This window comes from Callorhinchus milii, unplaced genomic scaffold (assembly GCF_018977255.1).
Source record: "Callorhinchus milii isolate IMCB2004 unplaced genomic scaffold, IMCB_Cmil_1.0 Scaffold27, whole genome shotgun sequence".
Lineage (NCBI taxonomy): Eukaryota > Metazoa > Chordata > Chondrichthyes > Chimaeriformes > Callorhinchidae > Callorhinchus > Callorhinchus milii.
In genome coordinates, this window is record NW_024704768.1 from 3,881,407 (window position 1) to 3,943,906 (window position 62,500).

At 52.3% G+C, this 62,500-nt stretch overlaps 4 protein-coding genes across 6 annotated transcripts in view; 3 read left to right on the forward strand and 1 right to left on the reverse strand.

Moving 5' to 3' along the window:
- The window catches only part of asic1b (acid-sensing (proton-gated) ion channel 1b), a 32,020-nt gene extending 23,240 nt beyond the window's left edge, over positions 1–8,780 (forward strand). For both annotated transcript variants that reach the window (XM_042344276.1, XM_042344277.1), the window contains exons 4-11: positions 4,199–4,326; positions 4,599–4,749; positions 5,370–5,426; positions 6,082–6,235; positions 6,688–6,779; positions 7,659–7,738; positions 8,090–8,194; positions 8,583–8,780. In XM_042344276.1, coding sequence (XP_042200210.1) covers positions 4,199–4,326; positions 4,599–4,749; positions 5,370–5,426; positions 6,082–6,235; positions 6,688–6,779; positions 7,659–7,738; positions 8,090–8,194; positions 8,583–8,687 — 872 coding nt within the window. In that variant the 3' untranslated portion in view covers positions 8,688–8,780. The remainder of the gene's footprint in view (positions 1–4,198; positions 4,327–4,598; positions 4,750–5,369; positions 5,427–6,081; positions 6,236–6,687; positions 6,780–7,658; positions 7,739–8,089; positions 8,195–8,582) is intronic.
- A 6,347-nt stretch (positions 8,781–15,127) lies between these two features.
- On the forward strand, positions 15,128–34,223 carry smarcd1 (SWI/SNF related, matrix associated, actin dependent regulator of chromatin, subfamily d, member 1). Its single transcript, XM_007912461.2, has 13 exons — positions 15,128–15,254; positions 24,160–24,353; positions 26,267–26,309; positions 26,615–26,737; positions 27,780–27,902; positions 28,552–28,668; positions 28,774–28,875; positions 29,597–29,758; positions 30,287–30,384; positions 31,586–31,721; positions 32,960–33,082; positions 33,877–33,978; positions 34,118–34,223. Exons 1-13 carry the CDS (start codon positions 15,135–15,137, stop codon positions 34,169–34,171), a joined length of 1,497 nt encoding a protein of 498 aa, XP_007910652.1. The 5' UTR covers positions 15,128–15,134; the 3' UTR covers positions 34,172–34,223.
- Positions 34,224–39,105: 4,882 nt separating this feature from the next.
- On the forward strand, positions 39,106–44,638 carry LOC103173759 (glycerol-3-phosphate dehydrogenase [NAD(+)], cytoplasmic). 2 transcript variants are annotated; one of them, XM_042344282.1, is made up of 8 exons: positions 39,106–39,273; positions 39,815–39,995; positions 40,294–40,434; positions 40,924–41,062; positions 42,266–42,378; positions 43,091–43,327; positions 43,934–44,040; positions 44,499–44,638. In XM_042344282.1, exons 1-8 carry the CDS (start codon positions 39,230–39,232, stop codon positions 44,593–44,595), a joined length of 1,059 nt encoding a protein of 352 aa, XP_042200216.1. In that variant the 5' UTR covers positions 39,106–39,229; the 3' UTR covers positions 44,596–44,638. The 2 variants fall into 2 exon arrangements, with proteins under 2 accessions (XP_042200216.1, XP_042200217.1); XM_042344283.1 differs by having other exon boundaries at positions 39,258–39,277.
- Positions 44,639–49,435: 4,797 nt separating this feature from the next.
- LOC103173727 (RNA-binding motif, single-stranded-interacting protein 2) overlaps positions 49,436–62,500 on the reverse strand; it is a gene marked incomplete at its 5' end in the record, with an annotated part of 14,789 nt that continues 1,724 nt past the window's right edge. The window contains 12 exon segments of the mRNA XM_042344364.1: positions 49,436–49,592; positions 50,006–50,094; positions 50,675–50,755; positions 51,030–51,185; positions 51,528–51,578; positions 52,003–52,096; positions 52,821–52,867; positions 53,020–53,129; positions 53,594–53,673; positions 54,227–54,384; positions 57,535–57,626; positions 59,836–59,894. Of these exon segments, the coding sequence (XP_042200298.1) occupies positions 50,014–50,094; positions 50,675–50,755; positions 51,030–51,185; positions 51,528–51,578; positions 52,003–52,096; positions 52,821–52,867; positions 53,020–53,129; positions 53,594–53,673; positions 54,227–54,384; positions 57,535–57,626; positions 59,836–59,894 (1,009 nt within the window).

Genomic DNA, 62,500 nt, shown 5'->3' on the forward strand with positions numbered 1-62,500 from the left:
CACCAGCCCCCCACCTCCCTCCCTCCCCTCGCCAGCCCCCATCTGCCTCCTTCTCCCCCAACCCCACACCTCCCTCCCTCTCTCCCTCCCTCTCCACCCTGGCTCGGGGTCAGACCCCGCCTAGAAAAGGGGTAATAATCGCGTCAGGCGAGCATCTCAGTGCACGTCGCAGGCTACACCGCAAAGTGTAGTGACTGTGTTTTGTAGGCGAACGTAAACTTGGATCGTTAACATGACTTCCCCGGTAGATAGCGCATCGGCGAGTTACGGTGTCACGTTGACAAGCTCTCCGCAAAGTTACCGGCCCGTTAACGTCCATTAGCTCCCCCAAAAAGCGTGGGACGGGGGTGGGGTGGGGAGGAGCTGAGGTTCTCCCAGCGCTGCATCCCCTCAAAAGATTTCAAGGGCTTTCGCACATCATGGCTGCCAAGCTGGAGTGGATCGTTGAGCTGGAGGGATTGTCAGCCTGGAACCCCGAGTGGGGGGGGTGGTGGGGGAGAGGAGAGAGAGAAGGAGAGAGAGGGAGAGAGAAAGAGAGAGAGGGAGAGAGAAAGAGAGAGAGGGAGAGAGAAAGAGAGAGAGGAACTCCCTTCCCTTTCAATTAATAATCCTTGCGGTTGACAGAGAGTCTACAGCGTTCAGATGTGGATCTTGTTCACATTGTCCAGCCTGAGGCGGGGAGATGTTTGTCAGCTCAGGGGATCGAGGGGATTCGGGGCAAAGGAGGGCAATTGGAGTCGAGGGTACAGAGAATGGCGGAACACGCTCGAGGGGTTGAATGGCCTCCTCATGTCCAGGTTTCCCGCCCTTGCCCCATATCCCTTAATACCCTGACCTAACAAATATTTATCTACCTCCGTCTTGAGTTGACTCCTTGATCGTTGCTTGGAGCTGTAGCGGCTTTACTGAGCTCTTAATTTATTTGCTCAACTGACGCAAACCCATTGACTTGGGTAATTGGTTGATTTTGCAGCATATGGGCCCTTCTCCTCGGCCGCAAAGTTTGTCAGTGACAGAGACCAACCTGGAGAGTCCCCTGTAGCTCAGGGGTTAGACCCCTCGCCTCGCACCCCACAGCCCCTGTAGCTCAGGGGTTAGACCCCTCGCCTCGCACCCCACAGCCCCTGTAGCTCAGGGGTTAGACCCTCGCCTCGCACCCCACAGCCCCTGTAGCTCAGGGGTTAGACCCCTCGCCTCGCACCCCACATCCCCTGTAGCTCAGGGTTAGACCCCTCGCCTCGCACCCCACAGCCCCTGTAGCTCAGGGGTTAGACCCTCGCCTCGCACCCCACAGCCCCTGTAGCTCAGGGGTTAGACCCTCGCCTCGCACCCCACATCCCCTGTAGCTCAGGGGTTAGACCCCTCGCCTCGCACCCCACAGCCTCTGTAGCTCAGGGGTTAGACCCCTCGCCTCACAAGCCACAGTCCCCGTAGCTCAGGGGTTAGACCCCTCGCCTCGCACCCCACAGCCCCTGTAGCTCAGGGGTTAGACCCCTCGCCTCGCACCCCACAGCCCCCGTAGCTCAGGGGTTAGACCCCTCGCCTCGCACCCCACAGCCCCTGTAGCTCAGGGGTTAGACCCCTCGCCTCGCACCCCACAGCCCCTGTAGCTCAGGGGTTAGACCCCTCGCCTCACAAGCCACATCCCCGTAGCTCAGGGGTTAGACCCCTCGCCTCGCACCCCACAGCCCCTGTAGCTCAGGGGTTGGACCCCTCGCCTCGCAAGCCAGAGGACCCGGGTCGATTCCCGGGCGGGTCGAGTCAGGGCGAAACCTTCAGCAAAGTTTCCTTACTCCCCGCACGCACAGCCACACGCGCACTCACACACGCCTCTGTTTACCCAGCAGGAACCCGCTTGTTAGTCGATTGGCGGATGGCTTTTCCGGGGTAGGGGGGGGTGTGTGGGGTAATAGTCCCTCCAAAAAAAAATAATAATAATGATTCCGCCACTCAATCCACGACTTGTCTGCGGGGGAACGCCGCTGGGCGCGACCGGCTGCCGCGTTTCGCCCGCAAAATACGCAGTCAGTCGCTGCACTTTACGGCCCGTGCCGCGCGAAGCGCTTCGAGACGCGAGGGTTATTGCTGCGGTTAAATTTGGCCGTCGGCTTTCTTGGCTTGTACCGCTCAGCGGGACCCGGCGCGGTGTTCCGTGATGGGAACCTGATGTGACAACGTACATCCCCTTTGGCTGTGCGCGAGACCATGTTGTTCGCAAATTGGCTGCTGCATTTGCCCACAAACAGACGGCAATTATCCTTCAACTGTTTGGACATTATAGTCTCTGACTCCATCGAACTGAAGGAATATTATTCTGTTGTTATCCCCTTCGTGTTATCCCCCCTTGCCGGCCACTCCCGATTCCCTGAGACGTCTCGAAGACGTGGTAAGGCGCCGTGTCAAATGCAAGGTTATTATTATTGGACTGTGACTGTGTGCGAACTCAAGCCCTGACCTGGGGATTGAACCCACTATTATTTTGGATTCGGAGGGGAGAGTGGTACCGTCTGAGCCAAGGCTGACACACTGAAGTGTACGTCTTAAAGGCATAATATACGATATAATCGGGACTTACACAGGGTCTCTCACAGCGGAGGGGATGTACCAAAGCTCTTGACAATTCGGGGCGAAATGTTGGGCAAGTTTCCTTACTCCCCCCCCCCCCCCCCCCACACACACACACACACACATGCACACACACACGCACACACACACGCACACACACGTCTTTGTTTACCGGCAGTCAGTAGGAACTCGAGTTGTTAGTCGATCTGCGGATCGCTTTTCCGGGGGTAATAATCCCTTTCAAATAATAATAATAATAATGTGGTCACTCAACCCACGACTGTTTGTGGGGACGTCGCCGGGCGCGATCGGCCGCCGCCTTTCACCCGCAAAACACGCAGTCGCTACACTTCGCAGGACATCCCGTGAAGCGCTTTGAGGCGTTCTCGAAGGCGTGACGAGGCACTGTATCAAATGCGAGGATTATTATTATTATTATCATCATCATCATTAGTATTTAAAGCAATTCCAGGGAATGCGTTGCCTCGTGATCACGGCGGATGGCGACGGCAGATTCCAGACATCACTCGCCTTCGCAAACGCTATGAAAACCCTCACAATCTTTGCCTCGTCTCGTTTAGTTATGTGCGAGTGTTTCTCTCTCTCTTTCTCTCTCTCTCTCTCTCGCGCGCTCTCTCTCGCTCTCTCTCTCTCTCTCTCTCGCGCTCTCCCGGGCATTGAAATTGGCAAGAGATGAACATCGCATTAGCTCTCACATCCTCTCATCTCGTCGCCTGAAACTATTATTATTTAACAGTGACGTGAAAGCCTGGCCTATAATTAATCGGCAGCTCACAGCGGGATTTGCGTACGGGCCGGCGGTGTGGGTGTGAGCGGAGTTTGAAATTATGAAATTTATTTTGTTATTTCTTTTTCTCCTGGTCTGGGGGCCAACACGTCAGCTTCTCCTTCGAAGTGTTTTGCAAACATAGCAGATGCGCGACGCCCTGCGCGTCTGCAGATCACATCTGCGCTCGCCTCGCAAGCCAGAGGGACCCGGGTTCGATTCCCGGACGGGGCAGGTCAGGGCGAAACCTTAGGTAAGACTCCACAGACGTACACACGCGCGCGCGCGCAGACACTCGGCGAAGCGCTTCGAGACGTCTCGGAAGACGCGATCGGGCGCCGTTGTCGAATACAAATGATAATAATGATGATAGTCGGCGCTCCGAGGTCACTGTGCTTAAGAGCAGCCAAACCAACCCCACGCAAACCAAACCAGCCAAGGCTTTTGGAGGTGGTGGGTGGGGGGTGTGTGGGGGGGGAGCCCAGAGTGTACGTTGGGGTAATTGTTGAAGTCAACCCAGCTCAAGAAAAGCACACAGCCTGGGCCACCCCACCCATCGGGGCTTTGGCTTGTTGGAGAGGGAGAGAGAAAGAGAGAGAGAGATGAGAGAGAGAGAATGAGAGCAAGAGCAACTGGTGTAGAGTGATAGCCATTGAGAGAAACTCCGTCCGAACAACAACAGCATTCGTAAAGCGCCTCTCACGTCGGGAGGACGTCCCAAGGAGCTGACCCACCCAGAGGCGAGGGCGGGAGAGTGAGAGAGAGAGAGAGAGAGAGAGAGAGAGCGCGCGAGAGAGACAGCGAGTGAGGGGCTGAGTCAGGCTGACGTCCCTGTTCTTCCCACAGACGAGACCTCCTTCGAGGCGGGAATCAAGGTGCAGATCCACAGTCAGAGTGAGCCGCCTTTCATCGACCAGCTGGGCTTCGGTGTTCCTCCCGGCTTCCAGACCTTCGTTGCCTGTCAGGAGCAGCGGGTAAGGGCAGGCGCGACCCCGAGACTCCGGGGACTCAGGAAGAATCCTTCCTCCCGGGAACGTGGGGCGGGAAGGTCGGGACGCGGAAAGAGCTGGATTTTTTTTTTCTCTCTGGTCAGCCGGGGTGAAGGGTGGGGTGGGGGGGGGCGTGCGGGGGTTGGTGTCTGACATAGGGAATCACTAAGGGAATTACGAGGCATTTTATTGACAGATCTCTGTCGTTTCCTCCTCGTCTCCCACCCCCACCCCCTCCCCTCCCACCCCACTCTCAGCTGAGATACCTGCCCCCACCTTGGGGTGATTGCAAGTCCACGCCAATGGACTCGGACTTCTTTGACACGTACAGCATCACTGCTTGCAGGATCGACTGTGAGACCCGGTATCTGGTGGAGAACTGTAACTGCCGGATGGTGCACATGCCAGGTAATCACTCACAGAACTGAGTCACAATTAACAATAATTAGTAACAATTAGTAATAATGAATGACAATTAGGTTTCTCTCTCTCTCTCTCCCCCGTCTCCTGGCCGACAATCGATTATTATTATTATTATTGTTATAAATCCCCCAAATAAATTTGCTCAATCGCTCGACTACGACTGTCTGTGGGGACGTCGCCGGGCGCAATTGGCTGCCGTGTTTGACCCACAATATACACAGTCACTGCACTTTACAGTGTGTCCCGCGAAGCGCTGTGGGACCTCTCGAAGACGTGATGAGGCGCTGTATGAAATGCCAGGATTATTACTATTGTTGTGATCGTCTATCGAGGAGAGGCTGAGCAAGTAAAACAAGGCAGGCGATGTCAGTCTACATTATTTAGGCTTTATATATCTGTATAGATCTGTACCTCAACTCCAAATTAACCGCCTCCATACCCCTGAGTTAATAAAAATCTAGGAAAACTTGACTAAGGGTCTCGCCCGGACCTGACCCGCCCGGGAATCGAACCCGGGTGCTCTCGCTTGCGAGGCGGGGTGGGCCCTTGACCACCGGGAGATATTAAGACCCTCGTCCTGACTGTCTCTGTCTTGGCTTCTTTAGGTGATGCTCCGTATTGTACGCCGGAACAGTATAAGGAGTGTGCAGACCCAGCCCTTGGTAAGAGGACATCTTGAGTTAGTCAGGTTGAGTTTCACCGCCCTATAGCCCCGTTGGAGCCAATAGGAATGGGCAGCCCACTTGACGGCAAAATACAAATTTGCCGTCCCTTTCACTTCCGGAGGGTCAGGTTGCAGGCAAAAGGAAGTCAGCGCTGGTGGCAGGAAGTGGACTTACCGTCTAGCAAACGGCTGGGGTTCAGTCTATACTCCAAAGTCATTCCCCCCCCCCCCACCCCTTCGTCGGTTTCTTAAGGGAACGAGCAGAGAAGCTGTTGTCAAGATTAAGGCCGAATGGGCTACATTTTGGACACTCCCCAAAAAATGGGACATCGACCGGGTAAATGGGGGTAGGTTCCAGGCGGAAAATCCCTAAACACCAAGGAAATTCCTTGGGGGAACAAAGAGAGGTTATAGGTTCGCCTAATGTCACCTGGAATCTTACAGCACAGAAGGAGGCCATTAGGCCCATCGGGGCTGTGCTGCTCTTTGGAAGAGCCACCAACTAGTCACCACTCGCCCCCCCCACCCACCACCCACCACCCACCTCCCCGCTCCCTTTTTCATCCGCTCACACCCATCCTGGTATCTCAGTTGCCAATCGCTGTGTGTGTGTGTGTGTCACTGGGTTTTGTGTGTGTCACTATCACGCACAGATTTCCTGGTGGAGAAGGACAGTGTCTTCTGCACGTGCGAGACACCCTGCAATATGACGAGATACGGCAAAGAACTGTCCATGGTCAAGATCCCCAGCAAAGCCTCAGCTAAATACCTGGCCAAGAAATACAACAAGTCTGAAGATTATATTGGGTGAGTACCTCAATCTCTCTCTCTCTCTCTCTCTCTCTCCCCCAACCACAACAACAGCGCCCCTCACGTAGGGTAGCGTCCCGAAGAGCTCGATGGTTGGGATCAGGAGGGCGGGGAGAGCGGGGGTAGGAGGGGGTGACCGGAGGCACGGTCGAAGAGGAGGGTCTTGAACGAGGCAAGGAATGGGAGTGGGGGGGGAGCGAGTCAGAGGGATGGTGAGATGGAGTTCTAGACGGTGGGGGCAGAGAGGCTGAAGGCGGGGAGGGCAAGGCGGGGCGGAGGACGTGAATTCAAGGGAATGCAGAGCAACCTGTGAGCGAGCCTTTGGCGGCGCGAGTGTGTGTTGGAGCGAGGACGGTTTGCGACGAGGAGACGCTGGACCGATCACCGTCCGATTGTCAGTCAGTCGCACCCACCCGAGTTGACGTGACTTCTTATTTCCTCGGCGTCAGGGAGAATATTTTGGTGCTGGATATTTTCTTCGAGGCTTTGAACTACGAGACCATCGAACAGAAAAAAGCTTACGAAGTGGCCGGGCTGTTAGGTGAGCTTGGAGTTTCTCGTTCCGGTCTCTCGGCTAATTCGCTTCTTTTCTTTTCTCCGACAAGGTTAAGACTCATCGTACAACGTCCTGAGTTGTGCCCCGATCTCCCGGCCCCAAAGTCCCGCTGAATATCCTATTATTACTGGAATAAGTTGGACGTAAATCATGTGTAGCTGATCCAAAGAGCCGGCGCAGGGCACGATGGGCCGAATGGCCTCCTCCCGTGCTGCCGAGGCTGAGCGCGACAGATTGGCGCGGAGCAATTGATAACGGAGGCACGAATCTGTTCCTGCAATTGCTCTCGCCTCTCGTAACGATGGCCCCAGAAATAACCAGGATTCGCGCTCTCTCTCTCTCTCTCTCTCTCTCTCTCGCTCTCACTCTCTCGCTCTCTCGCTGGCGGTCGCGTTTCACCAAGTCAAGATGTTGCTCGGTTCTCGTTGCTAATGAGGTAAACGAGCTCAGACCCCGGCAAGAGCTTGTCCATCGGAGGCTGCGGGATTATGGCTGTCATCTAAAAATGTCAGGAGGGCTTCACATGGGGGAGCTGACCGTAACACACGCTATCCGCCTCTCCCACACCCCTCTATTCACCCCTCCTAAACCCCTCCATTTCCCTCTCCCACAGCCCTCTATTCCCCCCTCCTAAACCCCTCTTTTCACCTCCTGAACCCTTTATCCCCCTCTCCCTTCTGGACACATCAAGCTCCCTCTTAAAAGACAAGGAGACTCTGAGGGTTCAGTGACCAGACTGCCCCCGGTTAAGTCTAGCCTTGCGTCTTGTGTGTGAGGGAGTGGGTGTGAGTTCACACCTGTGGGGGGGGGGGTTAATGGTGTTTCTCTCCAACTCCCGAAACCCAAATTGCTTTCTGCTCCAAGGTGACATCGGGGGGCAAATGGGTCTGTTCATCGGGGCCAGCCTACTGACCATCCTCGAACTCTTTGACTACGTTTACGAGGTAAGGCTTCGTGGAGCCGGTGGGAGGTAAGAACGGGCACGAATTGGATGTTGACAATGGCGCTTAACAATGGCGGAGCCACAAGGCCAAGCCAGGAGGAGGGAGGGAGGGAGCGAGGAAGGTGGGGGGGAGGTGACCGTAACCACATTCGAAGAGGAAGGTCTTCAGGCACGACTTGAAGATGGGGCAGGAAGAGGGTGAGGGGGGAGGGATTGAGGGAGAGAGCGATGGAGTTTCTGAGAGTGCGGCCTCCGACGGTGGACAAGAACCAGTTGAGCCGGGAAGAGAGGGGAGGTGAGGGTCTTGGGCTGCGAGGTGAGGGCTGACCCGCCCCTCGTGTTTGACCGACAGGTGCTAAAGCACAAGATGTGCGGGGTTTTGCGAATGGGAAAGCAACAGAAACGAAACAACAACGACAAAGGGGTCACACTGAGCCTGGACGACATCAAACGCCATGCAAGTACCCATCTCCGTTCTCCCTCCTCCTCATTCTCTTCCCCATTCCCCTGCTCTCTCTCTATCTCGCTCTCTCTCTCTCTCTCTCTCTCTCTCTCTCCCCATCGTGTCTGGGGTGGGGCGGGCAGGGCTGGGCTGGGGGACGTGGAGCTGGCCCGGAGCCCGCCGAGCGGAGGGAGCGGACAAGTTGGTAGAGGGGTTAGGAGGTAGGGGTGGGGGGGGGGGGGGGGAGCAAGGGCTTGGAGGGAAGGAGGGAGGGAGGGAGAGAGGGTGAGGCGGAGAGATTGAGTTCCAAAGGGTGGGGTGGGGAGCAGAGAGGCTGAGGCCCGATGGTGACGAGAGCTAAGGTTGACGGGCTGTTGTGTGTGTGTTGTGTGTGTTTCCGTAGAATCCGTGCGAGAGCCTGAGAGGACATCCCACCGGCATGTCCTACACAGCCAACATGCTACCTCATCACCCGCCTCGCAACACTTTTGAGGACTTCACCTGCTGATGGCGGTGACTTCACAGTCAGAGCCGCCACAACCACACACTTATCTCACCGGTCAACCAGCGAGAGGGGAGGGAGGAAGGAAGGAAAACAAAAAAGAAAATGAATGAATGAATAAATGAAGGAGAGTTGAGTGTAGACCTCACCCCACACCTCTCCCCCCTCACCCCCCCCCCACCCTCCCACACCTCTCCCCCACAAAGCGCTCGGGGTGGGGGGATGAGTGCTTGAAAGCCATTTCAAACCAACCCCTCGAGAGGACGCCTGCCACGCCATCCGATGACCCAATTGGGAGCCGAACAGTCCACGATCCAACCAAATGAAGAAACAAAATGGCGGCTTCAGGGGTTGAGACCTTCAGGAAACGCTCGCCATTCACGCTAACTTTGAGCGAAACGAAATGCTAGGAATCCTCTCTCCCTCTCCCCGTCTCTCTCTCTCTCTCCTCCTCCGTCCCTCTCTCTCTTTCTCTCTCTCTCTTTCTCTCTCTCTCTCTCTCTCTCTCATCCGAGCTCATCGTTTGACATCCCAAAAAAAGGGGGGAAGTTATATTTTGGCTTTTTTTTTATCTCGTTTCCACCCGTTTTTGGTTTACTTTGGGGCCCCCATCGCTTTGACCTGTTACGGTCTGGAACCCATAGCCTGAAACGGGAAGTTGGAAACCCATTCAATAACAACTTTCCAAAGGGAATCGGAAGAGGTGTTTGAAGAGGAAAAAAATTGGGAAGATATGGGGTAAGAGCGGGGGCAGTGGGCGGCGGGAGGGGGGGGGGGTGTGGTGGGGGGGAATGGGACAGAATGGGCGGCGATGCGCCGAATGACCTCCTTCTGTGCTGTAATATTCCATGATTCTCCCCCTCTTCCCCCCTTTATTAATGACAATAATCCCGGCATTTGACCCGGCGCCTTATCACGTCTTTGAGACTCTCGAAGCGCTTCACAGGATCCCCCGTAAAGTGTAGTGACTGCGCGTTTTGTGGGCCAAACGTTAAAGCCACACGTGTTGGAGCGACGGTTAATAATAGTCCGTCTCGCCCGGCGGGGGGAGGAGGGGGGAGGGGGCGGAAATTTGATTGTGGGCGTGAGCCCCTTTTTGTTGGTGTTATTCTGAAGGTGGGGGTTGGGGGGTGGGGGAGGGTTATAAAAAATAATCAGAATATTTTACAGCCTTCAAGAAAATGGTCTTAACATGACTGAACAACCAGGGACTCAAAGCCATCTAGACTGGTAACAAATCACCCCCTCACCCCCCACACACTCTCTCTCTCTCTCTCTCTCCTCTCCCCCTTCTCCCCCCTCTCTCTCTCTCTCTCTCTCTCTCTCTCTCTCTCTCTCTCCCCCCGTGTGTCTGAATCGTTCCCCGTGGAGAAACGCAGAAGGCGGGAAGGATCAAGGAGCCTTCGGAAGCGGTTTCAGAGTGGGCGTTGAGTGCAGAGAGAGAGACCCATCAAATTGCCCATCGTTTGGGGCAGCTATCCCGGTTCTCGAGACCCCAACATCGTTTTGGGTGAAGAAAGTGTTTGTTTCCGCCCATCGCACCTCACCCTTCCAAAACACCAGCCCCTACTATCACCCCACACCCCCCACCCCCCAAAGACTCCCCCACCCCGCCCCACCCAACCTTCATAGCGTCCAGCTGTTGCGTTCATTGAACCCCTGGCTTCAACCACCCTTCCTGTTCCCGGGGTTAATAACAGCCTATTCCCACCTCCACCCCCCCACCCCCACCCCCCGAGTTTCTACCCCCTTCTCCGTCTTTTTGATGAGAAGCTTGTAGTTTTAGATGGTTCCTTCCAAGAGATCAGATGGGACGTCGCTGTGCGCAGTGAATTGGCTGCCATGTTTCGCCCACAAAATACACAGTCACTCCACTTTACAGTGTATCCTGTGAAGCGCTTTGAGACGTCTTGAAGACGTGATGAGGCGCTGCGTCAGGATTCGTATTATTATTTTTATCAGTGTCCTGATTCCAAGAACTTGTTCCAAATGATAATAATAATAATAATAATAATTTTAATACTAACCCTCGCATTTGGTACAGCACCTTATCTCGTCGTGGAGACGTCCCAAAGCGCTTCACAGGGCACACTGTAAAGTGTAGTGACTGTGTGTCGTGTGGGCGGAAGTGAATTGAGGAATTTATAATCCACAATTCTTCATTTTTAAGGCAAAACTGTGGAATAATGCCCCCCCCCGCGCCCCCACACCCCCACACCCCACTTTGCCCCCACACACACAAGCCTTTACTTACGATACAAACTTTGCCAAGCCCTTCTGACCTCCGAAACGGGGGGGAACTGAGTCAAACTGTTCTGAATGTAGGCTCCAACCCTCTCCCTGTAATTCAGTAGCTAAACATAAGGTGACTGGAGCTACACCAAGGGATGGGTTGACCAATCTACTTTATTGTGTGTGTTTTTTTTAAATGTTGCTTTGGCGTCTATTCACCGGAGATACTGTACTATAACCTTCTACTTATACGCACTGTGCGAGATTGAAACTCTAATGCCAGGAAGAGGAAAGACCTTCACATGGGCCTTTATTCACGTCGGGGTTCGAAACTTAGTGTCCCAATTTGAGAGAGACGCCAAGACTGACGTCATGCGGGACACTTTCCTGACCAGAGAGCGAGCGCGAGAGACAAAGAGAGAGAGAGAGCGACTCAATTGGATCTTCTGAATAACATCTCAAAGAGAAGTGAATTTTCCCCCCGTTGAGCCACGCTGTGCCAAACGCTAACTTGTTGGTGTTTTCAGATGGACCCATCCATTCCCCAAACCAAGACGTCGCTAAGCAAGATGGAAATCCAAATGCTTAACTGCCCGCCAATAAAAATGGCACCGGCTTTGCAATTGGTAAGAACGACAGTGGTGGCCGGCTAGAAGCCTTGAGTTGGCTTCAGGTCCTCCCGTTGTGTCAAAGTTAGGGGGGGGATGGTGGTGGGGGGGGGGGAAGGTGGGGTAGAGATGGGGTGGGGGTGGTTTCAATGTCGTTGAGTTTTGTCACAGAATTTTGCCCCTTTACTCCGATTGTTGTTGAGGATTGTTTGCTCTAAAGCCGTTGTCAGACCTTCATAAAAACAAAGGAATAAGAGACTTATCAAACAGTTTATTGGGAGGGTGGGGGTCAGGGGTCATAGGGTGCCTTTATGGGGTTTAGGGTCTGTGTGGGTCAGAGGTCGTGCATGGCAGAGGCCACGGGGTGGGGAAGCAGGTTTTCTGGTTAGGATTATTGCAAGGGAGCGGAAGGAAGAACAACAAGACATGACAGCCCTTCACATCGGGAAGACCTCCCAAGGCCCTGGACAGTCAGGAATTTGGACCCAAGCTGGGTGTTGGGATCAGGAGGGGTTGGAGGGCGGGGAGGTTGGGGGTAGGAGAGTGACCGATGGCGCAGTTGGTCGAAGAGGATGGTCTTGAAATGTGCCTTGAAGGAGCCAAGGGAGGGATTGGGGTGAGGTGAAGGGACTGTAGGGATGTGGGGGCAGAGAGGCTGAAGGCCTGACCGCCGATGGTGGGGCAGGCCGGAGCCCGCTGAGCGGAGCGAGAGCGGACAGGTGGATATGGGGAGGGAGGAGGAGGGGGGGGGGGGGGTGTCAGCAGGTCACAGAGGTAGAAAGAGGTCTCCTTTCGCCTGCGTGAAATTTCCCATTGATTTCAAATCCCCGCCATCGTCAACAACAACAACAGCAACAACAACAACAACAACAACAACACAACCAGGAAACAGAGTGTTTGCCTTGCATTTTTACCCGCCCGGCTTGATGTTGCATTATATATGGTAACCCATTAGAGTAGAGCAGAAGCAGTCGTGTCATCCTTTGTTCCTGAAGCGAGACTGCCTTCAAATTGTACTATAAACGAACAGCGAGAACATTTATTAGCCTTTTAACACGGAGAATATATGTACTATGTACACGTTTTATTCATATTAAAGAAAAAAGCACAAGGGTACGGGATGGTAGCGTGTGTGACCATCGGGACATGAGAATTCATTGGAGATTCCCACCCTCTTGGCCTTCGATGCTGTTACTGTGACATTTTACAAGATCGGAAGAAACACTTTGATGCCCCAACGTTTGATTTGCCTCCTACGGCGCTACTTGTTAAACCAGAGAAGCCCGATCGTTTAGGTTTCCCCCACCCCTACCCCCGCCGCGTCAGACGCAGAGGGCACCGGGGTTTTGAAGATGTCCCGACGCCAAGGATTTTCTCGCCACTGCTGGTCGGACCTTCAACTTCGTGCCTCGATCGAAAAGGGGGAACGGAAACCCAACACGCGCGCAAACCGAGACAGCCGCTGTTCTTCTGCGAGGCGCAGAGCGGGAATTGTACGTCATTCGGGCCTGTTCCAGTCACCTTCGGTCAGGGCGGAGGAACAGACGTGACCGAGCGGAAGTGCGGACGTCAGGTTGACGAGGGGAATCGTTTTTAATCCCCCGAGGAAACGGATCCGGACATCCAGGACGGCGATCTAATGTTCCGGGCTGTGAAACCACAGGTGTCATGGCTTCGTGTGAGGCACAGAAATTTTCAAGTCATGTACCTGCCATAAAGATGCCCTTTGTTACTTCTGATATTAATAAATATATATCATAATATACCGTTGTAACACAGACTCCAAACCTCCCCCACCCCCACCACCGTGTGCGTATTATCCAGCTGTCCTGATGCCTTGACATCGTTCCTAAAGTTGGGTAACCAATACCGGATACCATATTCCAACTGCGGGTCCTAACTAACAATTTGTATAAGTTCAGCACTGTCTCTTCGCTTTGATATTCTACCGGTTACGCTCGCGACCAAAGCATCCAATGTGGAATGTAGATTTCAGTATTATTATGCTTTGTATTGTATTATAATTTATGTAACCATTGTTTGCCCCCCACCACCACCAAAAAAAATATGCCCATGACACTCCTCCATGCAAGACCTTGCCGATGATATGGTATAAATCATGGTTATTGCGCTATTGGTGGACAGAGAGACACAGTCATTTTGTCTTTATTAGTATATAGATAATTATATTTATAGAATCTTAAGATTCCATTAGCTTTTTTTGACAGCTCTGTCCACCTGCCTTTCCACCTTCAAGGATTCAGGTACATTTACCCCCCCCGCCACCATTTAATATCTTTCTACCTCCCAAAAAGTCTAACTGCACATTTGTCCGCATTGAATTCCATTTGCCGCCTCTCTGCCCAATCAAGAAATCTTCTTAATTGGATCATTATAGCCCAGAAACAGCCCATTCAACCCAACGCTGTCAAGGCTGATGTTCCCGCTCCAAGTGAGCTTCCATAACTCCTCTAATCACTGCTCCTCTCCCCCTCCATTCACTTAATTACCCTCCATTCATGTGAATTGCACCACCTGCAACGGTGGAGCGGAGGGGGCGAGGGACCAGCGGAGGAGCCAGTGTGATGGGATCGAGGATTGAGGAGGTCGGAGGGGAAGGCAGGTGCCAGCGAGCGAGGGGATTCGAACACGACCGTTGATGGTGAAACTCAGCATTGAACGGGCGGAATTAATGAGCTAATTACATTATTTAAACCCATATTTAAATCTTGAATTATTCATCCGCCTAATCCACCAGCAAATCGAACCCTGTCCGACCACAGGTCAGCTGTTGGGGACCCGAGGTGCGAGCGCTAAATTCACTGAGGTGCCTCGTTGGATGGGACGTTAAACCTCACTCTCCCCCCACCCACCCCCACCAAAAAAAATATGCCCATGACACTCCTCCATGGATGTTAAAGATCCCGCGAGGCTACTGGGGAAAAAGGAGAAGGGGGTTTCTCTCTGAATAATTGTCGTAACAACAATTACAGTGAGAGGCGGGCGACCTATTAATCCGAAGGAACATTTTCCAGGCGGAAGGCAGACGCGAATGTGGATGAGAAAGACCGCGATTAAAAAAAGAGCCAAAAGAAGGAGCTCCCGGCGCACAGGAAAACGGGGAAGAAACGGGGAGAAAAGGGACGAAATAGGCGGACGGTGAACACGGGGGGAGCGTTGATCTGATAAAGGTTAAGGACCGACGGATTCTCCCTCAGCTCCGGTTTACGGTTGTTGTAGGAGAACAGCAATAATCCCAAACCTTCTCCGGGTCAGTGAGCGCTCGTGATTGGTTTCGTAATTGGTTTGGGACTGTGGGGCTGTGTCCTGGGGGCGGAGCTGTGGCCTGGGGGGCGGGGCTGTGTCCTGGGGGCGGGGCTTTGGCCTTGGGGGGCGGGGCTGTGTCCTGGGGGCGGGGCTGTGACCTGGGGGGCGGGGCTGTGTCCTGGAGGGGCGGGACTGTGCCCTGGGGGGGCGGGGCTGTAGCCTGGAGGGGGCGGGGCTGTGGCCTGGGGGGCGGGGCTGTGGCCTGGGGGGCGTGGCTTCCCCGTCTTCCCGCCGCGCAGCCGGGCCGGCGCCGGAAGTGGAAGCGGCGTTTCCGGTGCGGCTGAAGATGGCGGCTCGAGGTTTTCAAACAATGAGCGCGGGGCCCGGGGCGCCGCCCCCCGTCAGGGTGGCCCCCAGTCAGCAGCAGGGGCTGTACCGGCCCGCGCCCCCCGGCCAGGGCTACCCGGTAAGTGTGGGGGGCGGGGGGGGGGGGGAGAGGGAGGGAGAGAGAGAGAGGGAGCGTGTGATCGGGGGAGAGAGAGAGAGAGAGAGACCGGGGGTCTGGGAGGGAAGAGGAGGAGGAGGGGAGAGGCTGGTGTGGGGGAGGCCTGGGCCTGGGCGGTGGGGGGGGGGAGAGAGAGAGAAGCGCGGGGGCGGGAAGATGGGAATAGTTGGGGGGGGGGAGGGAGAGGGAGGGATGGAGTGAGTGAGTGAGAGAGAGAGAGAGAGGGGGGGGAGGGAGAGGGAGAGAGAAAAAGTAATTCAAAACTTTCCCCCCCTTCCCTTCCACCCCATTCCCCCCATCTACCCCATTCCTCCCACCCCATTCCCTCCTTCCACCCCCCCCCCCCCTCCCCGTCACCCCTCCCCCCCCCACCCCCCTCACAACAGGCCAAATATCTCCCTGGGGTAGCGACCCCCCCCCCCCTCTCTCTCTCGCTCTCTCTCTCTCCCCCGGGTGTCAGGCGTCATATGGACATGTGGCGGGGGGGGGGGGGGGGAGTGCAACTGATATATATATGTGTTATATTTCGTACAAAGAAAGATATCAGCGGAGGGGGTGGAACGCTGGAAAATCTGAAATAAGAGCCGAAAATGCTGGGAGAATAAATCATGGGGGGGGGGGAATATATATGTGTGTGTCATATATATCTACGTGTTATTGAGGTCAGAAGGAAAAGTGACAGAGAGAGAAGTAACTTTTGTCGCGGTTCCCAACCCGTATGTCGGTGACATTTTTCTGTGTTCACTTCCCACTGTACGGTCACTGATTTATCTTGTCCTGTTCGTTTATCTATCGTCCCGTCTGACTTCATTATTTGTAGCGCTCGCGACGTATTTATCCTTCGAGGCGTAAAGGAAGCCCGAGTGCGCGGCTGTGTCGTTTGGTTGCAGCTTTCAAATGCACTCGGTGGTTTTTTCCCTCCGTGGACGGCGGCGTCAAAAAAAAAAACACCCTCGTAAATCTATCCTCGCCCCGTGTGCCTGCTGGGTATCCTTGGCCTGGTTTACGCGGGGGAGAGGGGAGGGAGGGATTTTGTCCTCGCACTGGATGTGGCAAGCCGTACGAATGGCTGACGCTCATTTAGAGCGTTACTCTTCACAACTAGTTTTTGTTTGTTGAGAATCTGGACGTCTGCTGTTTTGGCAGTCGGTGTTTAACTGCATCGTGGTCTGTCCAAGTTCCAGTTTTGCTTTATATATCGGTTGTATCCATATATATATATATATGCATATACATATAGGAACAGGCGGAGGCCATTCAAGCCCCTCAAGCCTGTTCCGCCATGCTGTTAGATCATGGCTGATCTGTGCCTCCACTCCAATTACCCCACCTTTGCCCCATATCCCTTTAATACCCTGACCTGACAAACATCTAATCACCTCAGGCTTGGGAAAGTTAGAGTTTTTAATTTATTTTATGTTTTACGACTGTCTGGCTGTCAAGGCGGTTTGATAAGTTCCGAGTTCTGTCAATTGGAACTGGTGGATTTTTCAAACTTGATCTGATTTTTGGCCAAGAACAAGTCGCTTTTGGAAGTTTGTGGACGGGTTTGCGTTTTTTTTTGAAGGCATTACGATGATTTTTGAAGAGTATGTTATGCAAAATATATACAGGGTATAGAAAAGGTAAGGAAGGGGGAGGGAGGGAGAGAGAGAAAAAAAACAGTTCTATTAAGGATGAGAGGAGAGAGCTCCACTGGGGGAGCTAGCCTCGGACAGGGTGTGGTAGCAAAATGGCTTCTGTGGTTGATTTCTTTGAAACCAAGAGACATGGGAGGGGTGGTAGGTGACTTAACCCAACATGTTTTGATTTCACCTCCAAAACCCGGGTTGATCCTGTCCTGTAGCTCAGTGGTTAGAGCACTCGCCTCGCGAGCGAGAGACCTGGGTTCGATTCCCGGTAGGTCAGGGCGACACCTTGAGCAAGTTTCCTTACTCCCACCCGCCTGATGATAAACCCTCAAGTAAAAGAAAATCATAATAAATTGGTCATTTCAGTCCAATTGCTATTTACAAATGTAATTTGTTGTTGTTGCCTTGGAGTAATGTATTAAATGCCTACCTTTCTGGCCTGAAGGGCTATACGGGGGGGAGTGAGAGAGGTGGCGTGGTGGGGGGAGATATATTTATAGTCTCAACCCACTTACTGTTAGATACGGTCTCTCGAAGAACGTGATAAGGCGCTATATCAAATGCAAGGATTATTTTTATTATTATTATTGCAGAGCTGGCTGTAATTTGCAGTGTTGCAGAGAGAGCCTGAGGAGGAGGGGAGGGAGGGTAGTGTGAGAAATGGAGAGTGGCACAATGGGGTGAAGTTGGACAGGGCAGAGGGAAGCTTCGCTCTGCATTTAAGCGCTCTGAGGCTCTACCCTGCGTGGTGGGGGGGGCGCTATATAAGTGCAAGTTGTTGTTGTTGCATTTGGCTCGTTTGGCTGCTGATGCTGTGTGAGGCTCTGACATGGGAGAGCGTTCCAATCATCAGCAGTCATTCGCCCGTCTTCCATCGTGATCTGCGTTCCAGATCACAACTTGCACGTGCATTAGCGCCTTTCACACAGTTGAATGCCTCCGAGTGCTTTACAGAGACGGAAATGGGGAGGGTGGGGTGGGGGGGGGGGGGGGGTCGGTGAGCGGGAGCTGGTGGATATGTGGATTGTTGGTTGGCATGTGGATAGGTGACATTCTACTGTATTTAAACACAAGTGCAGTTCTCTAACGCGAACCCTAACTGGCCTTGAGTTGCCAGCAGATGGTTCAGCCGAGGGATTTTGAAGTGATGGGACGAATGTGTTGCCGCTCTTCGTGTCCCGATTTAGCACACACATTGTGAAGCTGTGTTTACTGGGCAACCACTTCTGTGTGGCTGTTTTGCTGCTGCACCGATATCCTACTAAGCGTCCCAGTTGAATATTTCTTTTTTTTTTGGCCCTCTTTATGATTATGGCGAGTCAGTCTTGCAGTCTCAAAGCCGCAACGGATATTTGCTGCGTGTACAGACTCTCGGAGCTCGGTCCAAGCTGTCAGAGATGGACAGCAGATGGCAGCAGCGTTGCATAGAAACAGAAATGAGCATTTAAGGAGGGAGGGAGGGTAGTGGGGGGGGGTGACCAAAGGTGGTAGAAGAGGAAGGTCTAGAGACGGGCTTTGAAAGAGGCAAGGGAGGGGGTGAGGTGGGGCGGGCAGGGCGGGGGGGGAGACCAGAGTCCCCGAACCAAACTGAGAATTCCATGCATACCACCGACACGTGGAAATTCCAGAGATAGATTGTTGGAATGGAATTCCTGGAGGGAAGCCCCCTGCGCTCCGGGAACTGAAACATGTGGAAGAATGATGATAATTGTATTTGGGAGTTGTATGTGATTGTATTCAGTACAAGTCTTTCACTGTATTTAGACGTCCAGAGGATTTAGGGTGTGAGTGTGTGTGTGTGTGTTAGCGTGAGTGCCATTATATTCATGGCAGATAATGATCCGTTGCCATGATCAGTCTGACATCTTCCGATAACATGGATATTTTTTTAAATGTATTGATTGTGAGGTAGTGTATTGTCCAGTGTTTCGGGATGGGCTGGAATTCTTTGGGAGTTTGCTTTCTTTGAATGCAAAAAATTGGCAGGATGGGGCCGAGAAGCCTACGGATAGACAGATCGCGTTGACCTTTTCCAGTCCTGTATGCTCTTATATTCCTTGGTAAAAGTCTGCTTTCCGTGCTCAGTGTCCCCCCTCTTTGTCAAGTGCCCTGTGATGTTCTGCAGATGCAAATTGTTCGGAGCTTGAATCGAGCCCCTTGATGTCAAGGGGTCGTGTCAAATGCATTATGCGGCTTCAGTTTACCTGTATGTCTTGGGAACCTCAATGAGATCTCCCCTTAGGCTTTCCTGAAGCGTAAAGGCTTGTAGCTGACTTGGTTCTTTTTTCATAATTCATCACCTTCTGCCTACGTGAGTGAGCCAGTGTGTTTATCGAGCTTTCGTTGCATTTAGGGCATCCGCTAGATTTGGGTTCTAATAATCCTTGCATTTGATGTAGCGCCTTATCACGTTGTCGAGACGTCTCAAAGCGCTTCCCGGGATATATTGCAAAGTTGTGAGTGGCAGTGTGTCTTGTGATGAAGAAGGGCAAAAGTTCCCACTCTAGTATGTGGAAAAAGACAATTTTTTTTTAAGGTTAATTATATGTTAATATAATAATCCTTGCATTTGATACAGCGCCTTCTCATGTCTTCGAGACGTCTCAAAGCGCTTCACAGCATATACCATAAAGTGAATTGACTGTATATTCGATGTTGGATGTACAGTAAATTGTGCATAAATTAGTGTTATACTAATTGCATTTGCCTATTGTAGAAATTGACTTGTAGTATTGACTGAAACTGTACAGAGTCGGGTCCATGTTTCAGTGGTTGCTGTGTGCGATGTTTCATTAACTTTGCGTTGGTGTTTGGTCCAATGTTCAATCCGTTTTAATCTTACCTGGGATTGATTGCCCTCAGGGGATGGCTTTGTTGCTTCATCCTAGTGACCAGACGGACGACAGTAAAGTACTTTTCCCATTGATTTTTTGGCGGAATCGTGTTTTTGCTCAAGTGCAAAGGCTGGACTTTGCTGATTGCCAAAACGGCAGCTTGATTGTTTTCCACGCTGTTCTTGAAAAGGCTATTTTCTGGATGTTGTTACCTTGGGGTTAGCCGCCAGTTCGCTGGTTAATCTCCCTTCTCGGTAAAAGCTGTACATCAGCTGTCTGATTTCCTCAATTGATACCATTAAGAAATTTAAGGTCAATGGAGCAAAAGCTATTTTCCCCATCAGTTGTACGCTGTAATTTGGATCCCGCTGTGCCAGATGTTCTTGTACATGAAGTGCACTATAAATATAAATGCTCCGCGGTGTTTCTCATCACTCTTTTCTCTTTCATCGACTTTAGTAATCTAAAAAGCTTTTTTAGCTGACTGTGTGAAAATAAAGCTGGGAAGCCAGTGGTATCACTTCATTTATATATCCCCGACCGTGTATTTCGCCCACACTCTACAGTACATTCTGTGAAGAGCTTTGAGCCGTCTCAAAGACATGATCATACGCTGTATCAAATGTACGGATTATTATTTATTCTAGCACTGGATCTCAGCAAGCCAGTCAGATCCACAGTCAATATTGCCCCATATTGATTTTTATATTTTATTATTTTAGCAACGAAAGCTGATTTAGCAGCTCCGCGTTACACGCGGCCAAAGAAACAATGCAATTTTACGAGCTGAGTACGTACGTTCTCAACAAGATGAAGGCTCCAAAAAAAAGAAGTGAACAGCAAAAAAGATTTAGCTGAAACTTCTACCCCAACCGCCCTCTATAATAATATATTAACAATAACAATCCACGCATTTGATGCGGCGCCTTATCGCGTCTTCGAGACGTCTCAAAGCGCTTCACAGAATAGACTGTAAAGTGAATTGACTGTATATCTTGTGGGCAAAACGCGACGGCCAATTGCACACAGCAGTGTCCCCACAAACATTATAGCCTGAACCAAAATTAAAAATTGCTCCCTTTACCGTGTCGAGCTTGCTCACGCCTTCCAAAATTTCAATGTGACCTCTGAGTTATCTGAAACGGCCTGAATCGGGGGAGTGGGTCTGGTTGGGTGGCTCTTCCAAAGAGCCGACGCGGGCACGATGGGCCAAATGGCCTCCTTCTGTGCTGTAATATGCTATGATTCTGCTGAGATTCTGTGAAACAAAACCCTTTGATAGATTCGAAGAATGTCATTTTCTTTCAGTGCAATCTCAGGCTGAACATTTGCTGTAGTTTCTCCAACACCTAATTGTGCATTCGAGGTCTGATTTCGCGTGCGGGTCACCTCAAATCAATGGGTTTTCCCCCCCCTTTAATTGTAGAGAATTTCTCTCGAGCCCCTTCCCCCCCCCACCAGCACGGTATGTTGAGGCACTTTATGGCGTGTGGCTAATTAATGGCTGTGGTTGCAGCTGTTTTGTCTTCTCTCCGTGCGAACCGTCCGAATTCAACTTTTCTTCGGGGCTGTGGTAAAATTTCACCACCTTCCCTCCCTGCCTTGCAAACCGTGATTATTGCATTCCTCGTCTCCCCCCATCTCAGGAAAATTGCAATCCTCGCCATCCGCACAATAAAGAGTTTTATTGGCAGCAAACGCTCGTTGCCTCTTACAGACCCAAGCGTCGGGCTGCCTGCAATAAGTCCCATCTGCAACCTCGGAAAAGAATAATGTGGGGAGAAGAGGAGGGTGGGTGGGTGGGTGCAGGGATTGAGTAGGTTTGAGTTATTATTTGCTGGTGCCAGTGATTGTAAATGAAAGCTGTTAGCTTTTGACGGTGACAAATTAAACTATTGTGCCAAAAGTCAAGGACTTTCCTGAATGCCCTTCACTACAGTCGTTGCTAACGCTTTCGCTTTGGCTTTTTTTTTTCCACACACACACACACACACACACACACACGCGCTTTTTAAGTGGAAGGCTTTTTTTTTTAAATAAAAAAAATGTTAATTAGCTGAGACCCTGCGAGTAGAGAAGCACGGAGATGAAAGACATGTAAGAGATGACGTGAAACACCACTTACTACAAGGTCTTCCACTGACTCGCTCCTTTGTGATGCTACAAAGCACATTGTACAGCACCACGGGCTGAAACGTTTCTCTCTCTCTCTCTCTCTCTCTCGCTCTCTCTTGCTCTCTCGCTCGTCCTTCCCTGCTCTTGTGGCTTGGCTATTGAGGGTTGAGGTGATTGTGTTTATCCACAATAAAATGTACGATGTACAGGAGTGGAAGCTTCACTGGTTGAAGGCGAACGCAGTAAGTGGAGCAGAGCAGACAAACAAAAGCTCCCTCAAAGGGAAGCGTGGCATGCGGTCAACAACCAGAAGCAAACTGTTTGAATTTCTCGCTCATGGTTTTGTAAGTGTGCGATTTTATTTTTTAAGTGAGAATGTTGTGTTTTTCTTAAAAAAATATACGTAGCATATATTTTGCGCCTCCCAAAAAAAAGCTTTCTTTTATTTAGCCGGGCTCGACCTTAAGAAAAGAAAAGCTCTTTTCCTTTAAACACACGATTGAAGGTTGCGTGTAAGTTGCCTTCGAATCTTTTTACAGTATCCTTTACAGCTTTTAAAGAGGTGATTCCGAGCTCAGTCAGTCAGGATTTTTTTATTCCTCGTCTGTGCATTTTTTTCCCGGAGGATTTTTTTTTTTTTTTTGCTCCTTAACTTAAAAAAAAAAGAGAGAGACCGGCGAGCTATCTTATGTCTCGTGTCGAATGAACAAACGCACGGTGAATTACTCTGTGACCGCATGCAGCAAGCAAGTTGGCTTGATTTCCAGTTAATACCCTCAACCGAATTGCCACGCTGCGTTTGATTTTGACGAAAAGAAAAATTTGGGGCTTTTCTTTTTCTCTGGCGGGGATCTGAAATGATTCCGGTTGAGGTGTTGGCTGGCGGCGTAGTGAGGTGAGGTAAAACACTCGTTCGTTCCTACGCTGACAGCCAGCAGAAGCCGGCCAGAACTGCTGACTTCTCCTTTTCACGTCCTTGCCGGTTGGAATCAAATTTAAGGTTAAATCATTCCCACATTGTTCACTTGGCACTGGCAGGTTTCGCCTTAAGGTTGAAGATTTTGAAGCGTTTCGTAATAACGGGCCGTAATAGTTCCATCTCCTGAGTTTTATGTCTTCTTTTTTTCCATTTTTTTGGGGGGGTTGTGGGGGGTGGGTGTGGGGGTGGGAAGAAATAACTTGCAGCAAAATTCTACAGCAGAGAGAGAGAAAGGCTGACTGACGGTAACTGATTCTCCTGTGTCTCTCGCGCTCTCTGAGGTTCTGTGAGCGGCGAGGCAGGTGGGCTACTGTCGGGAGGGGGGAATGGGAACAGGGTTTTCGACCTACGCTTGGCAGCTCCCCAATCTGGGCAGATTGGCTTATTTCGACGTGTTTCTCCCCCCCCCCCCCCCCCGTGATTGAGGAGGGCTCTATTAATATAAAATAATTTGTAAATGCTAGATGGCATCAATTATACACTCGCAGACAGACACACTCACACGCACACCCTCACACACGCACGCCCCTCACAACACGCGCACTCCACACGCACGGCAAAGCGTGCCATCCTTATATATTCAAGGTGTCCTCACTTTCTTGCTTTCTGTGGTATTTATACCTTTTTTGATGTTGCCTCCAACGGCCCACAACTGCTTTTTAATCATCACTGTGTTCTCTCAGGTTAAGTCACACTTGTCTTCCTTCAGCTCTCGGCATCTGCCTGCAGCAGCGGCATCCCCTATAGATATCAGCTCTTTCGAAATCTCATCGAGAATTTTCATCATGGGGCAGCACGTTTACTAACCCTGTTTGAGGAAACGCTGTGAATCGGGTTCTCCCCCGTTCTTGCACGGCTTCGCTAGCTCCCCATCCCTCAGAGAATCAAGTACAAAACCCCTCGTTCTCACCTTCAGAGCCCTCCATGGTCTTGCTCCCCCCCCCCCCCCACCTCTCTCACCTCCTAACCCCACATCGACCGGACACTGGCCACGCGCTTCCTGCCCCACCATTGGCGGTCGGGCATTCAATATCGCTGTCCCCACACTCTGGAAATCTATCCTGCAATCTCTCCGCCTCACTCCTCTCTTGCCTCCTTCACGCCTGTCTAAAGACCCTCCTCTTCGACCATGCCTTCAGCCACCCTTCCTGAAGCCCCCAACTTCCAGCTCGGGTCCAAAAAACCCTGATCGTCCAGTGCCCCTGGGACGTCTTTCCGACGTGAAGGGCACTCGCTGTACAAGTGTCATGTGTTCTTGTGGTTGTCGTCACGTGACTCATTTGTGTTTTCTCGCCTTGCACCTACAGCGCCCAGGGATGCCCCCAGGCAGCAGGATGCCACCTCAGGGGGCTTCCATGGGACCCCCGGGCCCTTCTTACGGCGGTAGCCCAGCGGTACGGCCCGGCATGCCTCAATCCATGATGGACCAGTCTCGCAAGCGGCCGGCGCCTCAGCAGATACAACAAGCGCAGCAGCAAGCAGCTCAGAACCGCAACCACAAGTACGTCCGATCCTGTCCTCGGGTCCCAGTCTGGCTCCCAATCAACCGCGCGCGGATTTGCAGCACGCGAACCTTCTGAGGAACCATCTGATTCCCACTTAAGCAGCGCAGGGAGCCGCAGGCGTCTGCTGAGCTCGATGTCGTTCGTGCTCCGGGGACGGGCCTCTTGCCTCCCCAAGTCCGAAATCGCTGATCGGCAAATCATAACGGGGTCAAAGAAAGAATAGTACAAATGACCACAAACCTCCCACGTTTTTGTCAGAAGAACCAGAGGGGAGGGGAGGAGAATTGTTTCACCTGACAGGGTGGCGGAAGCAGATTCGATAACAGCTTTCAAGAGAGATGTGGATAGATATTCGGGGGAGGACAAATTTGCAAGGCTATGGGGAGAGAGCGCGGAGCGCGGGTGGTGGGAGTGAGTGGGATTAGTTGGGTAGCTCCTTCAAGAGCCGAATGGCCTCCTTCTGTGCTGTACAATTCTATAGGCGCCACATAAACGGTGGTTTGTGATAGGTTTGTTCGAAAATTTCTGTGCAGAAAGATGTCTCGGGGAAGGGAAGTGAAGGTTACTTGCTTGAAACGCTTTTCAGCTGCTGCTGAAATTGCACAGCATCTGTCACCTACAAGGGTGGTCGATCTGCGCAATTACAACAGCAGAAATCGATCTAAATTCTCTTCGATAGAAAGTCCTGGAAGAATTTAAAAAAAAAAAAATGTTTCCTTCTCTCTCTCTCTGCCCACCACCCACCCACCCACCCACCCACCCACCTCCACCGCTCAAAAAAAAAAAGCAATCCTCTCGCACAAAGGGCATTCAAGGCTGGGAAATATTCCACAAGGCCAGGTCCTTTGCTTATTATAAAACCAGCCCGCTTTGTGCTGCTGTGAAAAACCACGGTAAAATCCAGACCCTCTGAAGCAAATGCACACAGTGCGAGAATCTGCTTTGGTTCCATTCGCGCCTGAGTGTTCGGCATCGTCCTTGTCGATGAAATGAAGGCGCGGCGGCTTGGCCACAACCAAACTGTTTGCCGTTCACACCCTGCAATCTGGCTTTGGCGTCCCTCCTTTGGTCAGAGCAAAGCAAAGGGGAATCTGGCAAGTTCTGTCTCTGTGACCCAAAAAATAAACCGTCCCCGTTAAACACAGCCGGAATAATAGTAGTAGTAGTAATAATAATGGATGCGTTTGGTGTAGCGCCTTATCAAGTCGTCAAACCATCTCGAGTCATCAGAACATCCCGTCATAGCATTTTCCTGTGAAGTGTCGTTAGTGGTTGTGTGTCTTGTAGAACACATGTGGCAGCGCACTTGGACACAGTACTGCTCCCATCGACAGCCACAAAGCCATTTTAATTTGCGGCTGAATTTACCTGTACAGATATTCCCCCAAGCCAGGGCTTTAACATCGAGCCAATAGGTCGTCTCTACACCTATAGTGTGGCCACAAAATGGCAGAGGGATCCGTAACAACGACGCACGACAGTTACACAGTGCCTTTCACGGCAGGAGGACGTCCCAAGGCGCTGGACAGTCAGGGATTTGGATCCGAGCTGGGGGTTGGGATCAGGAGGGGTTGGTGGAGGGCAAGGGAGGATGGGAGTAGCAGGGTGACCGAAGGCGCGATCGAAGAGGAGGGTCTTGAGAGACGGGCCTTGAAGGAGGCGAGGGAGGGAGGGAGATGTCTTGAATTTACAAGTTCTTTACCGACTGAGTCATCGGAAGGAGTGAAGGGAGAGAGACAGAGAGAGAGAGAGACAGAGAGAGAGATGTGCACTGTATTATTTCGCATGTGGCAATTCCATACGGTGGTTGCATTCTCTGCCCAGAGGTTGTGGTGAATGTTTTGCAATGTTTGAAGGACACGAGTTGCCGAGGTAACCTATTTTCTATTTTCTTCTGTTACTCGAACAGCGCCAAGAAAAAGAAGATGGCAGACAAAATTCTACCTCAGAGGGTAAAACGCTTCTTTTCCTTTCCTCTCTTCAGTCCATTTCCTTGATCCAATCGTGGGAATTTCCAGCGCGCAAGGAGACAATTTGGCCCGTCGAGTCTACACTGACTCTTAGAGCAAACTGTCTCTTTTTCTTTCGATCTCACTGCCCTGCCTTATCCCATAACCCCCCCCCCCTTTTTACTTTTCGTTAACCTCTTCACCCATTTAGACAGTTTCAAGATGTTTTTCTCTGTGTCTCGAAATCTCGACTCGATTCCTAATCCTCGTCCGTTAATGCCCTTTCTGGTGGTCCTAATGCCTTCCAGATTCGGGAGTTGGTACCGGAATCCCAGGCCTACATGGATCTGCTAGCGTTCGAGAGGAAGTTGGATCAGACTATAATGAGGAAACGGCTGGACATTCAGGAAGCACTGAAGCGTCCAATAAAGGTAGAACCTCGGGGACACTGCTGTGCGCAATTGGCTGCTGCGTTTCGCCCGCAAAACATAGTCAATCCGCTTGACGGTCTGTTCTGTGAAGCGCTTTGAGACGTCTCGAAGACGTGATAAGGAGCTGTGTCAAATGCAAGAATTATTATTATTTTTGCAATCCTCTTTTGAGTGCGACGCTTTCAAATGCGACACCACCCCCCTTTTCAACAACAGCCACAACTTGCAGCTGTGTCGCGCCCATCACACGATAACACAGTTCTTCTGCCCACGTTAAGGACCAAGGGAATTTACGGGCACCAAACAAACAGCTGGCAATTTGGGCTTGAAAACTGCTCTGTACAAAACACAAATGTAGCAATGAGTGTTTTACCCCAACACAGACGGACAGGGACACACCACACACACCACACGCAGGTTCCAGCATTCGAACACAGGTTTTTGTAGTCGAAGGTAGGAATTGCTTCCAGGAGCAACGTGACAAAGCTTCGTGATTACATTCTCTCCGACTTCGAAGCACTGACCTTGATCTCCAATCCCCTTGTGAATTCAGTCACTCGCCAGACACGCAGAACACATTGATCCATCCGTACATCTAGCAAGAGCTTAAGCTTTTACCGCCCAGTCTCAATAAACCTTCCAAGCAATCCTCCTCTCTTCCTGGCTCCAAAAAAAATGGGGTTTACATCCCTACTGTACTGCTCGGATTAGCTGGCAATTTGTAAACCGATTCGTACCCGGGGAGGGGGAATTTCACAATCTTTTGCTCAATTTCTATTCTATGGTTTTCCTTCTTGATCTGGATATTTATCTTATTTGGTGCTGAAAGTGACGATACATAATAATATTATAGATGCACTGCTCGGAAATAGGAGATTCAGCCCGACTAGCCAGTTTCAGTCACTGCAGCTTTTCACCCACCAAATACACAAATCACTGCATGTTACCGTATATCCTGTGAAGCGCTTTGAGACGTCTCGAAGACGTGATAAGGCGCTGTATCAGATGTAAGGATTATTATTATCTCCTTGCACTTCTCCAGCAAAAGCGAAAGCTTCGAATATTTATTTCCAACACGTTCAACCCCCCGAAAGCGGACGCAGAGGACGGGGAAGGAACTGTGGCCTCGTGGGAGCTCCGTGTGGAAGGGAGGCTTCTGGAAGATGTAAGCTTCGGACTTGGTTTCCGTGTTACACGCGTGGACGTTTTTGTGCAATCACACACACACAACATATATACGCACACGCCCCTGTACAGGGTGACCAAAAAGTCGTGAAACCATTGCAATGTCTAATAAGTCTTAAAGCAATGATGATATTATAAGATATATTTTAGATAATAGGGTAGATATCACAACTTGTGTTCACCCCTGTACAAACGTATGTGCAAATGCAGGCAATCCGTGAAGGGCAGGCCCAGAATTGCCTTAAAAAAGCTTTATTTTTCTCCTCCAGTTATCTACCGATGTTATCTAGGTCCACGGCACAGAAATTATAATCATAATAATTTGGTCACTCAATCCACGACTGTTTATGGGACAATCCACTGCCCAATTGGCTGCCACGTTTTGCCCACAAAATATACAGTCAATTAACTTCACAGTATATCCCGTGAAGCTTTGAGATGCCAATTGACTAACAACCGGGTTCCTACTTACTGCTAGGTAAACGTGTGGGTGGAGCAAGGAAACTTGCCCAACATTTCCCCCCCCACCCCCGCCCGGAAAGCAGCTATATCAAAATGCAAGGATAATTTACTAACTTTCAAAGTGAAATAATAATAACAACATGACAATTTTGGGTGTGTGTCTGCAGTCGGCTGTATCGAAGTACGATGCCACAAAACAGAAGCGGAAATTTTCCTCCTTCTTCAAATCGCTCGTGATCGAGTTGGACAAAGACCTCTATGGACCTGACAACCACCTGGTTGAGGTAAGCGACACACACACACACACGCACACACCATACGCACACACCACCACACACACACACCACACGTACAAATCCCTCTGTTTAATTAACACCTCGTTCTCTCAGTGGCACAGGACAGCCACAACCCAGGAGACCGATGGTTTCCAGGTGAAGAGACCGGGTGATGTGAATGTCCGCTGCACAGTGTTGCTGATGCTGGATTACCAGGTAGGGTCTCTGCAGCCAGGGATGAACATTGGAACAGGAGGAGGTCATTCAGCCCCCTCGAGCCTCTTCCGCCACTCTGTACGATCACGGCTGATCTGTACCTCAACTCCGAGCCACGACTCTTTGTGGGGGGAGGGGTAGCGTCGCTGGGCGCAATTGGCTGCCGCGTTTCGCCCACAAAACGCGCACAGTCACTACGCTTTACAGTGTCGCGCTTACAGCCACTTTTGCGGCAACGTGTCTCGAGATGATGATGTTGCCTGAGCTGCTGAGCCTGAGCTGTAGAGTCTCACTGTCGCCTTTAGGTGGCAATGAGAGCACTATTAAAACGCCACCATTGGACTAAGTTCACAAGCCTACAGTAAACCCTCGTCATCTAATGGTGACTTTTCTGACTCCCGTTAACTACTTGCTTCCCCCGTCTCTTCCATCCTTCAGTCGCCTCACGCGCCCCACCCCCCCTGTCCTTTTAAACTCCCGTCCACAATCTCAAGACCTTTCTCTTCGACAGCGTCGTTGGTTATCTTCCCAACCACCCCTCCCTCCCTCTTCTCCCTCCCTCTCCTCTCTCTCCTCCTGGCTCTGGGTGTGAGACTCCACCACTGTCAAGTGCTTCGGGACGCTACCCCATGTAAATGCAAGTAGTTGTGGTGGTGGTGGTGTTGGTATTGTATTGCTGGCTGTATAGAGTGATGAGATCTCTCTTGTTCTTCTTCTTTAGCCGCCCCAGTTTAAGTTGGATCCACGACTGGCCCGGCTGCTGGGTATCCACACTCAGACCAGGCCCGTCATCATCCAGGCCCTGTGGCAGTACATCAAAACTCACAAACTGCAGGATCCGCATGAGCGCGAGTTTATCAACTGTGACAAATACCTTCAGCAGGTAATCGTCAGCACAGGTTTCCTTACTCCTTCCACACACACACACACACACACACATACGCACCTCTTACTGCCCGGCAATAAGTAAGAAGTCCTGTAGCTCAGGGATTAGAGCCCTCGCCTCGCAAGCGAGAGGACCTGGATTCGATTCCCGGGCGGGTCAGGTTAGGGCGAAACATTGGGCAAGTTTCCTTACTTCCCACACACACGCGCGTGCCTCTGTTTACCCAGCAGTAAGTAGGAACCTTACGGTTGTTAGTCGATGGCCGGATCACTTTTTTGGGAGTAATAATCCCTCCCAAAAAAATACTACTAATAATAATAATTATTGGGTCACTCAATCCACGACTGTTTGAGGGGACGCTGCCGGGCGCAATTGGCTGCTGCGTTTCGCCCACAAAATACGCAGTCGCTGCACTTTACAGTATATTCTGCGAAGCGCTTTGAGGCGTCTCAACAAAGTGATAAGAGTTCTCTGTGAACGCGCGTTGCTGTTGTTGCGTTCTGACGTAATGATCCTTTGCCGCAGATCTTTGAGTGCCAGCGAATGAAGTTCTCGGAAATACCGCAAAGGCTCCATGCCCTGCTGATGCCTCCAGAGCCCATCATCATCAACCACGTGATCAGGTGAGGGCACTTAAAGCAAGAGGGCCTGGGTACAGGGTGCTGAAGGGCGAGGCGGTAAGAAGAGGGTCATTAATGGCTGGGTGACTAACGGTAATTATTTAGCTTTAAAGAGAAAGTGTGGGTGAGGTCAGGATATTAGTGGATCGTTTTCCGGTGGTAATAACCCCTTCAAAATAATAACAATCATAATAATAATGGGGCCACTCCATCCACGGCTGTTTGCGTGCAATTGGCTACCGAGTTTCGTCCATTCTTACCCTCCCTTAGCCTCCCTCATGCCCTCGCCAATAAGTTTCTTCACCAAAGAGTTATCTCATTTCTTCTGGTATTTGCTGACACAATCTGTCTCCGCCACCTCCCTGTGCAATCTATTCCCCACACATTCATCGCTCTCTCTCTCTCTCTCTCTCTCTCTCTCTCTCTCTCTCTGTGAGAGGTAATTAATTCTGAGCTGTCTCCCTGCCCTGCCCTGCCTTGCTGCGTCTGCTTTACTCATTTTCCAGTCAGGTCTGCAGTCTGACTCTCCCTGGCAAACTGACGTGCCTGCCGAGGGGAATATCGGAATCGAGTCCATCCACTGTGGAGGTCTCGGTAGTCGGTTCCTGAGCAGTAGGAGTTTCACCCGCAAACCCCACAGTCACTACACTTTACAGTGTATCCTGTGAAGCTCTTTGAGGCGGCTCACGGTGTGATACGGTGGTATATTAAATGCAAGGATTATTATTATGATCTCAGAGACTTCCTCCTGACGTGGAAGATCCAGAATAAATCTAAAATGGGTGGTGTATATTTTTGGCGAGCGTTTGTGGGAGAGATTAGACCCAGACGACATCTCGCTACACCAGGGTTGCCCTGTATGGGGCTCCAAAAGCTGCTCATAGTCTTTCGACCAGAAAATACACAGTCAATTCACTTTACAGTGTATCCTGTGAAGCGCTTTGAGACTTCTCGAAGACGTGCTAAGGCGCTATATCAAATGCAAGGATTATTATAGTCCGCTCGCATCACTGAACGCAATTTTTTCCCCCTAAAGTCTTTTCCCCCTGAAGTCTTTTCCCCCTAAAGTCACCTTGGTGGAACTCCTTACCTCTCCTACCGTCTTAGTGCAATTATCTGCAGGCTTTCAGAGCCCAAGATTGGCATTGGCTAACCATTTCTCTCTGATTTTATGTCAACGCCACTTTCCGTTGGCGATTTTCAGCGTGGACCCTAACGACCAGAAGAAAACCGCTTGCTATGACATAGATGTGGAGGTGGACGACACTCTAAAGACCCAAATGAATTCCTTTCTCCTCTCTACCGCCAGCCAGCAGGAAATCGCTGCTCTGGATAACAAGGTGAGCGCAGGGTTCTGTGTGAAGGTTCCAGTCCTCTCTCTCGCAGATCGTTTTCCTCCAACCACTTACTTATCTCCCCGCCGTTCCTCTCAAGAACGTTCCAAGGTTACTGGCAGTTTAAGTGTAGGTGAACAGGAGCTATAAATTGTCTTGAAAGCTACGCCGGGGTGTAGGTGTCCTGCATTCCCCTAATGGGAAGTGGCATTTGGATAAGACTTTGAATGTTATTGGTAACACTTCTGCCTCGACGGAAATGATTAGAAAAATCGCTGCCAGAAGCAAGCCTGGTCCGGGGGGGGAAATGGCGTGAGCAATACAACACAAAGTGACATTTACACGGCGAGGAGGACGTCCCAAGGCACTGGCCGGTCAGGGATTTGGACCCGAGCTGGGGGGTTGGGAGGGCGGAGGGTGACCGAAGGTTTGAGACGTGCCTGGAAGGAGGCAAGGGAGGGAGCGGGGCGAAGGGAACGTGGGAATGCAGAGCCAAACTACGCCCCGAAACTGAAAAAGTCTGCGTTTGAGGATTATGGTCTTTAGTCACTGAATAAAAAGTTTGCCTCTTGTCATGAAATTGTTGGATGATGGGATAACGCTGTCCTTCAACTAACTCAGCTATGAATTCATTGTTTTTAAAGGCTTTGGGGAGGGATTGGGGGCGGGGAAGGGGGGGTTAGGCCGAGGTCACTCCTCCACAAAGAGCGACACTCAGCTGAACCTCTTTGTACTCGAAGCCTCCGCTTTTATGTTGTAAAAATCCAGGATTTGTTTCCGCGTGTGTGGGGTCTGTGTGTGTGTGGGGAGGGGCTGTGTGGAGTGTGTGTGCGCGCGCGCGGGGCTATGGGGGGTGGGGGGGTTAGTGTGTGGGTTTGTGTGTGTGGGGGGGTGTTGGTATCATGACATTGCATCTCATTGATCATGCAGCAAATCGGAGCAAAGTGACCCACTTGGCCACCAGCCAAGGAACAGCGGAGAAAGCTGTGGGAGCCACATCTGAATGTCAATGAGGCCTAAGCCCAGCACAAGGCTTCAGCCATTTGCCATGAGGAGAGGAAGCTCCAACATGGAAGCTTTCAGTCAATGCTTCAACAGCAACAACAACTTGCATGGGGGAGGAGGCGGGGGCATTGAGGGAGAGTGTGCCAGAGTTTGGGGGCGTAGTTTCCGATTGCGATTGTCCCAAGCGACCAACTGGTGGGTCGTTGGACACATAACCGTGACCTTTTGCCTCCCCCCAGATCCATGAGACCATCGAGACCATCAACCAGCTGAAGACCCAGAGAGAGTTTATGCTGAGCTTCGCTAGGGACCCCCAAGGCTTCATCAACGACTGGCTGCAATCCCAGTGCCGGGATCTCAAGGTACAAACCATACCTGCTTGTCCCCGAACTTGTCTCCGGCCTCCGAATTGTCCCTCGCACCCCCCACCCCCAACCACTACACTCCACCATCGGTGGCCGTGCCTTCAGCCACTAGGCTACGCCCCGAAACTCTGGAACGCTCTCCCTCAATCCCTCCCTCCGTCTTGCCCGGTCCCTCCCCCACCTTCAAATCCCGCCTAAGGACCTTCCCTTTTTGATCGTGTTTACGGTCACCTCCCTCCCTCCCTCCCTCGGGGTCAGACTCCGCCACTGTCAAGCGCTCCGGGATGCTAACCAGGGTGGGGAGTTGGGGGGGGTTTAGTCTCGCATGAGCGCAAACCCTAACGCTCGGGTGTTAACACGTGACCTTGAATACTGCTGAGTCCGGGGCAGCCATTGTGCCAGTGTTCCGCACGGATGTCTCTTCACAAACTGATGACTGCCACCAAAACGGGATTTGAAAAAAAAAGGATTAACTCCGAAAAAGTTCCTCCCGGTCCCAGCGTCAGGGGGAACACTCAGCGGGTCGGGCAGCATCTATGGAGAGAGAGAGAGAAGAGAGTGGGGGAGGGAAAGCGAGTTAAAGTTTCAGGGTCAATAGCTTTTCGTCGGAATATCTTGACGGAGATGTGTGTGGTGGGTGGGGGAGGGGGCGGGTTGGTGGGGGCGGTGGGGGGAGAGTTGCAAACTAGACGCAGGGAACGAGTAGGATATTGGAGCCCGTGCAGAGAGAGAGAGAGAGAAATTTTCAATACTTCTGTTCCAATGAGCGTCCCCTCTTCCCGTGTCCCCAGTCCATGACGGATGTGGTGGGAAACCCAGAGGAGGAGCGAAGGGCAGAGTTCTACTTCCAGCCCTGGGCCCAGGAGGCTGTGTGCAGATACTTCTATTCCAAGGTAAGAGCAACCCCCCAACTCACCAGTCGCCGCAAGGCTTGGGTGCGGTTTTATCGCGGAAAGCCCGGCGGGCAGGCGGGCATCTGTCTCCAGCGGAGTTTAACCCTTTACGTCCTCTCTTCCCCCGTCCCGTTTCTAGGTGCAGCAGAGGAGGCAGGAGTTGGAGCAAGCGCTAGGGATACGCAACACCTAAGAGCGTCTCTGGCACTCGCTCGCCCTCTCTCGCTCGCTCAGCCCTCCCCCCCTCCCCCCCCCCCCCCCCACACTCCCCCGACCACCGCCCGCCCGTGTGGGTGTGGGCTGCAGCAGCAGGTGGGCATTGGGTTTCGGGGGCCGAAGCCGCGAGGGCCAAGAAAGAAAAGAAAAGAAAAAAAAAAAATTGTTTCCTGTTTTTTTATTATTTTTTTTTTGCGGTGTCGAAACTGTAAAAGAAAACAAAAAAAGAAAACTACAAATGCATCACTTGCACAGAATAAATCACCATAACGCCCTTGAACTCCCAAAGTGTTCTTTGCTACCAGCATCAGCCAAGTCAGTCAAGTCAGTCAAGTCAGTCGGTCACGTACGACTGACTGACCCGTTCTCTCCCCTTTCTTAAAAAAAATATATATGGCATAGGATTTTAGACACTGAGATTAGTTTAGTGTTATTCCAGGAAGTGGGAAGCCTAGCGACCTGGCTCACTAGTCCCCGTTAAAAGTCAGTAACCGATGTACAATTGTATTTAAACGACTTACTTCTAGTGATATTATTATTATTATTATTATTAACGAATTAGTCGATCTATAATAGAGGAATAGGCCCAGGCGGAATTCGATGTTACGTCTATTTCTTTCTTTCTTTCTTTCTTTCTTTCTTTCTTTCTTTCTTTCTTTCTTTCTTTCTTTCTTTCTTTCTTTCTTTCTTTCTTTCTTTCTTTCTTTCTTTCTTTCTTTCTTTCTTTCTTTCTTTCTTTCTTTCTTTCTTTCTTTCTTTCTTTCTTTTGTTCGTTCTTTCGTTCTTTCTTTCGTTTGTTCTTGCTTTCTGTCTCGTCGTCGTGTTCTGTGTTTCGAAGTGGCAAGTGTTTTGACCACTAACTGTGACTCCTTTTCCTCCCCCACCACCCCACTCCCTTTCCTTCCCCTCCCCACTCATTTCTTCCCCCCTCCCTCCCTCCCTCCCTCCCTCCCTCCACGCACACACTATTTTATAGATGGAGCTTACGTTGTGTTAAGTCAGTGTGCACTCACACCCCTCGATCCCTTCAAGAAAAAAAAACACTTTCACCTAATTACACCTCTTTGGTCCAAAAGTCTTAAAGAGAGACCGGATAGTCAGAGGCAAAATACTGCAGGCGCTGGAAATCTGAATTAAAATAAAAACAGGCGTCGCTGGGAACACACAGCAGGTCAGGTCAGGCAGCATCTATGGAGAGAGAGAGAGAGAGAGAGGAAAATGAGTTAATGTTTCAGGCCAATGACCACAGTTCTGTGCGTTCTCAGCGACTTGTGTTCTTATTCCAGGTAATCCAGAGGTTCACCTTCCCGAGTGCCCTTCGCCTGTTGCGCCGCTAATAGCCAATCTGGGGGAGCGGGTAAATAATAATAGTAATAATAATAAGCCTTGCCTTTGCCCTAGCCCCTCATCACGTCTTCAAGACGTCACAAAGCTCTTCACAGAATACACTGCAAAGTGAATTGACTAGTTTGTGGGCGAAACCCTTCAAGGATAAAGGATGGATATGGGGTGGGTGTGAGATTCCCTCTTTCCCCCCCCCCAGCCTCTCTCCCCCCTTCCCCCACCACCACCAAAATGGATGCCCACCACACGAAGAAAGGCTACACTAACCATAAACCTGTGGAGAGCATGGCGATAAGCGTGGGCTGCTAGTTTACGTAGCGAGCCAAAACCTACCTTAGGCGTTCCCTCTGCTCCGGTTGTGAAGGCCGTGAAAAGGTTTCGGGATCCAGAGAAAAGGTTTAATTTCCGACTGGACCCGGAGACGGGAGGTCACCAGAGAGACGCTTTGCCCTGAAATAAGTGCAAAACGCTAGGGAGCCAAGGGACTGTGTGTGTGTGAGTGTGTGTGAGTGTGCACAGTTAGTTCGTTGACTGGCTAGTTAATTAATCTCCTGTGTTGAGTATTTTGGAGAGAAGTGCGTTCTGTGGTCATCAAGTCAGTCCCAAGTCCTTTCCTTGGAACATACTACAGCACAGAAGGAGGCCATTCGGCCCTTTGTGCCCGTGCCGGAAAATTACCCAAAATATTTCCCTCCGATTAGACCGAAACCGTCATCACCAAACGGTGACAATGAAGTTTGGGGGGAAGGGGGGGAACAAAAACTGAAGCTATTCAAAGTCACAAGAGGCCGGAGTGGGTGGGCGGGTGGTGGTGGGGGGAAGAGAGGGGTTCGAACTCGCCCATGGGACGTCCTGCGGGCTTGTGTAGAGATGCATTAGCCCCAGGCAGTGTCCAGCGTGGGTGTTGAGACGCAGCAGATCAGAATTGGAACAGTGGACCCCAAGTTTGATGCTCTTTCAAGGTTAGAGTCCAAAGACGTGAAGGAGTAAGATCTGGATTTTCACCCCCCCCCCCTCTTGTCCCACCTTTTTCTCCTCTTCCCCCTCTCCCGTCCCACCCCAACGTGACCCAGCACCAACCCAAACACAAGGGAAGGTCCCAGATTCAGTCGCTGGTCACTGTGTTGATCTCAGTTCATCTGCTGTCTTAAACCCAAGGAGGATCTTGTGACTATTCTGTAACCTGCCCGAAAACGTACTGATTGATGGCCTGCGTTCTCCCTCTCACCTCCCACTTACTCCCCACCACCCCATCCATTCATCTGTCTCTTGGCTACTGTACCAGAGGGAGGGAGAGAGAGAGAGAGAGTGTGAGAGAAGCTCAGGAGAAAGAGGGAAAGAGTCTTTTAAGAGGCAGGGAATAAGTGGACCTCAAGTATCTCTCCTCCCTCCCACCCCCCAACCTCGACTTTTCCTCGGTTGGTCTGTCGGTAAAGTCACTCGATTGCAGTGGCTCTCGTCGGTAACCTGACTAGTCGATAGGTCGCACTTTCCCGCTGCCCCTGTGAGAAGCTTTGGTAACGCTGCTATTAACCCGGAAACCCAACTGGTTCTGAAGGAACCCGTCCTGAAGTGGGTCCAATTGTTGTCATTGGTGGTCAAGGCAAAACCAGGTCTATTCCCGGAGGGTCTTGTTAAAGTCCCTCTTCTGTTGTCCTCTTTTACTTCCCCCCCCCCCCCCCACTCCTTGCCCCTCTCTCTCTCCTCCCCTCTCTCTCACTCCTCTTCCTCCCCCCCCACACCTCTTCTCTGACCCCCCGCACCACCTCCTCCCCAATCCGGGAGGAGCAATTATATGAAGGTCATTTGATTTCAGCCTCCTTTTTAGACTCCCTCCCCCACCCCAACCCCAACCCCTCCCTCCCCGCCCCGCCCCCCCCCCCCCAAGTGTAACTAGAATGCGAGTTTCCAGTTAACGAAAACTGTAATTTAGGCGGTTTTTAAGGGAAAAAAAAACCTCTGCAGTTTATGGGCTGCAATAACCTGTATTTTTATTGTAGTTTTTGAGGGACCAGATTTTTGTACTGTATGCTTGTACGTCTCACCCAATTTTAATAAAAACCTTCAACATAGAATCTCTTTTCTCTCCCTCTTTCTCTCGTTTTACTGCAACGTTGAATCGCAACGCACAGCTCCCCCAAGTTCATACCCCCAACCTCCTGCTGGTCCCTCCCTTGCCCCCCTCTGCTCCACCATCGCTTGCTGCGCATCCGGCCGCCCCACTACGCCTCCCAAAAGCTTTTGGGACTCTTCCCCACCCCACCCCCCCAATCCCAATCCCCCCGCCCTGCCCCGTTCAGCGCCGCAAGACACTGCGTTGTGTAAAGGCAAGTTGTTGGGTGCACGACCGACAGCCGGACTGACGTCTCGGCGGAACTCGAGAACCAGGTTAATCGTTCGTCAACATCATCGTCGCTGCTTTAATAAAAGCCCTGTTCGTGCCTTAAATACCCCGCGGCAAAGACTCCACTGGGACAAAGGTGAGAGGTGGCCACTGGGGGCCTGTGGCTGACCTTCACTGAACTTTCTACCAAACATTAACTTGGTTAACAGCGGTGAGATAGGGGGAGCAAGTCACTACCCTCTGGAATTCCATCCCACAGCCCCTCCGCCTCACCCCCTCCCTCCCTCCCTCGTGAGAGGCGCTGTGTAAATGTCTTGTTTCTCTGCCCGTAACACGGCTTCCGTGCGGTAGGGAAATCCTGTCGTTATTTAAGTCAGTGTTAGCTCTCTGTGCAGACTAACTGTCCTTTGCCCTCCAGCAGGTTGTCTATCTCTGTTGATTGTACCTTGGACTCCCAGAGATGGCATTATGCGTTACCCTGACCTCAACCATTGACCTGTTCCACTGCCTCACACATAACAGTGCCAACAACAACACGTTATATTTGCGTAACGCCTTTCACGCCAGGGGGACGTCCCAAGGTGACAGGAGACAACGGGGACAGTCTTTGGTCTCACCTGGGTTTTCACCATGATCTATATATATATAATAATAATAATACAGATAATAATAATTATCACAGCTTCGAGACGTCTCAAAGCGCTTCACAGGATATACTGTAAAGTGTGGTGACCGTGTGTTTTGTGGGCGAAACGCGGCAGCCATTTGAGCACAGCAGCGTCCCCACAAACAAGTCGTGGACTGAGTGATCAAATTATTATTATTTTGTTTAATTGGGGGGGGGGGGATTGCAAAATTGAGCCTTAGGAGTGTCACCGATGGGAGACGGAGCAAAGTCGCTTAAATAGTCTTGTGTTGCAGATTTCCTCCTCCTCCTCCTACCCCCCTCCCACCCTCTCGGTCTGCGTCGGGGGCATTTGTACTTTGGGGAACGATTTGCACAGGTTTCCACACATTTCTGCCGCTGTCGGTCAAACTTTGGTTTGTCAATGAGTGTTGAAGCCAATGAGTGTTGAAGCCAATGAGTGTAGAAGCCAATGAGTGTTGAAGCCAATGAGTGTTGAAGCCAATGGTTTGCAGCCAGTGGTGGTGGGAAGGATAGGACAAGGGGTGGGGGGGGGGGGGGGGTGGGCTCAGTTGAGTTTGACAACCAGATTAGATTAGCATTCATTTGCTTTGTGCTTTGAGAGACCCAATAGAGCTCCGCGTTACAGACAGACAGACAGACGCACTCACTCACACAGCCGAGAGAGCAGTAACTTGGACGCGGACTGCGACTGTGTGCACATGGATGTTCCTAAGAGAGTGTGTGTGGTGGGAGCGGGGAGCTGGTAGGTGTGTGTGTGTGTTGTGTGTGTAGTGAGCGCTGACACTTGGCCCAATTTAAGGGGCAGAATTCACGCAACTTTTAGGATTACATTCACGCAATTTAAGGGGTAGAATTTGCGTGTCTGTGTGTCTGTCTCTGTGTCTGTGTGTGGGTGTAGCGAGCGCCGAAACGTACAGGTTGTTGCATGTCGCTTTCATGCTTTAATAATAATAATAATCTTTGCATTTGATATAAATCCCTGTCGCTCTCTCCCCCCCTCTCTCTCTCCCTCCGTCTCGCCCCCCCCTTCCTCCCCCATCTTCAAGTCGTGCCTGAAGACCTACAATGCCTACGGTCACCTTTCCCCCCCCCTCGCTCCCCCTCCACCACCCCACCCACCACCGCACTCAGTCTCGGTATCCTGCTCCGCCATTGTCGGGCGCTCTGAGGCTCTACCCCTACTTTGGCGCGGGCAAGAGCGCTCACAAGCCCCTTACGCTCCAGGACTCCCACTGTAGCTGCTACGTCAAAGACCCAAACTGCCCAACCAATGGATGTTTCAGGGGGACGGTGATCGGGAAGATGGCGGCGGGGAAGGCGGGGGCCGGCGAGCAGCAGTTCGAGAGCCAGGTGAGGATGTGGGCGTTCGAGGAGATGGTGGACGGCAGAAGGCTGTCGGAGATTATCAACCAGGAGCACGAAAACATCCGCTACCTGCCCGGACACTCACTCCCACACAATCTGGTGAGTCCCTCTCTCCTTCCCTCACCCCTCTCTCTCCCCCTTCCTCACCGCTTTCTCTCCCTCACTCTCCTCTCTCTCTCCCTTAACCCTTCTCTCTCCCTCACCCCTCTCTCTCTCTCTCCCTCCACCCCCGCCTGATCCCAACCCCCACACCCCACGCCCCCCACCACCAGCTCAGGTCCAAATCCTGACTGTCCAACGCCTTGGGATGTCCTCCCGACGTGAAGGGCTGTGTGTGAATGCCATGCGTCATTGTTGTTGTTGTTGTTTACTCGTTGCTGTTTGTTCCTCGGGTGAGGTGGTGTTTCCCGATTTGCTGGAGGCCTCGAGAGGCGCCGATATCCTGATATTTGCCGTCCCTCAACCGTTCATCGGCGAGATTTGCAACCGTCTGAAAGGTCACGTGAAGCCGGGAGCCATTGGAGTCTCACTGATCAAGGTCACCGTGGAGGGAGTGAGGGGGCGAGAGAGAGAGAGTGTGTGAGAGTGAGATTGAGTGAGAGAGTGAGATTGAGTGAGAGAGATTGTGTGAGAGAGTGAGAGAGTGTCAGTGAGTGAGTGAGTGAGTGAGTGAGTGAGTGAGTGAGTGAGTGAGTGAGTGAGTGAGTGAGAATGAGAGTCGTGAGTGAGAGATTGTATGAGTGAGAGAGTGTGTGAGTGAGACTGAGTGAGAGATTGTGAGTGAGTGAGTGAGTGAGTGAGTGAGTGAGTGAGTGAGTGAGTGAGTGAGTGAATCAGTGAGTGAGAGATTGTGTCAGTGAGAGAGTGAGTGAGTGAGTGAGTGAGAGAGAAAGAGAGGGGATGAGTTGGAGTTGAGGTACAGATCAGTTGAGATACTAAATCATTCGAACAGAATGGTGGAACAGGCTGGAGAGGGGCTGAATGGCCTCCTCCTTCTCCTATCCTGCTTAAAAAGTGTTCCCCGTAGGGTTTTGGCCGCGGCCCGGAAGGACTGAAACTCTTGTCTGATGTGATCGGGGAGGAGTTGGGGATCGAGGTGTCGGTGCTGACGGGAGCCAATTTGGCCCAAGAAGTGGCCGCCGGGACCTTCTGCGAGAGCACACTGGGTAACCCGTCTCCTGTCAGTCTTCGAGACGTTCTCAAGGCGCTTCACGGGACCCGCTGTAAAGTGCAGTGACTGTGTGTGTGGGTGTGTGTGTGTGTGTTTTGCGGGCGAAACGCGGCAGCCGATCGCGCCCGGCGACGTCCCCCACAAACAGCCGTGGGTTGCAGTCACCGCTTTAGATTTTTAATTTATTCTTGAAGGGATTATTACCCCCGGAAAAGCCACCCGCCGGTCGACTAACAAGCGGGTTCCTAGTTACTGCTGGTAACCAGAGGCGCGCGTGTGTGTGTGTGTGTGTGGGGGGGGGGGGGGGGCAGTAAGGAAACTTTCACAAGGTTTCGCCCTGTCCTGACCCGCCCGGGAATCCAACCCGGGTCCTTCCTCTGGCTTGCGAGGTGAGGGGTCTAACCCCTGAGCTACAGGGGCTGTGGGGTGCGAGGGGAGGGGTCTAACCCCTGAGCTACAGGGGCTGTGGGGTGCGAGGTGAGGGGTCTAACCCCTGAGCTACAGGGGCTGTGGGGTGCGAGGGGAGGGGTCTAACCCCTGAGCTACAGGGGCTGTGGGGTGCGAGGGGAGGGGTCTAACCCCTGAGCTACAGGGGCTGTGGGGTGCGAGGGGAAGGGGTCTAACCCCTGAGCTACAGGGGCTGTGGGTGCGAGGGGAAGGGGTCTAACCCCTGAGCTACAGGGGCTGTGGGGTGCGAGGGGAAGGGGTCTAACCCCTGAGCTACAGGGGCTGTGGGGTGCGAGGGGAAGGGGTCTAACCCCTGAGCTACAGGGTCTGTGGGGTGCGAGGGGAGGGGTCTAACCCCTGAGCTACAAGGGCTGTGGGGTGCGAGGGGAAGGGGTCTGACCCCTGAGCTACAGGGGCTGTGGGGTGCGAGGGGAGGGGTCTAACCCCTGAGCTACAGGGGCTGTGGGGTGCGAGGGGAAGGGGTCTAACCCCTGAGCTACAGGGTCTGTGGGGTGCGAGGGGAGGGGTCTAACCCCTGAGCTACAAGGGCTGTGGGGTGCGAGGGGAAGGGGTCTGACCCCTGAGCTACAGGGAACTCCAAATGCGAGGAGTGTGTGTGTGTGTGTCTGTGCATTGAAACCTTTGTGCTTGAAAGGTTGGGGAGCGAGTGACCAAATTATTGATTGATCTTTGTCGTTGTCGTTGTCGTTGTCGTCGTCGTCGTCGTCGTCGTTGTTGTTGTTGTCCTCAGGGTGCAGGAACCAGGATCACGCAAATATCGTAAAGAGTCTCCTACAGACGTCACATTTCCACGTCAGTGTGGTGTCTGACCTGTGTGCTGTGCAGCTCTGTGGGGCTCTCAAGGTAATCAGCCGAGGTCCGGCCCCTCGTCTCTGGGGTTGAGTGTGTCCTGTGAAGCGCTTTGAGACGCCTCGAAGACGCGATAAGGCGCGATAGCAAATACAAGGATTATTATTGCTGTGTTATATTATTATTTTATGTTTTTATTTTATTATTATAGTGTTATATTGTTGTTTTATTTATTTTATTATTATAACATTACGTTATCATTGTATTATATTGTTATATTATTATATTGTTATATTATTACTATTATTTTACTATTATACTATTACTATTATATATTATTAGATTATTCTTGTATTATTATATTACAGTTATATTATTATATTATTACATTAATGTATTATATTGTTATATTATTATAGTTATATTATTATTGTATTATATTATCACATTATTATTGTATTATATTATTATTGTATTATATTATTATATTATTATTGTATTATATTATTATTGTATAATATTATCACATTATTATTGTATTATATTATTATTGTATTATATTATTACATTATTATTGTATTATATTATTATTGTATTATATTATTACATTAGTATCGTATTATATTATATTATTGTATTATATTATCACATTATTGTTGTATTATATTATTGTATTGTATTATTATATTATTGTTGTGTTATATTATTATATTCTCGTTGTATTATTATATGGTTATTATTATTCTCTTATTGTTATATTGTGTAGCATGTGGTTGCGTTGGGTGCTGGTCTCTGTGATGGGCTGCGATTGGGGGGCAACACTAAAGCTGCCGCTGTTCGCTTGGGGCTGATGGAGATAATCGGCTTCGTCAGAATCTTCTCCCCCTCGTCCCCCGCGGACACCGGAACCTTCTTCCACAGCTGCGGCGTCGCCGACCTCATCGCCAGCTGCTACGCCGGACGCAACCGACGTCTGGCCGAGGCTTTCGTTGTGTCCGGGCAGGTGAGGGGGTGGGGGTGTGCGTGTGTGTGTGTCTGTCTCTCTCTCTCTCTCTCTCCATCTCTCTCTCTCTCTCTCTCTCTATCTGTGTCCATCTCTGTCGCTCTGTCCGGGCAGGTGAGGGGGTGGGGGGGTGCGTGTGTGTGTGTCTGTCTCTCTCTCTCTCTCTCTCTCTCTCTATCTGTGTCCGTTTCTGTCGCTCTGTCCGGGCAGGTGAGTGGGGTGGGGGGGGGGGTGTCTATCCGTCTCTCTCCGTCTTTTTCTCTCTCTCTCTCTCTGAGCGGGTGAGATGTTTCTCAGGTCAGGGGATCAGGGGTTACGGGGCAAAGAGGGGTAATTGGAGTTGAGGTGCAGATCAGCGGTGGTCTAATAGCGGAACAGGCTTGAGGGGCTGAAATGGCCTCTTCCTATGGTCCTCTGTCTGTCTCTCTCTTTCTCTTTCTGTCCTTGTCTTACCCTCTCTCACTCTCTTTCTCTCTCTGTCTCTTTCTCTCTCCGTGTCTCGCTCTCCGTCGTCTCTGTCTTTCTCTCTCTCTCGCTCTCTCTCCGTCTCTCTGACTCTCTCCTTCTCTCTCTCTCGTTCTCTCTCTCTCTCTCTGTCTCGGACAGTCTGTGGCTGAGTTGGAGAAAGAGTTGATGAACGGACAGAAGGTGGAGGGTCCAAACACAGCATCTGAGCTCAATCACTACCTGAAGAGCAAACACCTTGTGGATCAGTGAGTGATTCCCTTCCCTTTGTTATCTATATTAATTATTAACAATAATTAGTCCTCGTGTCTCAAAAAGTGCTTCGCGGGATTTGACAGTGATTGCATAGTGACTGTGCTTTGAGCCCAATATAGCGGGTGAATGTGTTTGCTTTTATAATAAAAATAATAATTATAATAATCTTTGTATATGATCCAGCGCCTTATCACGTCTTCGAGACGTCTCAGAGCGCTTCGCTGGACAGTGTAGCGACTGTACGTTTCGTAGGCGTAAAACGGGGCAGCCAATTGCGCACAGCAGCGTCCCCACAAAGCACACAGTCACTACACTCTGCAGTGTGTCCTGTGAAGCGCTTTGAGACGTCTCGTAGACGTGATCGGGCGCCGGGTCAAACGCCGGGATTATTATTATTATTATTATTATTATTATTATTATTATTATTACAGTCTCTGGTTCCTCTCTGCAGGTTCCCTCTGTTCACCGCTGTCCATCAGATCCTCTTTGAAGGCAAACCCGTCTCGGACTTCATCTCATACCTTCAGAAGCACCCGGAGCACATGTAACCGGAGTGATCCCGGTGTGAGCCGCAGGGAGGGGAGCAGGAGGTGGGGGGGTGGGGGGGGGGGGAGATGGGCACCGGGTTCCACCTCACCTGCCCCAGACACATGGGTCATAGAATCATAGCATCTTACAGCACAGAAGGAGGCCATTCGGCCCATCGGGCATAGGCTCTTTGGAAGAGCCACCAACTAGTCCCACTCACTCTCCCCTCGCTCTTACCCCAACTAGTCCCACTCACTCCCCCCTCGCTCTTACCCCAACTAGTCCCACTCACTCCCCCCGCTCTTACCCCAACAAGATCCAGTCACTCCCCCCCACTCTTACCCCCAAAGCCCTGAACTTTGTTCCCTTTCACGTCCCTATCCAATTCCCTTTTTGAAACCTCCCACCGCACCTGTTCCACCCCCCACTTTCAGGCCGTGCGTTCCAGACCGTAACAAGTCTCTGGGTAAAAAAAAATTGTCTCCTGGTCTGGTCTCCCCTCTGGTTCTTTTGCCGATTCATCTTAAATCCGTTCCCTATTATGATTATTACCAATTTCTTTTAAAGAGCCTTTATGCTCTTAAATAAAAATGTGCCAAACGAGGGTTGTCCGCACACGTTGACGGACAGAATTTGCCCCCTAATAAAAATAATAAGAAGAAGAATAAAAAGAATATTAAGAATAATCCACAAACAGCCATTTGCTGAGGACGCAAAGGCTACGTCAACACACTCCCACCAGGTGGCAGAGTGAAGTGATCCTGGGTTCGACACAGCGCCTTATCGCCTCTGCGAGACGTCTCAAAGCGCTTCGCAGGACCCGCCGACGAGTGTAGTGACCGCATAACTTTGTGGGCGAAACGCGGCAGCCGCGCACCGACAGCCGCCACACGCCAACAGCCGTGGATCGAGCGACCGAATGATGTGGTTATTAAGTCATTTTTTTTCTTGATATGTCCTGGCTTCGCACCCGAGCTGGGAGTGCGCGCGTGTGGGTGTGGAGGTGGGGTGGGGTGTGGGGTGGGGTGTGGGGTGTGGGGGTGGGGTTGGATGTTGGGGAAAATGACCGAAAACGTACGGGCGAACGAAATAAGACGACTTTTAACGGAAGGGAAGAAAAGAAATCCAAGTCGAGCTCGGTGACAAAAAGAAGCTTCGATACAGACCAAAAAAAAAAGATATTTATTGGTATCCAGGTATAAAAGAGATGAACACAAATTATTATAACACTTTAAAAAAAACATTATCCTTAAGATGTATCTGTTACCGTTAAAGGGGACACTCTCTCTCTCTCTCTCTCTCTTTCTCTCTCTCTTTCTCTCGCAAAATATGTCTGTACAAAAATCTATCAAAATTTCCAAATGAAGCAAAGACGTCTCATCCGCACCCAACTCCCCCCCCCACCCCGCACACCCCACTCTCTCCCCCCCGCCCCCCCCCTCCCCGCCCTCCACTCCACTCCCCCGTACTTTGTTTTTTTTTTGACTCTCTTCCTCTTTTTCCTGCACCATTAGTTAATCCGCCATTTAAATCTTTGTTACGTAAAAAAAATATTTTTTTTCTGAACAGCAGCAAAAAAAAATTGAAAGACACAAGAAAATGGTTCATTCCCATGTTGGGAATCCTTGTTCATTGGGGGGGGGGGGGGTGGGCGCAGGCGAGAGAGGGGTGGTGGGGGGGGGGGGGGGGGATGGCAAGTTTCCCACTTGGCTCCTGTTAACCCTGTAGCCAAAGCCCTAACTAACGGGGAGGGGGGGTCGTGGCTGGACAAGCAGCGGGAAAGTTTGGCCAGACAGCGCTCTCTCTCTCTCGATGGGTGGGTTTAGTTGGTTAGACTCCAGCAGTTACCCCCCAACGCCCACTCTAGGCTCCCTCCCCCCTCCCCCCCTCCGCCCCAAAAGCCTTGGCTCTCGCCAACCTGCGCCTAATACTCTCTGGAATTAGGTAAGCAGAGGGCGTCCCTCCAGGGAGACTCTCTGGAATTAGGTAAGCAGAGGGCGTCCCTCCAAGGAGAGGGGGAGAGAGAGAGAGAGCGCATTCCATTCAAGGCACATTTCCACATGTGGACGACTTGCGTAGACCCTTTGACAGGTTTGGATGCTCTTTGAGTACGGTGATGGGTTCCTGTGTGTCTCTGACACCCACTCACCACCCACACTCTAAAAAAAGGATTCCCTGCTCTTGTTGTAAACCTGCCGGGGGGGGAGGGGGAAGGGGTTGGTGGGGGGGTGGGGGTAGGAGAAGGAGACGGAGAAAGCACCAAATGAGTGGCCTTCAGTGGCCGGTCGGGTGGGGAAAGGGAAATAAAAACGGATTCTTTTTTCGAGGGAAAACAAACAAAAAACGAACCCAAAGAAGAGCGAAAAGTGAATTAAATATGAAGTCGCGATTCAAAACCCCGGGGACGCGAAGCCTTTCATTCGAGACGAAAAGGAACAAGTTGAGAAAACTGGGGCAGAAACTCTCTGTGAGGCACTGAAACACAACCCGGAATCACCTCATCTCCTGAGTGGAGGGTTTGAGATTCTTTTTTTTGAAAAAAAAGAATTTAAATAAAATAATAATAATAATAATAATCCCTACATTTGGTAAAAGCGCCTTTGAACGACTTGCCGAGGGTTGCAGATTGCCACAGCGCTCAACAGTGGGGGAGTCTGACCACCCCACCACACCCCCACTCCCCCCACCACCCGAGCCATGTGTGGGGGGGGCGAGGAGAGAGAGGGAGGGCGTTGGGGGGGGAGGTGACCGTAAGCACAATCAAAAAGGAAGGTCTTAAGGTGGGGAGTAAGGGAGGGAGTGGGGAGTGGAGTGGGGGGGGGGGGGGGTGGGCGAGGCAGAGGGGGAGGGCTTGAGGGAGAACGTGGCAGAGTCTTGGGGGGGCAATGGTGGAGGCTGAAGGGCACGGACAAGGGACAGACAGGAGGCCGGAACCAGGAGAGGGAATGGCCTCCTCCTGTTCCTGTATAGGTCAATATGGAGTAGGGAGTGGGAGAGAGAGTGAGTGAGTTGCTGGGGTGGGTGAGGAGATCAGAGAGTTGGGGGGGTGTACAATGACCCCCATGTGGGGTAAAAGTCTACGACTGGAAAACCTCGCTGACACTGATAACGTTTTGGGGCTCAAAAGCCTGAAAACGTCTGTCCCGAAGGTACGGACTGAGACGCCTTCAACGTCACCAAACTGGGAGTCTTCCGTCGGTCTCGTCATCGTCATCGTCAACTCAACTCAATCCAACAAATAAATAAGACTTTTTTTTGTCTCTAAACATTGCGAAGCGAACGGACCGGAGGCCAAGTCGGGGTTTCGAGTTCTTCTTATTATTAATTATTAATAATAATAATCTTTGCTGTGGATTTTGACGCTTTTCGTGCCTTTCGAGGACATCTCAAAGCGGGACGTAAAGCCTCGTGGCTGCGTGTCTTTCTTGGGTGAAACGCGGCAGCCGATTTGCGCTCAGCGAGGAGAACGAGCCATTTTATTTGGGGTGGGGGTGGGGTGGGAGAGGGGAGTGGGTGGTAGTGTTGTGTGGGGGTTGTGTGGGGGGAGAGGATGTGTGGGGAGAGGACACCAGGAGAGGGGAAGAGAGATAGAGAGAGAGAGAAAGAAACTCCCTTCTCTTTTCCAACAGCGCTGTGGGAGATCTTCGACGTCCGCCTGAACAGGGCTCAGACAGAGGGGTTGGGGGGGGGAATTGGTGGGGGGGGGGAATTGGTGGTGGGGGGGAATTGGTGGGGGGGAATTTCTGGGGGGGGGTTAGTTGTGGGGGAGTGAGGTTTAACATCCTAAACAAAGGACAATTAATAAAAACAAAACCCTACTGTAGAGATGAGATCATTTGAGTTGTGTTCAATGTTTTTCTCCCACCCTACCCCCTACCCTCTATCCCCTTTCCCCCCTTCTATCTCCCCCCCACCACCCCCCCACCCGCCCGCACGCCCCAGCCCCCAGCCCCCAGCCCCCAGCCCCCACCCCCTCGAGTTTCTTTCGCGTCCCACCGAGGTGGAACTCAGGGGGTGGAAGAAGCCACGAGCGCACAGTTCCTCCACAAGGTTTGCTGACCGGATCGGGTCATTTCACGGCGAGTCAGTGACTGTACAACCTTCCGACTGCATCGCTCTCTCTCTCGCTCTCGCTCTCTCGCTCTCTCTCGCTCGCACACGCGGCGAAAACGACACTCACCATGTTCGGAGAATACCCCCCGCCGCCCCCCCCCCAAAAAAAAAAAAAAACGACCTGGATATCGTACACGCGGGCAACTCGCACACGCGCCGGCACTCGTACACGCGCACACGCTCTCCCACGCGCGCTCTCTCTCTCTCTCTCGCGCGCGCGCAAACAAACGCTAAGGAACCTAAGAAGACATCGGTTTCGTGCGACGTCTCTCACCGTCTGCGAGGCTTCGAATGTTTTAAATAAGGACCTTCTCTTCTCAGTTGCACTCTCCAAAAAAATAAGCTTTTTTTTTTTAAATCCTGTATCAAAATAAATGTCTTTTCCACAGATGCAGCCACCGGGTTTTTTCTTTTTTTTTTGATAAAAGTCTGTTATTATAGAAAGTTTTTTTTTTATATATATATCAAAATAGCTCTTTTCTTTCTCTGTCGAACGAACATCTTACATCTGTAAGGTGGGGGCGGGGGGGGGGGGGGGGGAGGGAGGGGTGGGCGGGGGAGAGAGGTGGGGGAGGGAGGGGTGGGGCGGTGGGAGAGAGGTGGGGGGGAAAGGGGGGAAACTCTTTTTTTTGTGGTTGTTTCACATCTTGTGCAAAAATGTTCTCTCTCTCTTTCTCTCGCTTTCTCTCGCTCCTTTTGCTCTTTTTTTTGGTTTTTCTTTACCGCATTTTTTTCTTTTTTTCTCTCTCTCTCTCTTTCTCGCTTTCTCTCTCTCTCTCTCTCTCTCTCCGGAGCAGACTCGTTTTGCGCCCTCGCTGCATCAGAAAAGCTGTCTCCGTCTCTCTCTCTCTCTCTCTCTCTCTCCCTCTCTCTCTTCCCTCTTGCTCGCTCGCGACTCACACAACTGGGGAGAAAAGAGAGGTGTGGAAGAGAGGAAGGTAGAAAGGGAGTGAGGGAGGGAGGGAGGGAGGAGAGAGAGAGAAAGAGGTAGAGGGAATGAGGGAGCGAGAGAGAGAGAGGGGGGGAATGAAAGGAAGAAACACAAAAATTGTCAATTGATAACACTTCCCATAATAAAAATAATAATAACAATAATTTCGTTTGATCAGCGCCTCATCACGTCTTCGAGACGTCTCAAAGCGCTTCACGGGACGTCAACAGCAATCTCCGTGGTGTTAGCCGGTTCCACTCCAGCAGTTTACCCCCCCCCCCCACGCACGCTCTGAGCTCCCCCCACCAGCCCCCCACCTCCCCCCCGAGCCCCCCCACGCAAGCCTTGGCTCTCGCCGGCTCGCGCCCACGAGCGTTGGTTCCTACCTGAAGTTTTATTTGTTGTGCTGGTAGGAATACGTTGCATGTTCAGAGGACGTCTCCATTGTAACCTGCTGGTGCTGGCCGTTAGGTTCCTGTTCACGGCAACAAAAAAAAAGGTACAATTGATCAAATTGGAAGATAATAATAATAATAAAAATCCTCGCATTTGACCCGGCGCCTCATCGCGTCTTCGAGACGTCTCAAAGCGCTTCACGAGATACACTTTTTGTGGGCGAAACTCGGCAGCTAATTGCGCACAGCAGCGTCCCCCGCACACACACAGCCGGGGGTTGAAGCGACCAAATTATTATTATTATTATTTAATAATAAAGGGGTTGGGATGAAATGTATTGTCGCGTAAATGTATTGCCGGACCAAAGAAGCAGAAGGTGCATCCAGTTTACCTTCCGCCCTCCATCCCGCCACTCGCTTTAACATGTGGTGTGCGTGTCCCCCAAACTGTGCGCGGTCTCCCCCCGTCCGTACACAGAGATTATTTTCGAACAGAAATCGATCTCATTTGCTTCAGAAAGAATCAACACTTTCTGTTTTCACTGTCTTGTCTGTCTGTCTGTCTCCCTCCCTCCTCCCTCCCTCCCTCCGTCCCTTCCTCGGGCGTCTGTGCCTTCAGCAGTGAATATAAATAGTTATTATTGATTGCCGATGTCTTACCTCGACAGAAACGCTGTTAGGAGGCAACGGGCTGTATTGGGGAATAAATGCCCCTTGCATAGTCTGCGTGGTCGGTAGGTACTGGAGGGGAATCGAGGAGATGGTTAGGGCGTAACTGACCCTCACAGCTACAGACTGACACACTCACACTCGCACAGACTCACACGCACTCACAAACAGATGCTTTACTGTGCGTGTGTTCGTCCCGCAAACCACTTGGCGACGTCTCGAGGACGTGCTGACGTGCGAACTGAGAGGATTGTTGCGGTCAGGGAAGAAAAAGCCCCCCCCACATCCCCCATCCCCCCACCCCCCCCACCCCCCCGGGAGGTCGAGGCCATCGGTTTGCTCTCACCTTTCCCCAGGAGCCCAGGGCGTTGGCTGTGTAAGCAGCGCTCACCGTCCCTGTGTTGCTCAGCGAGAGGTGATTGAGCTGCTGTGTTAATGGTCCCATGATGGACGTGGGCTGCAGAGACATCGTGTGATCCATTGTGGGCGCTATTACCGTTCCCTACAACAGCAACAACAACAACAACAGCAACAGTCAGGGGTTGGGATTGGGAGGGGCTGGAGGGCGGGGGGGGGGGTGGGGGTGGGGGGTAGGAGGGTGACCGATGGCGGGTTTGGACGAAGAGGAGGTGAGGGAGGGAAGGAGGGAGGTACTTGTAGACCAAACATTTGCAAGGATTTGGGGAGAGTGTGGTTGGGGCGGGAGCGGGGGGGGGGGGGGTGCAAATGGGACCAAAGAGCCGTCAAAGGCCCGATGGGTCGAATGGCCTCCTTCAATGCTGGAAGATTCTGGGATTCCGGTCCATAAATAGCAAAGCAAAGGCGAGAGGAGAGTCAAACTTACCATTGGCTGCATTAGGTACGATTGGTGATGCATCCACGAGGGGCTGTGAACCTGGGAGTGACAGAGAGAGAGAGACAGAGAGAGAGAGAGAGAGAGAGAGAGAGAGATGGGGGGGTCGCGACTGAGCTTCGTTTTAACTTGCTTTTATCTTCCACATTTGGCTTGGAGCAGCCTGGCTCGTGGGGTCAAAAAATACCCCCTGGTCTGGTCTCTCCTTGGGTTCTTTTGGCAATTATGATAAGTCCGTGTCCTCTGGTTCCTGACCCGTCCGCCCACCCACCCGCCCTCCCGCCCGAATGCCCCCGCCCGCCCGCCCGCTCGCCCTCCCGCCCTCCCGCCCGCCAGAGGAAACAGTTTCTCCCCCTATCTACTCTTATCGAAACCCCTCATAATTTGGAACGCCTCGATTAAATCTCCCCTTTTTTAACCTTCTCGGCTCCAGGGAGGACAATCTCACGAGGGTCTATGCACTTACCTGGTAAGAAGACATAGGAGACGTGAGATACGGTGAGATTGACGTCTGAGCGATCATCCTGTTGGCAGCAATACTGTACGGGTTGGAATAAAAACTACAGATGGAAAGCGAGAGAGAGAGAGAGAGAGAGAAAGGCCTCATTCAGATAATATCAATATCGTTTCGCTCCCGAAACACACAGTCACTCCACTTTACGGTGTGTCCCGTGAAGCGCTTTGAGACGTCTCGAAGACGTGATTATTATTATTATTATTATTATTATTAATGATATCATTAGGTCTGGAGTGTCGCTACTTACTCTTCATTGTTTTTCTCTCTACGTCAGCGTCTTTGTGTTGACTCTTGTAAGTCCCATTTCCCTGGGATTCCCCCCCCCCCCCAACTCTCACCCCACCTGCCCGCCCCCCCACCCCATCCCCCCGACCGCTCCCTATCCGTTACAATTTAGGTGTTTATCCGCTTCCCCCCCCCCCCCCCAACCCTCCTCTCCAACCCCCACCTTGACAGTCCAAGGCTTAAGGGAACCTGGAGACGGGAGGAGAAGAAGGAAGTTTCTCTCCCGATGTCCTGATTAAACAATTTTAACAAAGATAGCGGAATGGGATGGGGATGGGGATTGGGATGGGGTTTGGGATGGGAATTGGGATGGGGATCGGGATGGAGATCGGGATGGGGATCGGGATGGGGTTTGGGATGCGGTTTGGGATTGGGATTGGGATGGGGTTTGGGATGGGGATTGGGATGGGGATTGGGGATGGGGATTGGGATGGGAATTGGGATGGGGTTTGGGATTGGGATGGGGATGGGGAAATACTTACTCGTTTTGCAAAGCTGTTGTGGGGTCGTAAGTCAGTGTCATCCCACCCTGACGTGGAGAGACAAAGAGCGCGTCAACAAAACTCGCTCTGGTTCCTGTGCGAGCGCGAGCGAGCGAGTGTGCGAGTGTGTGTGAGCTCGTGCGCGTGTGTGCGCGTGCGCGCGTGCGTGTGTGTGCGCCTCGGAGCCGCACGCCTTTACCGGATCTCCATCTCTGGGCCACAACCTCCCGTTCTGTAGGTACTTGTTCTGATTCTGTCTCTTTTTCTGGCCTCCATCTGCGAACTTACACAGCAAAGGTTCCAGGGGAGCTTCAGCGAGGGGAGAGAGAGAGAGAGGGAGGGAGGGAGAGAGAGCGGTCACACCACATCGATCCCCATCGATCCCCCCCCCCACACCTCCCCGCGCACCCCCTCTCTCCCCCCACCCCCTTTCTCTCTCCCTCTCTCCCTCCCCTACCCCCCTCTCTCTCTCTCGCCCTCCCCACCCTTGCTCTCTCTCTCTCTCTATCCCCTCGACTCCCCCCCCCCCCCACACCCCTCACCCCAACCTCTCTCTCTCCCCCAATGGCCTGGCTGACAATACCCCCCCCACCCCCTAAATAAAATTGGTCTCTCGCTCCGTAGGCACGGACGGGGAGTGAGGTTTAGCGTCCCTGACTAGGCAGCGCTCCCCCCACCGCCCCCCCACCCCCCCCAACATAATGCTGGAGCGTCAACCTGGACGGTGAGCTCAAAGAGCCCCAGATTTGGGGGGGGGGTGGGGAGATACTCACTAGGGACACCTGGTGGCAGCTTAATGAACTTCCCATTGAAATGAGTAATGATTGCCTCACATTTCTCCGTCGATTCCATCCTGTGAGAGAAACAAAATTCGGGACCAGGTTGAACGCAGAGGCACAAGGCCGAGCGGTCATATAATAATAATAATAATAACTGACACAGCGCCTTATCACGCCGTCGAGACGTCTCGAAGCGCTTCGCAGAACACACTGTCCGATGTAGTGACTGTATTTCGTGGTCGACAAATAGCCGTGGCTTTCAGTGACCAATTTATTATTGTTGTTGTTGTTTTTGAACCGTTGGCGCTGTATAAATGCAAGTTGTTGTTGCATAGTTAGACCTTTGAGTTCGAAGAGAGAGTGGGGGTGGGGGGGTGGGGGGTGGGGGGGGGCTGGTTAGGAGAGTGGGTGACCGAAGGCGCTTTTGGTGGAAGGGTAAGGTCCTGAGACGAGTCTCGAAAGGAGGCGATGGAGGGAGGGAGGGAGGGAGCGAGGCCAAAGGGACAGTGGGATGGAATTCCAAAGGGTTGGGGTGGGGGCAGAGAGGTCTGACCAGCGATGAGGGCGGGAGGAGGGGTGGGGAGTTTGGTGGCGGTGGGGGGGGGGCGGTTTGCGATGGCGGCTCACCTGGCAAAGCCCACCCCTCGGCTGCTCCCGCTGGCGTCCCTCAGCACCCTGGTGGAGATGACCTGCCCAAAGGGCTTCAGCAGGTTCTGAAGCTCCTGTTCGTCCATGCTGAGTGGCAGGTTAGAGATGTACAGGTTGGTGGGGTCTTGTTCCTGTTGCTACGGAGAGAGAACAAATCCCCCCGGGTTACTCACGCTCCCCTCGCTGGGCACACAGTGGCTGGCTCCACGCTCGCCCACCCCTCTCCCCCCCCCCCCTCACCCCCACACCCTCCCCCCTTTCCCCCTCTCCCACCGCCCCTCTGCGCTGGAGCCTCAGTTCAGACCGTCAGCTCAAAGTCCCGACTTTGGGGCTCGAACCCACAAACTTCCAACTGACTCACTTGCTGCACTTTGCCCACAAAACGCACAGTCACTACACTTTGCAGTGTATCCCGTTGAAGCGCTTCGAGCCGTCACAGGTTTATAACTGAACAATCTCAACCTCTCGTGATTCACTTTAATAATAATAATAATAATCCTCGCCTTTGACACAGCGCCTCATCACGTCTTCGAGTCGTTCTCAAAGCGCTTCACGGGACACACTGTAGAGTGAAGTGACTGTGTGTTTATGGGCGAAACGCGGCAGCCGATTGGGCCCAGCGACGTCCCCCACAAACAGCCGTGGATTGAAGTGACCCAATTATTAATTTATTCTTACATTTATTTAGGTTTTGAAGGGATTATTACCGGGTCGTAAAAGGCGTAAAAGTCGTAAACTCATTGGAGTTGAGGTACAGCTCAGCCGGGATCTAATAGAACGGCGGAACTGGCTCGAGGGGCTGAATGGCCTCCTCCTGTTCCTGTGTTCCCCAGGAATTTATTTTGTTACCCGGAGAGTTGTTACTGTCTGGAACGCAGGGCCTGAAAGGCTGATGGAAGCAGATTCGATAGGAGCTCTCAAAAGGGAATTGGATAGGGGTAAGAGCGGGGGAGTGAGTGGGGCTCGTTGGGGTAAGAGCGGGGGGGGGGGAAGAGTGGGGCTCGTGGGGTAAGAGCGGGGGGGGGAATGAGTGGGCTCGTTGGGTAAGAGCGGGGGGGGGAATGAGTGGGGCTCGTTGGGGTAAGAGTGGTGGGGGGGTTAGTTGGGGTAAGAGCGGGGGGGGAGTGGAGTGGGGGTTAGTTGGTGGCTCTTTCGAAGAGCGGCTCAGACCCGAGGGGCCGAATGGCCTCCTTCTGTGCTATCGGCTTCTATGATTGTATTATAAGCTAAAGACAGGACCCAGTGGGTCCTCACACACGGCCGTGTGCGAACAGCCCACAGTTCACTCCCTCTCAGTACATTAGTTCCTGGAAATGCAGAGCTCTGTCCCCGGATTTCAGGAATCCGGGAAACCAGTGTTAGGGAATTCGAGCGCAACAGTGAGACACAGAAGTGGGAAACCGGCCGTCAATTCAGGGGCGTAAAGTAAAAGCAATCCTGGCGTTCGACCCGGCGCCCCATCGCGTCGCCGAGACGTCTCGAAGCGCTCCCCGGGATACCCTGCAAAGCGTAGTGACTGTGTGTGTTTTTTTGTGGGAGGAACGCGGCAGCCGATTGCGCCACCGGCGGTAAGGAAACTTGCCCCATGTTTCGCCCCGACCTGACCCACCCGGGGGAATCGAACCCGGGTCCTCTGACCCCTGAGCTACAGGGACTCCATTCTGACGACTGACCCTTCAGTGAGGCCCCTGACTGGAAAACTTCGGCTTTGACGAGGGCGAGGGGTGTGGGGGGGGGGAGGATGGTGGGGTTGGGGGGGGTGTGTGGAGGGGAGTAAAGGAGAAGGGGGAGGAAGGGGAGGATTCCTTCCAGTTGAGGGACAACCCCCGGGGGGAAGACGGGGGGGGAGTGAGCGGGGGGGGGGGGGGGGGGGGACAATGGAACAATTGATACCTCACTTCGGGCACGAGGAGCCGGTGGGAAAATCTGCTCTCCTTTTCCCCAGCGATTGGCGAGCGACCAAAGGCAGAACAATTAACCAGTGTCACGGACTGGGGCTCACGCACACATCCAGTAGATGAGAAACAACAGCTGCTTTTGTCTTACATCATGTCCGTGACCCCCAACACACGTCTCGCTCCCTCCCCCTCCTCCTTCTCTCCCTGCTCCCCACCCTCCTCCTCCACCACCACCCCATCCTCTCTCTCCTTCTCTCTCCCTCTCTCTCCTCTCTCTTACCGTCTCTCTCTCTCCCTGTTCTCCACCCTCCCATCCCATCTCCTCTCTCTCTCTCTCTCTCCCCCTCCTCTCTCTACCCCGGTTTCCCCCCACCCCAACCCCACCATCCCATCCTCTCTCTCTCTCTCCCCCCCTTTCGTTCACTCCCAGCAGCAATCACACACCGAAATCTATCGTGGAATAAGGGAATGATACAGAGCAGAAGGAGGCCATTCGGCACAGCTTGTCCATGTCGGCTCTTTGAAAGAACCGTCCAAATTAATCCCGCTCTGTCCCCCTCCCCACCCCCCCCCCCCCTCCACCACCAACCCCCGCGCTCTCCCCACAGCTCCGCAAACTTGTCCTCCCCAAATATCTGTCTGAGGTCAACAGCTGATACCATTGTTGCAGACACGACTTGTCAGTCTGGTTCTCTCTCAGTCGCTCACGCGCTCTCTCTCTCTCTCTCTCTCTTGCCTCTAAATTGGGCTGAAGGTTGTGGGTTCAAGCCCCATCCAACCCACCCCCAACCCCCCCACCGCCCTCACTCGGGGACTCTGAGCTTACACAGCCTAGGCTAATGGCCCAGTGCAGCGCTGGGGTGGGGGGGAGGTGGGGGGGGGGAGCACTGCATTGAGACGGATGAGACGTTAAACCTCACCACCCCCCCCACCCCCCAATCTGTGCCCTGTTTAGGCGGAAGTTAGACTTGCCCAGGAATCGAACCTGGATCCTCTCACTTGCGGGGTGAGGGGTCTACCCCCTGAGCTACAGGGGCTGTGGGGTGCGAGGTGAGGGGTCTAACCCCTGAGCTACATGGACTGTGGCTTACGAGGCGAGGGGTCTACCCCCTGAGCTACAGACCTCACTGTGTAGCTTTGAGACAGCGGTGTGCGCTTTGATGCTATAAGAATGCAGGTTCTTTCTTCCGAACTGTACTTCGACAAGGACGGGGGTCCCGGAATTCAAGAGAGGAACAAAAATAAAGGGGGGGGGGATCATTTTTCGGTGGGGGGCGGGGCGGGGGGGGTGGGGTGGAAGGGTGGCGAGAGAGGGAGCAAGTGAAATAGGTCGAACGGAGGACAATGTTGGATCCAAAATGGGAGGAGTGCGAGTGAGTGCGTTGGTACCTTTGCCATCTGTGCTTGGACCCCACTGGCCTTCAGTGCTGACACCGCCTTCTGAGCCGCCCCTGGGCTATCAAAGTCCACAAACCCGTAGCCTGGACAAACACAAACACAAACACGAGCAAAAAAAAATAAATGGTTGGATTCAAATGGCATCGATATCTCTCTAGAAAAGAATATTTTTTTTGGGGGGGGGGGGCGGGGAGGTGGAGTTTGACAACCACCATCCTCGGCCTCGGTAAGTTTGTTCCTGAAAGACGCTGGTACTTGATGGAGGGGGAGTGGGGTTGGGGTTGGGGTTGGGGGGGGGGGGGGGGGGGGGGGGGGCGGGGAAGGAAGAAGAGAAAGTAGTAATAATCATACGAAGGAGAGAGAGAGAGAGAGGGGACTGTTTGTATTTAATTTTGGTTTTGCTGATAAAAGGAAGAGGGTGCAATGGGGTCGAGGGAGACACGAGGAGAGCTGAAGGCCGGTGGTTGAACCCTGGGTTTTATTTGACCAGCACAGGGTTCCCCCCCCAACCCCCCCCCCTCTCTCTCTCTCTCTCTCTCTCGCTCCGCCATTCCTGTGGGACTTCGGGCAGAGAGAGGAGCAAGTGGGCCAAAGCCAATCCCAACAGGAAGCGCTCTACGCAGCAGGAAGGCAGAGCTCCATATGGTTCAACAGTCTCCCAGTTTCCGAACATTTTTCCACTGCAATTCCTCCGCTCTTCCCCCTGACACTCGCAGCTGTCTTACACAACCCTCCCGAGAGCTCCAGCCCTCGCTCACGATGTTCGGAACGCCCCCGTTCCGCATGAGGCCAGGGAGCAAGGAGATAAAAAGAGGGGTAAGCGTTGTCCTCAGAACCTGCAGCTCCTGAGCAGCTCCGACCACCACCAGCAGCTTGAGTTTGGAGTCCCGGAGCCTAGTAGAGAACCTTACGGCACAGAAGGAGGCCATTCGACCCATCGGGTCTAGGCCTGCTCTTTGGAAGAGCCACCGACTAGTCCCTCTCACTCTCCTTTTCGACCCTCTATCCAAATCCCTTCCGAAAGTTACTGTCGAATCTGCTTCCAAACCAACCTTTCAGGCCGTGGGTTCCTGAGCTTTGACGTCCACCTGAACAGATGGGTTACATGATACATTCCTCGCGTCTGACCCGGCACCTCATCGCGTCTTCGAGACGTCTCAAAGCGCTTCGCTGTGAAGTGGAGTGACTGTATATTTTGTGGGCGAAACGCGGCAGCCGATCGCCCACAGCGGCGTCCGCACAAACAGCCGTGGATTGAGTGACCGCATTATTGTTATTTCGAAGGGGTTATTACCCCCGGAAAAGCGATCCACCAATCGGGTTCCTACTGACCGCTGGTAAACACAGGCGTGTGTGTGTGCGTGTGTGCGTGTGCGCGCACACGCGTTTCGCCCTGACCTAAACCGCCCGGGAATCGAACCCGGGTCCTCTCGCTTGGCCCGAGGCTGTTCGCGGTGACCTCTCAAAGTTCCCGAACCCCAGCGAAATGGTCCGTCTGTAGGAGTGAAGGACACTGAATTCACTGCCCTCTTTTCCCGCTCCCTTCCTAACTCCCAATCCGCAGGCGACGGGGCTGGTTTGGAGGGTTGGAATGTTTACCCGGAGTTTACCAGCAGCAATCATTAATCACTTCCAGCCTCTCTCTCGCTCTCTCGCTCTCTCTCTCTCGCTCTCTCGCTCTCGCTCTCCCCGCACCTCAGGGGCCTGTGTTTTAACCCTTACCACTGACGCAGCAAGAGCTCGTTTTCAGCCCCAAAATCACAGCAACGGGACCTGGCGTTTGACCCGGGCGCCCGATCGCGTCTTCGAGACGTCTCGAAGCGCTTCGCGGGACCCGCCGTCGAGGGAATTGACTGTCTCGTTTTGCGGGCGAAACGCCACAGCCAAATTGCGCGCAGCAGCGTCCCCCCCAAAACACTCGCGGATTGAAGCGACCGATTTAGTTATTTATTTTCGATGGGTTTATTAACCCCCCGGAAAAGCGATGGGTCCCTACTGACTGCTGGGAAACAGAGACGTGTGTGTGTGAGTGCGTGTGCGTGTCCGTGTGTGCGTGTGCGTGGGTGTGGGGGTGGGGTGGGGGGTGCGGGGGGCTGTGGGGGGGTGGGGAGTAAGGTAACTTGCCCCACATTTCTCCCTGCTGGGAATCGAACCCAATCTCTCTCTCTTCTCTCTTGTTGTCCTGGCCAACAATTCCTCTCCCCCCAACCCCCAACCCCACCCCCCCCCCCCACCCCCCCAATCCCCCCCCCCAACCCGCCCCACTCCCCCACCGCCAGATAACATCCGTACCTTTGCATTTGTTTGTTGTTTTGTCGAGAATGGCCTTCGTGGAGACAATTTTCCCGTAACTGTTCGGAGGGAAAAAGGAGAATTAAAATATACAACGACACAGCGCCGTCGGGTCCCAGAAACTCTCGACAGGGCTACGGGGAGAGAGTTTTTGGGGGCGCAGCGGCTGAAAGCGGGGTGCAGATGGTGGAGGGGGGGGGGCAGCTCGGGTGGGTTGTGGTGGTGGGGGGAGAGGAAGGGAGGTGCCAGGGTGTGTATAATAATCAGCAGCTCTGTGCCCGTTAACGTTCAATCTGCCGCTCGCGTTCCAACGTCCCCACCTCATAATCCTCGTCTCAAAGCGCTTCGCGGGACGCACCGTAAGGCGCGGTGACTGTATGTTTCGCGGGCGAAACGCGGCAGCCAATTGCGACGTCCCCACAGACAGCCGTGGGTGGAAGTGACCGACCAAACGGTTGTCCTTTTCATTTTAAAAAGGGATTATTACCCCCGGAAGAGCGATCCGCCAAGCGATGTAACAACCGGGATCCTAGTTACTGCCGGGTAACGTAGGGGTGTGTGTGTGTTGGGGGGCGGGCACAGGGGGGAATGGGGGGGGGGGTAAGGAAACTTGCCTAAGGTTTCGCCCTGTCCCCGTCCCGCCGGGAATCAAACCCGCGCCCTCTCGCTTGCGCGGCGAGGGCTCTGACCGCTACCCGACGGGGACTCGGAAATGGTTAAAAGAACTGAAGAAAATCTCGGTGTCTAAAAATAATTCCCGGAGCGAGTAAATATACTTCCTGTGCTCATCGGCCCCAGTCACCCAGACGTTAAAAATACCCTGGTCATGATTCATCGCAGCTCTGGGCCAACGTTTCGTTCTGAATGGCTCCCTGTTAATTACTATTTATTTAATTCATCGATGTGTCGGGGGATTGCGAGGTGCGAGTACAGCGGTTAACAAAGGTTTAAAAACAGTGCACAACACTTCGCCCACAAAATGCACAGTTTGATTTGCTTAATAGTAGTAGTAACAATAATAATACTAACAATCCTCGCATTTGATCCAGCGCCTTACCACGCCTTCGAGACGTCCTCAAAGCGCTTCACGGGGGGGGGGGGGGAAATACGCCGCGCAGTGTAGTGACTGTATATTTGTGCATCCTTTACAGTGTATCCCGTGAAACGCGTTGAGACAGCGGAAGGCAAACCGGATGGGACCTCGAGCTTCCTTGGGCAGCAAATCCGGGCGTTCCTTTAACTCCAGAAGAGTTGCTGTTACTGTTTGGGCGTTGGCGGAATGAGGAAATTTGTCTAAGGGCCGCGGGAGAGATGGGGGAATGAGAGGGGTTTAACGGCTCATCCGAAGGACTGGGTCTGCGATCGATACCGCAGCGCAGCCTCTCGCTTTGTTTCCCCGCTCACTCTTTTCTTGGGACGCCGCCGTGCGCAATTGGCTGCCGCGTTTCGCCCGGCAAAAGATGCACAGTCACTCCACTTTGCAGCATAGTCTGTGAAGCGCTTTGAGACGTCTCGACGACGTGATACAATGCTTTATCAAATGCAAGGATTATGGTCATCATTATTATTGTTATTAGTGTCAGAGACTCCCGAACCCTAATTGCACACACTCACGTAACACTCACACTCACACCCACACGCAAACAGACACACACGCACACTCGCATACACTCACACACACATAGACACACTCGCACACACACACACAGACACTCACACACACACAAACAGACACACACGCACACTCGCATACACTCACACACACATAGACACACTCGCACACACACACACACAGACACTCACACACACACACACAAACAGACACACACGCACACTCGCATACGCTCACACACGCATAGACACACTCGCACACACACACAGACACATACGCGCACAGACACATACGCACACGGACACAACTCACTCACTCACTCATACACTCACAACTCACTCGCACACTCACACACACACACACAACTCACTCACTCGCGCACACAGACGCACACTCACACAGACACACACTCACACGCACACTCACGCGCACGCACGCACACGCACACGCACACACATCCAGACACACTTACAGACGCGCTCGCGCACACGGACACGCGCGGGCGCACTGGCAGAGAGAGAAGGGCAGGGAGTGGGGGAAACAGCGCCCAAATGAAGACTCGAGTTGGGAGAATTTCCGCCCGAACTTAAATCTTAAATCTCGAGACAAAGCCGTGAGGGTAATCGCGGAGAGAGGGAGAGAGGGAGAGAAGGGAGAGAGGGAGAGAAGGGGGGAGAGAGGGAGAGAAGGGGGGGAGGGAGTTGGTGGAGGGGTGAGGGCTGTAGGTGGGATATCTCAATCCTCTGCTCGATAGCAATGAAACGCAAACAACATCCTAAAATGGTGATGGAATTCCTCTCTGGACATTACCGTTCCTCCTCCCTCCCTCTCCCTCCCCCTCCCTCTCCCTCCCTCCCTCCCTCTCCTCTCTCTCCCTCGTTCTCCCACCACGGTGGCGGGGGGGGGGGGGGAGGTGGGGGGAACTGCGTGTGTGTTTGGTTCTGTTGGGGGGAGGGCGGAGGAGAAAGGGGGGAGAAGAGAGAGAGAGAGAGAGAGAGAGAGAGCGCGAGATAGATTGAGAAAGCCCTAAAGCTGTTTAGCTCGAAAAATCTC

Excerpts from the sequence above, each read along its gene's own strand:
- smarcd1 (XM_007912461.2), top strand. The coding sequence starts at position 15,135 with ATGGCGGCTCGAGGTTTTCAAACAATGAGCGCGGGGCCCGGGGCGCCG. Across the intron at positions 24,354-26,266 it reads GCTCAGAACCGCAACCACAA|CGCCAAGAAAAAGAAGATGG; the intron begins GTACGTCCGATC and ends TTACTCGAACAG. Across the intron at positions 31,722-32,959 it reads TCGCTGCTCTGGATAACAAG|ATCCATGAGACCATCGAGAC; the intron begins GTGAGCGCAGGG and ends GCCTCCCCCCAG.
- LOC103173759 (XM_042344282.1), top strand. The coding sequence starts at position 39,230 with ATGGATGTTCCTAAGAGAGTGTGTGTGGTGGGAGCGGGGAGCTG. Across the intron at positions 39,996-40,293 it reads ACTCACTCCCACACAATCTG|GTGGTGTTTCCCGATTTGCT; the intron begins GTGAGTCCCTCT and ends TCCTCGGGTGAG. Across the intron at positions 44,041-44,498 it reads AGCAAACACCTTGTGGATCA|GTTCCCTCTGTTCACCGCTG; the intron begins GTGAGTGATTCC and ends TCCTCTCTGCAG.